At 39.4% G+C, this 70,186-nt stretch overlaps 2 protein-coding genes and 1 pseudogene across 3 annotated transcripts; 1 reads left to right on the forward strand and 2 right to left on the reverse strand.

The window, feature by feature from the left end:
* The first annotated feature begins 13,878 nt into the window (after positions 1-13,878).
* On the forward strand, positions 13,879-48,532 carry LOC143856155 (uncharacterized). 2 transcript variants are annotated; one of them, XM_077366263.1, is made up of 5 exons: positions 13,879-14,006; positions 29,753-31,823; positions 32,137-32,250; positions 32,832-32,981; positions 48,125-48,532. In XM_077366263.1, the coding sequence occupies exons 2-5, from the start codon at positions 30,006-30,008 to the stop codon at positions 48,281-48,283; spliced, it is 2,241 nt and encodes a 746-aa protein (XP_077222378.1). In that variant the 5' UTR covers positions 13,879-14,006; positions 29,753-30,005; the 3' UTR covers positions 48,284-48,532. The 2 variants fall into 2 exon arrangements, with proteins under 2 accessions (XP_077222378.1, XP_077222371.1); XM_077366256.1 differs by lacking the exon at positions 13,879-14,006 and adding an exon at positions 14,135-14,243.
* On the reverse strand, positions 15,023-15,748 carry LOC143869951 (uncharacterized). The gene has a single exon (XM_077376490.1). The coding sequence runs from the start codon at positions 15,746-15,748 to the stop codon at positions 15,023-15,025; it is 726 nt and encodes a 241-aa protein (XP_077232605.1).
* Positions 48,533-49,127: 595 nt separating the features above from the next.
* Positions 49,128-51,457, reverse strand: LOC143863444 (pentatricopeptide repeat-containing protein At2g01510, mitochondrial pseudogene; annotated as a pseudogene).
* Positions 51,458-70,186: the final 18,729 nt, after the last annotated feature.

The following is a 70,186-nucleotide window of genomic DNA, read 5'->3' on the forward strand; positions in this document are numbered from 1 at the left end:
TGATGGATCCTTAACGGGCCTGCGCGGCCCATCGGCCCATCACTATTCATCATCTTCTCCAACAGCTTTTTTTTTTAAATTCCAGAAAATCCCAAAAAAAAACAACAAATTTCAATTTCAATTTCTGGGTTCATTTGACATCGGATTTAGGCACCGTTGTTGCATTGGACTCGTCTCTCGACGAACTTCACATCCATGCCGGAAAATCACCGGTTGGAGTAACCATTTTCCGGCGATGTCAAAAAATTCCCAAAAAATAAAATTTTCAATCGGATTTTCTCGCCGTTTTCTCGCTAGAACTGTGGCTCTGATGCCACATGTAAGAGGCAACAGATCTTGGCGATTGAACATTGAGAAAATTACAGAACAACAGGGATTGAATTAAAATAAAGAAAAACATACCGGAAGCCATGAATTGGGTTTTTCTTTCTCTCTGAGTTTCTCTTCGCTACACAACCGTCGGTGATGGGGACCGGTTTCTTTCTCTTCAAGCGTGGATTCTCAAAGATTGAAACGAATTTGTTGTGAGCAAATAGGACCCAAGAGTTCATTTTTATAAGCCTTTGTGGGAAGAGATGCGACTCCTCAGAAATTGAAATTGAAATTTGTTGTTTTTTTGTCTACAGCATTGAACCCTAGTTCTATCTCTAGTTATTTGTCCGGGATCGAGGTTTTGAGTGGGACTAATTTTGGAAAATGGAAGGATCATATTCACATAGTCTTAGGGTGTTTGGACCTAGATTATGCACTTAGGAATGACAAACCTGAAGTGCCTTCTAATGAGAGTACTGCTGCGGATTTGGCTACCTATGAAAAATGGGAACGGTCAAACCGCATGAGCCTTATGATTATGAAAAGCACGATCTCTACCTCTATCCGAGGAGGCATTCCCGACTCAGAGGAAAATGAGGAATTTACTGCTAGTGAGTGCCTACAGGCAGTAGAGGATCAGTTTAAGGGATCGTCTAAGGCTCTTGCCAGTACACTGATGATGAAGATGATCACTATGAAGTATAATGGTAGTAGTGGTGTGAGAGAGCACATTATGCGAATGAATGACATGGCCTCCCAGCTAAAGAAAATGAACATGGAGATCTCTAAGGGTTTCCTTGTTCATTTCATGATGACATCTCTTCTTGTGCAGTTTACTCCATTTAAAATTAATTACAATACGCAGAAAGAGAAGTGGGAAATGAGTGAACTCATAGCCATGTGTGTTCAAGAAGAAGAGAGGTTGAAGACCGAGCAACCTGAAAGTGCTCATTACACCACAGAGGGAACATCGAAGGGTCACTTCAAGAAGAAAACCAAAGGAAAGGGCTTTGGGAAAGACAAGAAGAAGGTAGCAAGTGGTTCGGCTCAGGGCTTGACCGGTGGGATGAAAAGTCGCATCAGGTGCCATTTCTGTAAGAAACTTGGTCACATAAAGAAAGAGTGCTCCAAGTATGAAGAGTGGTTGCATAAGAAACGTAATAATTCAATTTTTGTTTGTCATGAATCTTTCCTTGTAGATGCGCCTAGAAATACGTGGTGGATAGATACAGGTTCAACTATTTACATTTCGAATTCCTTGCAGGGATTTCAAGAGAGACGGAGACTCAAGAAAGGGGAGCGAACCATTAAGATAGGAAATGGAGTAGAAGCAGACGTCAAGGCTATTGGCACTTTTCATCTTGTATTAAATAGTGGCTTCATTATGTATTTGGAAGACACATTTTATGTACCTGCCATGAGCAGAAACCTTATATCTGTATCCAAACTTGTTTCCTTTGGATTTGAATTTAAGTTTGGGAATAAAGGTTTTACATTACTCCATGATTCCAATGTTGTTGGTTCTGGTTCTTTTGTGGGCAATCTATATATGATTTATTTAGATAGCTCATTTGCCCATTCTCTGTTATCCATGCATGTGAATGAGGAAATCAGTTACCGTGGCAATAAACAGGGTCGAGTTGATGAAAACCCTTCCAGTTTGTGGCATAAGCGTTTAGGCCACATTTCCATTAGTCGTATGGAAAGACTGGTTAAGGATGGAGTTCTTCCTCCTCTTGACTTTTCTGATTTCGGGATTTGTAGGCAGTGTCTTAAGGGTAAACAAACCAAAACTAGTAAGAAGGGCGCCCCTAGGAGTACCGGCCTGTTAGAAGTTATTCACACTGATATATGTGGGCCATTTTCTACTCCTGCCCTAAGTGGCGAGAGATATTTCATTACCTTTATCGATGACTTTTCACGTTTTAGGTACGTCTATCTCATCAAAGAAAAGTCGGAAGCACTGGATACCTTTAAGATCTATAAGGCTGAGATTGAGTTACAACTTGACCGGAAGATTAAGGTTGTGAGGTCCGATAGAGGTGGGGAGTACTATGGCAGATATTCCGATACGGGCCGCAGTCCAGGCTACAGGAGAACGGTATTCTCGCTCAGTACACGATGCCAGGTACACCTGAGCAAAATGGTGTTGTTGAGAGACGAAACCGTACTCTTATGGATATGGTGAGGAGCATGATTTGCAATTCACCATTGCCTGAGTCCTTGTGGGGAGAAGCATTGAAAACAGCCGTTCATATCCTAAACCGTGTACCGAGTAAAGCTGTGGCTAAGATCCCTTATGAGTTATGGGCCGGTAAAAAGCCTAAGCTAGGATATTTGCATGTTTGGGGTTGTATGGCTGAAGCCAAAATTTATAACCCACAGTTGAGAAAGTTAGACGCTAGGACCATCTCTTGTTACTTCATAGGTTACCCTGAACGGTCTAAGGATTATAGGTTCTATAGTTCTACTCATAGCACCCGGATTGTAGAGACTAGATACGCTGTATTCTTAGTGGATGGTGATCTCAGTGGGAGTTATGTGCCTATGTCACTTACTTTTGAGGAGAACCAGATATTTGTTCCAATACCGGTAATCCAAGAAAGAGTAGTGTCGATTCCTCCACCTGAGGATATCGATGCACCAGATGACACATTGGAGGTTTCGCCCCACATTCCTGATGCTCCAGCAACGATTGTCGCTGAGCAATCTGCGCGTAGGTCACAGAGAGAGAGGAGGTCAGCCATCTCTGATGACTATGTTGTCTATCTAAACGAGTGTGACTACGACGGTGAAATGGATAATGATCCACTTTCATTTGATCAGGCCATAAATAGCGACCGATCAGCTCAGTGGCTTGAAGCCATGAAGGATGAGTTGCTCTCGATGGAAAAGAACCGTGTCTAAGAACTAACCGAGTTACCTAAAGGGGTCAAGCCTGTAGGCTGTAAATGGGTCTTCAAGACCAAAAGAGACTCTAAGGGCGGTATTGAAAGATATAAGGCCAGACTAGTCGCTAAGGGGTTCATTGAAAAAGAGGGAATAGACTTCAAAGAGACTTTCTCTCCAGTATCAAGAAAAGACTCTTTGAGGATAGTCATGGCTTTGGTGACTCATTATAACTTAGAGTTACACCAGATGGATGTGAAGACTTCATTTTTAAATGGTGATCTTCATGAGGATGTCTATATGATTCAGCCTGAAGGTTTTAAGGCTGAGAGCGAAGAGCACCTAGGATGTAAGCTTAAAAAGTCCATTTACGGACTTAAGCAGGCTTCTAGGCAGTGGTATCTGAAATTTCATGAGGTAGTGTCTAGTTTTGGGTTCAAGGAAAATGGTGTAGATCAATGTATATATCTTAAGGTTAGTGGGAGTCGATTCATCATCCTAGTGTTATATGTTGATGATATACTACTTGCCAGTAGTAACCTAGGCATGCTGAAAGAAACAAAACAATTCCTCTCAAGGAATTTTGATATGAAAGATCTTGGTGAAGCTTCCTATTGTAAGCCCAATGGTTTCCACCTTGGCATTCACATCTTATTTTGATGATTCCAATACACAAGTGATTTATGATCACTAATGTGTTTGATTGTCTAAGTTATAGATCGCATTGGTGCTAAGACAACATTGCTTGGATTGAGGCCAAGAAGCTCTCATTGAACCACATCATGAAGGCCAAAGACATCGAGGTCCAAGACAAATGAAGACTTGAAGAATCCATTGAAGATCAAGTTATATTAGATTGTATTAAGATCCAATCCTAGTTTAGGATTTTGAAAGGCATAATTAAGCAAATAAACAAACACCCTAAATATATAAGTGATTGTCTTTGTGGTGTTCCAACTATGTGGAACCCTCATAACAATCCCAACTTGGTGTTAAGTTGGAAGTCTAAAAACATGAAGAGAAAATCTGCTCAGCATAGGCTTCTCGGAACTCCGAGAAATGGTCCAGTAGACTTTTTTTCATCTTCTGTTAGTATTCCCGGAACTCCGAGATTTTTTCTCGGAACTCCGAGAACACTATAACGGTCATATTTTGAGCCATTGGGAATTTTGCTGGAATTACCACAATGCCATTGAACGGTCATATTTTGGTTTTCCTATATATATGGGCATTCTAAACTTCCAAACGATCAATCCTAACACTCAAAAACTTCATTTGAACATCCAAAGAGTGAATCAAACTTGATTATGCCTCTTATCCTCTAAGATTAGGATTTGGATCTATAGGCTCAATTTGTACATCTTCTACAATTTGTAAACCCTTGTGAGAGATTTTTTGTTCTTTCTTTCTTAGTCAAGAACTTGTATCAGGCGAGTGTTCGGAGAAGCGTAGCCCACTCTCCGTGGTGAAGATTTCCACCAAGGTTAAAGGTAATCGGAATTTGTAATCGGCACCGATCTTCGCCGAAGTTAAGAAGATCACATAGTGAAGCCATCAACGGGTTTGGTTGGTGGAGTGGAGTAGGCCTCGCTTTTGGAGGACCGAACCACTTTAAATCTCGGGTGCAATCTCTCTTACTCTTGCTCTTTAGTTTGCATTTGCACTTTAGATTTAACTTGTGTGCTTGAACTTTATTGTTGATCTCTTAATTTCCAAAATTGGGTTTGAGTTTTCAAAAGAGTTAAAACTTGTTAGCAACCTAATTTCTCACTCCTCATAAGTTGCCGTACTCGGGACCACCCTTGGAATTTCACTTGGTATCAGAGCAAAGGCTCTTAAACGATTTTCTTTTCTATAAATCTTTGGAAAAATTTTCTTTAAAAATTTCAAACAAGGGAAAGATCATAAGATCTTTGGCAACTTTCTAATTGTGAAATGGCGGATAGAAATGGAACCGGACTTCCGGAGGGCCATTCCACAACTAGACCTCCCTTCTTTAATGGGTCCAACTATGGACATTGGAAGACAAGGATGCGCATCTATCTTCTTTCGATAGATGTGAAACTTTGGCACATTGTTGAAAATGGATACATGTTGCCTTCCAAACCATTTGAAGAATGGAATGTCGTAGAAAAAAGGCATGCAAATTTAAATTACAAAGCCATAAATTCTTTGTTTTGCGCCCTATCTACGGAGGAGTTTAATCGAGTTGCTCTTTTTTATTCCGCCAAGGTTATTTGGGATACACTTGCCGTTACCCATGAGGGAACTTCTCAAGTTAAGGATTCCAAAATAAATTTGTTAAAGAGCAAATATGGAATATTTAGAATGGATCAAAACGAAAGCATTTTCGAAATGTATACCCGTTTTTCTAAAATTTCTAATGAACTAGCAAATCTTGGTAAATCTTATCCTACTGATGAGCTTGTGAGTAAGTTGCTTAGGTCTCTTCCTCCATATTGGGATCCAAACGTAACCGCCATACAAGAATCAAAGAATCTCAAGACGCTAACCATGGAGGAGCTTGTAGGATCTCTCATCACCCATGAGATGCTCCTCACTAGCCGACAAGAGGAGAAGAAGCCGAAAGAGAAAGAGAAAGAGAAAGAGAGTCGATCTCTAGCTCTAAAAGCCTTCAAAGCAAACTCATCATCCTCTAGCAAGGCGGATAGCGATGAAGAAGAAGCTTTAAGGGTATTTAAAAGCTTATAGAGAAAGAAACATAAAAAGGATAAAACGAAGAAGAAAGAAGAAAGTGAAGTAGAAGGAGGAATAAGGTGCTATAATTGCAAGAAGGCCGGACACAAAAGACCGGATTGTCCACTTCTCAAGTCATCTTCCTCAAAATACAAGGGAAAGAAGGAATGGAAGAAACATAAAGCTCTTGCCGCCGGATGGGATGCTACTAGCACCTCGGGAAAGAGTTCAAGCGAAGGGGAAGAAAAGAAAGACGATCTTTGCTTCATGGCACTCACCCATGAAGACGAGGTAAACTCTAACCCTTCATGTTATTCATCTAGTAGTGATAGTGAAAAAATATCATATGATGAATTGTGCTCAACCTTGCACTCTCAAATTTCTAAAAATAAAGTTCAAAAGAAATCCATTTCAAAATTAGAAAATGAACTTAATTTTTTGAAAAATGAATTTTCTTCCAAATCTCAAATACAACTTGAAAATTTTAAACTTGAGATTGAAACCCTTAAGGGTTGTTTGGATGACAAATCTTGCGAAATTGCAAAACTCCAAGATGTGGAAAGCTCTTCCAAATCTTATGAAGATGAATTTAATGATTTTCTAAATCAAATAACCCATCTTCGTAATGAAAATGAAAGGTTAAGATTATGTCTCCATGGATTCTTAAATGGTGACAAAATTATTGACATAATCTTAAAGAAGACTAGTCAAAGACCCAAACATACATATGATAGGACTAGCGTATCTAACCCTCATGTTAGATGCCATTATTGTGGAATAAATGGTCATTACCAATTCCAATGTGCATCTAAGATTAGGGATTATGGTGGAACCAAGAAATCTTAGGTTCCCAAAGGCCACATATGATTTTCATCATATATGCTTAGATTATGGGCTAATGCTTTAAAATTGAATATCTTTCTCTGGATAATTAAAATATCCCCTCTTATGTTGAATAAAAATTCTAAATAGGGGGAGTTCTAGGTTTGTCTTTTTCCTTGAAAAATGAGGAGCTTTAAATTGAATATTTCATCCCTTTGTTTCTCTTTTACCCCAATCTTTTTGATTGATGCCAAAGGGGGAGAGAATTCTAGTTTAAGGAAAATATGAATGCTTTTATTGAAAAATCTCTTGTGCTTGTCATCATCAATAAGGGGGAGATTGTAAGCCCATTGGTTTCCACCTTGGCATTCCCATCTTATTTTGATGATTCCAATACACAAGTGATTTATGATCACTAATGTGTTTGATTGTCTAAGTTGTAGATCACATTGGTTCTAAGACAACATTGCTTGGATTGAGGCCAAGAAGCTCTCATTGAACCACATCATGAAGGCCAAAGACATCGAGGTCCAAGCCAAATGAAGACTTGAAGAATCCATTGAAGATCAAGTTATATTAGATTGTATTAAGATCCAATCCTAGTTTAGGATTTTGAAAGACATAATTAAGCAAATAAACAAACACCCTAAATATATGAGCGATTGTTTTTGTGGTGTTCCAACTATGTGGAACCCTCATAATAATCCCAACTTGGTGTTAAGTTGGAAGCCTAAAAACATGAAGAGAAAATCTGCTCAGCATAGGCTTCTCGGAACTCTGAGATAAATTCTCGGAACTCCGAGAAATGGTCCAGTAGACTTTTTTTCATCTTCTGTTAGTATTCCCGGAACTCCGAGATTTTTTCTCGGAACTCCGAGAACACTATAACGGTCATATTTTGAGCCGTTGGGAATTTTGCTGGAATTACCACAATGCCATTGAACGGTCATATTTTGGTTTTCCTATATATATGGGCATTCTAAACTTCCAAACGATCAATCCTAACACTCAAAAACTTCATTTGAACATCCAAAGAGTGAATCACACTTGATTATGCCTCTCATCCTCTAAGATTAGGATTTGGATCTATAGGCTCAATTTGTACATCTTCTACAATTTGTAAACCCTTGTGAGGGATTTTTTGTTCTTTCTTTCTTAGTCAAGAACTTGTATCAGGCGAGTGTTCGGAGAAGCGTCCCCCACTCTCCGTGGTGAAGATTGCCACCAAGGTTAAAGGTAATCGGAATTTGTAATCGGCACCGATCTTCGCCGAAGTTAAGAAGATCACACAGTGAAGCCATCAACGGGTTTGGTTGGTGGAGTGGAGTAGGCCTCGCGTTTGGAGGACCGAACCACTTTAAATCTCGGGTGCAATCTCTCTTACTCTTGCTCTTTAGTTTGCATTTGCACTTTAGATTTAGCTTGTGTGCTTGAACTTTATTGTTGATCTCTTAATTTCCAAAATTGGGTTTGAGTTTTCAAAAGAGTTAAAACTTGTTAGTAACTTAATTTCTCACTCCTCATAAGTTGCCGTACTCGGGACCACCCTTGGAATTTCACCTATGTTATAGGAATAGAGATTCATCGAGATAGGACTTGAGGATTGCTGGGATTGTCTCAGAAGACCTATATAGAAAAAGTCCTTAAGAGATTCAGCATGGAGAGGTGCTCTCCTAGTCTTGCCCCTATAGTTAAGGGCGATGTATTCAGTCAGTTACAATGTCCTAGGAACGCACTGGAACGGGATGAGATGAGACATATTCCTTATGCTTCCGCTGTTGGTAGTCTCATGTATGCTCAAGTCTGTACCCGTCCAGATATTTCATTTGCAGTTGGCATGCTTGGTAGATACCAAAGTGACCCAGGTCTGGATCACTGGAAGGCAGCCAAAAAGGTTATGCGTTACCTGCGAGGGACTTCAGATTACATGCTCACATTTAGGAGATCGGATAGCCTTGAGGTGATTGGCTATTCTGATTCCGACTTCGCTGGTTGTCGGGACACCCATCGATCCACTTCTGGTTATATTTTTATGCTTTCAGGATGACCTATTTCTTGGAGAAGCGTCAAGTAGAGAATGACAGCTTCATCCACTATGGAGGCAGAGTTTATTTCATGTTCGGAGGCTTCGGCTCACGCCTTATGGCTACGAAATTTTCTTTCAGGGCTTAATTTGATTGATTCTATTGAGAGGCCGCTGAAACTTCTCTGTGATAATTCCGCTGCGGTTTTCTTTTTCAAGAACAACAAGTCTGGAGACGGCTCGAAGCATATAGATTTAAAGTATCTTGTTCTGAGAGAAAGAGTTCAGAATCAGCATGTATCTGTGGAATAAATAAGCACCGCACTTATGTTGGCGGATCCCTTGACTAAAGGCTTATCACCAAAGTTCTTCAGAGAGCATGTAGCGCGCATGGGATTGGTTAACACTTTTGATAGCCTATGATAGTGGGAGTCTGCATTTGGTATTGAGATACACTGTTGTGATCACATTATATTTTAAGATTCTGATATATATATTATGATTATTTTCTACCGCTCCATTTCGTGCACATTTTGTAAATGGATTGTTAATAAGAGGTAGAATGTGTCTGTATGACTGTTTTAGACCACGTTTACATCTTATACATGTATGCTTTTACATTCATGTTACATCTTATACATGTATGCTTTTACATTCATGTTAGTAAGAATTACTAATAATATAATCATGGGGTAGGCTATTGGGTAGAGTTGGTGACCCAATGATTAAATTGTTTATTGTTGGTAGTTTTTGCTAAACGGAATGTTGTGTTTATTATCTAACTAATTTAAAGTTATGATCCTTATGTTTGGCTCAAAGATCTTGGTAGCCAAGTGGGAGAATGTTAGGATTATTTCCTAACGGTGGATATGGCTGTTGCAAGATCGATGGTCAAGATCATTTGGTGTGAAAAAGTATAAACGTTTGAAAAAAAGAGACGTTTGGGGAGAGGGATCGGCGCGATGAGGAGTCGCATCTCTTCTCACAAACGCTTATAAAAAGGAACTCTCGGGTCCTACTTGCTCACAACAAATTCGTTTCAATCTTTGAGAATCCACGCTTGAAGAGAAAGAAACCGGTCCCTATCACCGACGATTGTGTAGCGAAGAGAAACTCAGAGAGAAAGAAAAACCCAATTCATGGCTTCCGGTATGTTTTTCTTTATTTCAATTCAATCCCTGTTGTTCTGTAATTTTCTCAATGTTCAATCGCCAAGATCTGTTGCCTCTTACATTTTTGTCATTCTAAAAATTATAAGGTGTAAGGCCTAACAACAATAAGGCCCTTGTACAGTGGATGTACCGCCCTTGATATTTGATACAACGGCAGCATCTCAAAAAGTGAGATGCTGTTGGATCAAATATTAAGGGTGGTACCTCTACCGTATTGTTGTAAGGCCTTGCACCATATAAAAACTCCATTCATTCATCTCTCGAGTCTTGAGTCAGTCTCTTCTTTTCCTTCTCTAACCATTGACTCTAAGTTTCTAATCTGCTCCGTCGCCGCCTCACCCTCACCCTCTTTTGAGAATTTTACCTATGTATAATGTAAGTAGAACCTACTAGGACACTCCGATGGACAATCCGATTTGAAATGGATGGTGACTGAGGCATGGGAAGTAGGATACGAAGAACACTCCGAATCCGATCCGGCCTATAAGGGATTTGAATGGATCATCACTGAGATATAGGTAGATCCGAGTGGATCCGTTAACACTGCTATGTTCTTAGTGATGATCTGAAGTAGGATACGAAGAACACTCCCAATCCGATCCAGCCGATAAGGGATTCGAATGGATCATCACTGAGACATAGGTAATTAAGGCCCAACTTGGCCTCACAAATCTCAACCTTTTCTAGGCCCTAGGAGACTAGGACCCGGCTCGAACAAGCCGATTTACATATTAACGGGCAAAGCTACATGGACAATTATGTAAATCAAGACCGTTGATCTTATAGAGCATCATGAGGCAGCCACATGATCTTGGTCCCATTACAAAAGGACATCCTAAACATAAGTTAAACGACTACAAAAATCATTAGTTTAGCATTTCTTAAGGGAATTCCTATACATGAGGTTTAAGGGATCAAGGGCCTAGAGGCTAGAACCAACCGTTTTGCAAACGGCATTTGCTTGTTGTTTGGATTAACGGTTCTGATCACCTACGGCTTTGCTTTTGTTGTTTGGATCAACGGTTATGATCACCTTCAAAAGGCACAAGTAGGCCCCCTATCAACTGAGAAGTGAGAACTTTCCTAGAAAAGCAAGATGATAAATTCGCACCCCCCTTTAGGATAATTCGCGTCCCTTGCAACGTGAATTGTGTCAAACTTTAATGCTTTTTGACGCCAAATAACGTTTATAAGTGGTGCGAATTATCCTACGGGGGGTGCGAATCTATCATCACCTCCAGAAAATTCTATCAGCAATGATCAAGTGGGTCAACTTCTCGTTTGACCGTGTACAAACTCACAAGTGCCGTATGATACCGGTCAAGAGATATCGCGAGATGCACGATATCTCAAGAGATGAGTTGATACGAGAAAAAAAAACCGAAACTATTACTCATCTCAATTCGTGAGAATTTCGGATTTCTTCCTAGGGCAGAGATCTACGGGCGGGAATGAAAAAATTGTGAAAAATGAAGAGATTGCCAGAAAAGCATTTTGGCAGGGACTAGAAAAGAGAAATGCCAATGGAATTGGCGCCAAATAAGAATTGTGCATGGAGTTCAATCTTGATTTGGCTATTCAAATATTCATTCTCTAATGAAGGTAAGTCGTGCTTGATCAATGGTCTAGATTACTCGGATGAGGGTGGGACCAGAGATGGATAAAAATATGAATGATGTGATCACCGTCCACGTGGCAATGGAGAATACAATGCTGTACGAGAAGGTCTAAATTTTTTTCTATACGAATATTTAGTGGTGTCAATGGATCCACTTCGGATTGGATCCACATATGTCTCAATCACGATCCATTCAAATATGTTATTGGTTGGATCGGATTTTGCTCTTCAGATCTTACTTCCCGTGTCACGGTCATGATCCATTTTAACATTGGATTGTAGGTCCAACTTATATTGTACACATTTAAAATTCTCAAAAGAGGGTGAGGGCGAGGGCAAGCTGTAATGGTAGCGACACAGTGGATCAAGTACTTAAAAGTCATTGGTTAGAGAAGGAAGAGAAGAGGACGACTCAAGACTTCAGATAGATAAATGACAAAATACTATAAGTAGAAGTAGTTTGAAAAATATATGACATATTTACTAAAATACCCTTGAAATAATACTCAATGTAATAGAAATTGGAGGGTATTTTCGTAAAATAATATTATAAAGTCGGATATAGTATTGTCTAGGAGTGCAAGTTTGGCCCTGCCAACCCTGACCCGTCCTGAGCCCGAACAGGGTCAGGACTGGATTTTCCAACCCTGAGGGCGGGTCAGGGTTCATTTTTTTAGACCCTGACTCAAGTCGGGTTGGGTTTTGGGTTAATGCCTCCGATCACCCTGACCCGGCCCAACCCTAAGTTTTCTATTATAGAATTGAACCATCTGTGCATGTTTCTTTTGCTAATGTTTTCTATTATCTTGGATTGATGTTTCTTTAGATTATTATTAGTAATTGTCTCTGTTGCCCGTCATGTTGTTGAATTCATATTGTCTAATTTTGTTCCCTTTCTCTGTTTATTGATCACTTTGTTATATAGGATAAGTGGTTGCTTTATTTTTGGCACTCTTAACAGGTATTTGCACTAGGGTCAATTAGGGCCGGGCCGGGCCAGCCCTGCCCAGTCAAAGCCAATCAGGGCGGGCCAGGGCCAACACTGAGCTCTGTAGGGCGGGCAATGGGTTGAGGTTTTTCGGCTCTGACTCAGGGTCAGGGCGAGTCAGGGCCTAGATAATGGGATCCAGGGTTGGGCTTGGGTTTGAAAAACCCGACCCTGTTGCAGCCCTAGTACTGTCCCACGGGCTTCTATTTAGTTGTCTGGATTTCAATCGGTAATTTTTTTCAAGAGAAATGATAGAATGAGGGGGCGCCTTTGCAAATACCAGCTTCAAGGGTGCCCTCATTGGTCAATTTCGGGCAAAAGTAATTTATAATGGCTGAAAAAAGTGGATGGTGCCATAAAAAGCGAAACGGCTTTGAGTTTTGATGAAAATGACCAATGTGGGCACCCTTGAAGCTGGTTTTAGCAATGGCTTACTTTATTCTATCATTCCTCTTTTTCCGAATCCTATATCAGGATCCCGAATATGTCCATGAGTAAAAAAATCCTATGGTCAGGATCTCGAATATGTCCATGGATCCTAATAGTGTGTCTAGAGCATGGTTTTAAATTTCGGTTTCGGGTATCATTTTGGTCTTTGGCCGAAACCGAAATTTCGGCCGAAATCCGCTAATTAAAAAATATTATTTAAATATTTACCAAAGTTCGGCTGAAATTTCAGAATATATCTATTTTTTAAAAGAGAAAACGGTTCCTACACATATGTGTAGATAAGTTATCTACACACTAGCTTAAAATACAGTGGGGGCCCACATTGTTTGGGTGATCCAAACCATTCATTTTAAAGGCCCTCACATAGATAGGGTGTCTACATAGATAGTTATCTACACACTAGCTTAAATCAGATCCATAGGATCATCCCAACCCTACGATTTGTGGAGGTAAAATGGATGTCTTTAAACCTTCACAAATTAGTCCATTTTTTGCCTCCACAGTTCGAATGGTTAGGATGATCCTATGGATTTGATTGTTTATGGACACCCTATCTATGTGAGGGCCTTAAAATGAATGGTTTGGATCACCCAAATAATGTGGCCCCCACTGTATTTTAAGCTAGTGTGTAGATAACTTATCTACACATATGTGTAGGAGCCGTTTTCTCTTTTTAAAAATCAATTTTACAAAATTTGGGCTGAAATTCCGAAATTTCGTACCGAATTTTGATAAAACCTGGGATTTCGGGTTACACCAAATTTCGGTTTCGGTCTCGCCCCAAAATCCGGCCGAAATTTAAAACAATGGTCTAGATCTTCTTTGTTTCAGTTCGGATTCGGATGGTCCATCGGACTCTCAAGGTACATTAACACCTCACAGTCTAAGAGGATAATGGAAAAATATCGAGAAAATCGAGAAAGCTAAAAATTTTCCTCGAGGAAACGGAAAGAAATTTCAAGAAAACCACCTCCGTACAAAGAAAGGCGAGAATTTAGAGAGAGAGAGAGAGGGAAAGAAATGTTTTTCTCGCTGGTTAGTTCCCCTCTTCCTTCTCCTATCAATTTGTTTTTTTTAAATTTCTCGCACGAAAATCTGACCGTATCGTACACGCGCGAATACTCCTTTTCAACCTTTTTTATTTCGACTCAACAACTATGTATGTCAGTGTTGTTTTCATTTCATTTATAGGGTTTATTTTCCAAAACGTGCTTTCGTTTCGAAATTTTGTGTTTAATTCCGGAGTTCGAAGGGTTTTTGCTGGAAATTAGGGTTTGGAAATCGATTCTCTCTCTCTCTCTCTCTCTCTCTCTCTCTCTCTCTCTCTCTCTCTCTTTTCTTGGGTGAGAAAATATGCGGTTTTTCCTTATTATGTCTGTTTTTTTTTTAATTGTATGTAGTCCAATAACATGAATCAAATGCTTAGAATAGCTGATTTTGTTCGAATGAATTAATTTTTGTTTTTTGAGTCATAGATTTGGGTTTATTATGTGTTTGATCATCTGGGTATTTCTTCTCTAGCTTTTCTATGTTATGGGTGTGAACCCATATGCAAGCAATCTTTAGAAATCTATATGCTTTATTGGAATTAGCAAGCAAATTTAATTCAAGTTCAGTCACCTTGCAGAACCCTGTAATTTGACTCACTTGGGTTTGGTGGTAGTAGAAAGATATAGAGAAGTAAGGGGAAAAATTATGTAGTTTGTGTGGACAGTTTTATTTTTTATTTATTGAAGGAGCTAAGGTTGAACTTAGATTGTAGTTTATGTATGAGCAAATTGCACCTGATTTGCAAGTGGATTGTACCACAAACTGACCCTCAGTGAAGGTATTAGATGATGTTGTGTAAAGGTAGCCTTTTTTTTTTTTGAGAAAGGCATATTTAGGAAATCTTTGCATTTTTTGTGGTCTTTGGTTTGTTATATTGGAGCGTTGATATGACAGCCTGCACGGTAGCGTCGCCGTGTATTTGTTATTTATCTTTGTGTTCTTAGTATACTTTTTTTTGAGACGGTAAAAGTAGAATATATTAAAAGGCGAACCGAGCTGGTTCAAAGCAAAATACAGAAAGAGAGAGAGAAAGAAAATACAAAATCAAGGAGGGAGATAATCAACCGCTCCAAGCTAGGCCTAAATACACCACTCCTTGCTAGGGAGTCAGCCTCTGAATTAGCTGATCTCCTCACATGCCTAAAGGTTATAGACGATAGAAGAACTAAATCATCTAATTCCTCAAAGAAAGATAAAAAACGCCACGGAGGAGAGGCCGCACTCAGAAGCCAGAGAATAATATTAGATGAGTCCCCTTCCACTATCACTTTATCTAACACAGACAGATCCAAAGACTTGATCCCACAATGAACTGCTCTCACTTCCGCTTCATTCGAGTCCGCCACTCCAATGGGACCAGAGAAAGCCCATAGAACATCCCCCTCGGAATCTCTGCATAAACCCCCAATCCCTGCATCGCCAGGATTGCCAAGAGAGGATCCATCGAAATTCAGCTTTATCATTCCCTCAGGAGGAGGGAGCCAGGGTTGAATAATTTTGACTTTGCTAATCCCCTCCTTGCAAATAGTCTGCCAGCCTTCCCAAAGATCATACGCTAAGACGAAATGAAACAGAGGAAGGCTTCTAGCCCAAGAAATAACCGCTGAAATGATCTTGATAAATATCCAGAAAGATGATTTTGCCACTCCTTCAAATACTCGGGAATTTCTTTCCTTCCAAATGAACCACCATGGAACCACCATGAAGCCACCATACACATCTTCCATAGCGACTTACCCTTTCTTTTCCAGGGGCACCATTCCCAACTTTTAATGAAATCAGATAAGGTGTTAGGGAGAGCCCAAGATACCCCAAAGCGAGATAGAATAAAACCCCATAAATCTCGAGCAAACTTACAGTGAATGAAAAGATGATCAATGGATTCGCCATCCGAAAAACATAAAGGGCAATGGTTGACCAAAATCATCCCTCTCTTCCGCAGAAAATCTATTCTCTGGATACGACCACAGCATACTGCCCATGCAAAAAAAGAAACCCTTGGCGGGCAAGAAAACTTCCAGATCGAAGCATAAGGAGCCTCTACTTCGCTACATACCAAATGATGATAAAAAGATTTAACAGAGAAAAATCCGGATGTACACCAAAACCATACACGGGAATCAACCCCACTCCTCTTAATATAACACCCTTCAATCAAGGCCATCAATTCAAGGACTGAATTCAACTCTCTATCAAAAAAGTTTCGCCTGAACTGCGGCTTCCAGACCACTACCGAGTTCACCATTTCAAAACAATCCGCCACCCATCCCGCCTTTTGAGAAGACACTAAATACAGATCAGGGAATAGTGCCCTGAGAGGAACTACCGAACACCATGGATCTGACCAGGAAGGGATTCTATCCCCAACATAAACTTTAAAGCGAATACCTTTGGAGAATGGAACCTCAACCTTCAAAATATCCCGCCAAACAGTTAAACCTTTGAACTTAAAATTATCCGCAGTACACCAATTCCCCTCCCTCAACCCATATTTGCTCCCTAATACTTTTACCCATAAGGCAGAGGGTTCTGAGCCAAACCGCCACAACCACTTTCCCAACAAAGCCGTGTTAAAGCCTCTTATTCTCCGAATCCCTAACCCTCCATTTTTCAGAGGGAGGCACACAGAACTCCATTAACCAAGGGAATTCCACCAGAGGAAAGAGAGCCACCCCACAAAAACCTCCTTTGAATCTGTTCAATTCTAATAACTACACTCACAGGGCATTTGAACAAGATAGAAAATAAATCGGAATGTTTGATAAAACTGCTTTGATGAGAACTAACCGCCCACCTTTAGAAATCAAATTACGTTTCCAGGAGTCTAGACGCCTCTCAATTCTATGGATAATTGGATTCCAAAATAGTTTATTCGGTCTTCCCACCCCCAAAGGAAGACCAAGATAAGAAGCAGGCGAAGACTTCAAAGAGCACCCCAGAATCCTTGCAAAAACAGAAGCTTCGGAAGAAGGAACATTTATAACATATAACCTTGACTTTGAAAAATTAGATCTTTGGCCCGAGACCATCTCATAACACCTTAAGACAGCTTTAAGATTCAATATCTGAGAAAACACTGGGGCACAGAATAGCAACGTATCATCTGCGAATTGAATGAGCGAAACCTCCACTTTATTACTCCCGATTAAGAACCCTTCAAAAAGACTCAGCTCGCTACCTTTTCTCAAAAGCCGGCTAAGAGACTCCGCAACAATCACAAAGAGAAATGGGGATAGAGGATCCCCTTGCCTCAACCTCCTAGATGATTTGAAAAAACCTTTGGAGGAGCCATTAATGAGAACTGAGAACCAAGCAGAAGATACACAAGATCTAATCCAACCTCTCCACGGAGAACCAAAACCCATTTTTCCGGGACTATAGTCTAGAGACTCCCACTCAACCTGATCGTAAGCCTTTTCCATATCAAGTTTACACAAGACTCCTCCTTGACCGCTTCGCCTGTAGGCATCAATAGCTTCGTTTGCAATGAGAGAACAATTCAGAATTTGTCTTTTATTAACAAAAGCGCTTTGACTATCTGATATTATTGAGGGAAGAACTAATTTGAGGCGATCCGCCAAAACTTTCGCCAATACTTTATATAAACAACCGACTAAGCTCATCGGACGAAATTCCGACACCTTTGAAGCCCCCTCTACCTTTGGTATTAGGGTAATGAAGGTTGCCCCAGTACCTTTGTCTAAAGCAAGCCCTTCAAAAAATTCTTGAAAAAAACTCATCAGATCCGATTTAACAACTTCCCAACAGACTTGGAAAAAAGCCAGACAGAATCCGTCCGGACCAGGAGCTGCCTTTAGCCAAGGAGAATAAACCTTTCTTTACTTCCTCCTCAGTAAAAGGGACTTCCAAGTTTGCAGCTTCCCCCAAACTTAAACTGTCAAACTCCACCTCTTGCGGGATAGGGCGAAGGATACCATCAGAAGAATACAGAGCCTTGAAAAAGCTAAGAATTTCTGCTGTAATCACCTCCTTGTTAGAAACTCTCTCCTTTGCCAAAACCAGAGATTCAATTCTGTTCCTTCTCCTATGAGCACTAGCCATAGCATGGAAATAGGCACTATTTTTATCGCCCTCTACAATCCACTTAACTCTAGATTTTTGACGCCAAGTTATTTCTTCCTGAAGCAGCAAACTATTATGTTCTTGGCTGACCCTTCCCAACTCCTCACAATCCTCTTTCGAAGCCAAACCACACTCCCCCAGAGCATTTAATTCTAACATACGATTCTCCAGCCATCGCTTACGCCCGTGATCTAGCAACTTTCTCTCCTTGACCCAAGCTTTCAATTTTGCCTTAACATATCTCAGTTTGTTACCAATAACTATGTCAGCTGGACCTACCAAATGACAAGAAGACCACCATCCCCCTAATCTCTCCTCCATCTGGGGAGACTCCAACCAAGCAATCTCAAATTTAAAAGGAGATGGACCCCACGATTCCATAGGATCTAATAGAATGGGACAATGATCAGACACCAAATGAGGAAGCGCTTCTGAAAAACCTCTGGAACGAGTTCCAACCACTTCCCAGAAATCAAGAATCTGTCCAGCCTGTTCTTAGTATACTTCTGCTGCTTTGTTTTATGTGATTTTTTTAAGTTCCACTTGCTTAGATAAGTACTTAAGGGGTTTTACTATTTCATTCGAATTGTTGTTGTCATGATTTTTCTTTTTCATGTTTTGCTTGAGGAGATATATTTTAAGCCAACCATGTGTTTGGGGCATTGAAGATCTTCAAAGATGTTGGTGGAGCTATGTTAGTTTTGTTATGTCATTCTTGTGAAGATATATTTTAATCCAACCATGTGTTTGGGGCATAGATGATCTCTAAAATTGTTATTGGAAGAACTACCTAATCCATTAAGGTGGACCTGTCTGGTCCAAATGACCCGAGGGAGGAAGAACATGGGAGTTCAAGAGTCAAGACCCAATAAATTGAAAGGAGGGTTAGTTGGCGTTAGAGACATGATTTGAATAGGATTCTCGGAGGCGTTCGTGTTTGTGCTAGTATGCATATGGTCTAGGCAATTCATTTCAAATTTTGGAGAGACTAGGTGATTGGTTATTACGCATTGTGGTTATGTCAACTGTTGAACTAGGGTTTTTATGTAAGTATGTGGTTTGTGGAGTCTTTTATATTTCTCGAAGTGGGAGTTTTTATGTAAGTACACGGATTTGGGAGGCTTCAATGTAATTATTCAATAGTTGGTTTGTTGAAAGGAGTGGGTGGGTGGGTGGGTGAGGAAGCATCAGGAGATAATGATTTCTTGGGGGTTTCTTTCGAAGATGTTGTAACAATGCCAAGATATCTAGTGAAAAGTTCAAGAATAGAAGAAATTCAGTGATGTGCGTTTGAGAGTTTGGGTGGGTGACAAAAACTCAATGAGAGAAGGGGATTTTATTGTCATGCTTGGCTAGATGAGAAGGTGTTGATAATTGGAAGCGTTCATTAATTTGAAACCCCTTGGAGAAACTTGATGGCCTTTCTGTTCGTTAGCATTGAACCAGAAAGGGAAGCAAAAGGAAGAAGACCCAAACACGAGAATGAACAGTCTCAAGAAAACAACAACTTTAAAAAACACTGTCATGAAAACTAGACTTAATTATGGGAATGAAATATAACTTCTTTATGTTTTCCAACTTGACTTGAAATCATGTTAAAAAAATTTGAGAAATTAAACTGCGTGAAACTCCATAATTGATGTGCTATTTGATGCCTTACAAACGAAGGGACACAAGATGCCAATGTAGAAAAGACTTCAACAAAGAACTAGGACATGAAGGCAACACATCCTGGGAGGCAGGAAGTAGGCAGAGATCACTCATTGTAGGCCTCTAGCAAGGAGTTTCCCCATTCGTAGATCCTTCACGAGAACACCCGAAAGAGTCAAAATAAAGTAGATTTTCATTCAAAAATTCAATATTAAATTGAACTAGAGGTGAATTGAGAGATCAATATTAATTTCTTTTGAATCCTAGGAAGTAGGAACTAGTTTGCCATTAAAAATCCCAAAAAAAAAAAAAAAAACTTGAACGAGTTACACATCAGGAATGTGGAGAAGAAACAAATTCTGGATCAACATGGGTAATGAGAAAAAAAATGCCATCACCCATGATGATCTTGCAAGATCTGGAGTAATGAACAAGGGAGGAAAGAATTCCCGATTCATCGGAAAATATGATGTGTTGCATTCGTGTCAACTGCCTAAGATGCTTCAAATGGTGTGTAAGAGAAAGATCACCCAACGGATAAGCAAGGGTTTTCTACAGCTACTGAATAATTGGTATTGAAGCGATAATAACTTCTACTATGTGATTGTGTGTCCCACAAATCTTGAAGGTAACAATACGTTGAGGACCACAAACACGATAGGGAGCAAGGACGCCTAGAACACGAGGATTGAACTATGGAGCATATTGCGAGCAAGGTGGGTTGTCGAGTAACCCTCTTTTGTGTAGAGCTTGCCCAGGGTGAGGGCAATAGGCCACATGTCAAGGTCTTGCGTGTGGGAAGACGTGGTTCTAGTGGTGTTGAGGATGTGTATGATGACCCCCACTTGAACATTACTTCTTTTATGCCCTTTAGTCATTAGCCAACACTGTGAAGAGCCTCAGAAGCGTCAACCGATGAGGACTGCAGAGTAAGAGGCTTGGATTTGGATCCACAAGCCAAGCAGAGTCAATTATACTAAAGTAGAAGAAATTGAATTTAATGGATTTAGGAAACCCTGAATGGGTTAAATAGGTTTTCTAAACATCATACGATCATCATTAATACCTTTGAGGGCCTAACACACTTTATTCTTCTCATCAAGATGTTGGACAACAAGAAGCTGGTCATGGAGGCACTTAAGGTTTTGCAAGTACTCCTGGACGGACAAGGATCATTTCTTTTAATTGTGTAATTCCATCCTTAATTGCATTAATTGAGTTTCATATTGTTGTTCATAATTCATACCAATAGTGGAGGGCCTTCTAGAGATCCCAAGAGGATGAAATATTGAGCACTTGTGCTTGTACGTTAGAATTGAGTATAAATAATCCACAATAATGTTGATTTGCCTACTAGTTATCCTCCACTCTCTAAATTTCTCTAAACTCACCTCCTCTAGCTATGATGCCATCGACATAAACCAACAATATCTCTATAGTAGGAAAAAGTCATTTCCTCTCTCTACTCAACTCAACTCAACTCAACAAAGCCTTTGTCCAAAACTAGTTGGGTTCGGCTAAATGAATCCTTTAGAAAAATTTCATGAAGAAGGTGAAAGGAATCTACCTGGCTGTAATCCTGGTTCTAGTTGGGTTCTACTACGTGGATCATTTTCTTCCATTCTATCCTATCCAAGGTCATGTTCTCTGTTATGTTCTTAGCTATCAAGTCTTTCCTCACTGTTTCTACCCAAGTTGTTTTCGGTCTGCCCTTACCTCTTTTTACTCCATCAACTTGGCACAAGTCGCCTCTTCTCACTGGAGTATCCAAAGGCCTACGTTGGATATGTCCAAACCATCTTAAGCGGTGCTCTCTCCTCTTCTCCTCAATTGGTGCCACCCCCACCTTTTTACGAATGTCTTCATTTTTAATTCTATCTAACCTTGTGTGGCCGCACATCCATCTAAGCATTCGCATCTCCGCTACACTCATCTTATGTATCTACTTCTTGGTGGCCCAACATTCTGAGCCGTACAGCATGGCTGGCATCACAGCTGTCTTATAAAACTTTCCCTTCAACTTGGTAGGGATTTTACAGTCGCACAAAACTCCTGAGGCAAGCTTCCACTTCAACCAACCTGCTCTTATTCTATGGTTAACATCCTCTTCAATCTCTCCTTCCTTATGTAGAATTGAACCAAGATAGCGAAAGATATCCCTCTTAGGTACCTCCTGTCCAGTCATATTTACTACATCCTTGTCCCGCCTCCGTACATTACTAAAGTTGCACTCCATCATCTCCTCTCTCTATGATGCAATATTGCAATCAACATAAACCAACACGGGAAACACTATGTACTTTTTGCTATACTTTTCTGATTGGATTCCGATGAAAACCTCAAAAAAATAAATAAAAATAAAATAAAAAATTACACTGTCCAATGAACTTTCTAAAAAATTATTTTTCTCTGTATGGGTATGTGGACTAAATTCTCAGTGATAATGGCTAAATTGTGGTTAATTTGGTAACATTTTTGATGTATTGATTCCCCTTCTAAATGCTACTATGTGATAGACATTAATGTAAGCTGACTAGATCTGCAACCTTTTTAATGTTACGCATCATATGTGTGTGTGTGTGTGTGTGTTCACTATTTTTACCATCGTATGTTGAGGATAATCTCTGCTGGAGGTTTTCATTCCTTCCTCAGTATTTGCTTACTCTTTTACTCTGCCTTTGAAACTCTTCCATCACAGATTTAACTTTGAAACTCTTTCATCATGGACTCCCTTACAATTATAGCGTGTTTTGACTTTTATCCACGTTTTTATCAATATGACTACCGCTTTGTTTTTAATGAACACAGCTACCCCAACTTTATATTTATAGGATGTTTTGAGTTTTTTCCATGTTTTTTTTATCAATACGACTTTTGTTTTGAAAATCTTACGATTTACGATACAAATCTTATTATTCGAATCAAATCTTATGGATTTTGATTTGAATCCTATGATCGAATCTTAATTTGTATGAATCATATGATTTATTAATCTTACAAATTATGATTCAAATCAAATCTTATGGATTTCCTTTTGAATACCGTGATTGAATTTTAATTAGTATGAATCTCGTGATTTCATATTCGATCATGTCAGAAATGAGATTAGGGTTAGAAGAGAGGAAGAAGAAGAGGAGTGAAGGATGGAGAGTCTCCACTAGGGAGCTCCTCATGAATATGATGTATATATAGGCTCAAACTAGGGCAACAACATACAATGACTACAATACCCCTAACTAATACAAGTAATGTCTAAACTAGCCTAATACATTATTCAACACTCCCCCTCAAGCTGGAGTGTATATACCATGAAGCTCCGCTTGCTACAAAGAACTACTTCAACAACTAAAAAAGTACAAGAAGCTCATGCACATCCAGCTTGGTATAACACTCATCCTCAAGCTGGTGTGGTACATACATAATGAAAAACATAAACAAAAAAACAAAGGCCACCATGAACAGCATCGAGATCAATGTCCATCAAAAGAGTAGCTCCCCTGAAGTAGCACAACAACGAGAGCGATCAAATAGGGCCCCCCTTGAATGAGAGCATGGCGAACATATCCGCATATCGAGGGCAATGGAGGCGCCATGGCAAGAATAGCTACAATCCAGCAAGCAAAAGGGGTACACCAAAGGTGCGCACAACGAACATTGGCGAAGCAGCACAACGTCAAGTGAAGAGGATAGCAATTGATGGGGAAACCATCGAAGACAAGGTCGACGGAGAAACCGTTGCCTGAAGAGAAGGGGTAGAGAGAAAGAGGATAACCAACCAATGATGGGGAAACCATCATCTGGAGACTAGGTCTACGGCATGAACATCGTCACCTGCAAAGATAAGAAGATAGGAAGAGGATAACCAACCAGCGATGGGGAAACATCGTCTGGTGACAACGTCGACGACATGAACATCGTCACCTGAAGATAAGAAGAGGAAGATAACCAACCAACGATGGGGACATCATCGCCTGGAGACAAGGTCGGCGGCATGAACATCGTCGCCTGAAAAGAGCCGACCAACGATGGAGAAACCATCGCCCGGAAAGGAGAGGTCGACGGGAAAAGACAGTCGCCTATAAGAGAGCCGACCAACGATGGATATGGAAGCCATCGCTCGGAAAAGGAGGAAGAAGATAACATGAAGGGATAAGGCATAAAGCCGAACAACACGAAGAGACATGAAAAACAAGACATGAAAACAAGACAACACTCCCTCAAGAAGACAAAGACAACACTAACAACACTCCCCCTCAAGAAAGGACAACAAAGTGGACAACACTCCTAAGAAAAGACATAAAGAACTACATGAAAACACTCCCCCTCAAGTTGAAGGTCAAAGCAACGAAAAGAATACAAACAAGGCACTACACCGCTTTCGGACATTTGATCAAACACTTGGTGTGCGTCGTAGAGAAGAAGACAAAGGAAAGATGACAAACAAGGCACCACACCTCTCTTAGACATTTTATCAAATACTTGGTGCGCGCCTTGAAGAACTACATAAAAGACATAGAAGGTAATAGAAAGAAAGAGATGATAAGAAGACGACAACAAGACAAGCACAAGAGAACAACAAGAAACAATACAAGACAACACTGCCCCTCAAGTTGAGGCCAAAGGCCTTCAACTTGAAACAAAAAGAACACTTTCAAGGCACAAAACCCTTTTGAGACATTGCATCAAACACTTGGGGTGCACCTTGAGGATGAGATGAGAAAGACAAAGGCCATAGGCCAAAAAAGCTATAGAGAAGAGAAAATAAAGTGGAGTGGAGGAGAACCCAAAATGGGTTTACACAAGTAATACAAACATGATATTTGTTTTGTTTTGAGATATACGATAGAGGGAAAATGGGTTAAAAACGAAATACGTTTGACGAAATGAAAGAGAAAGAGTGAGATTCTTAGGGTATAGAAATGATTTTTTTTTATTTGGGTACTGTAGCGGGTTACTGTAGTTGGTTACTGTAGCAGGGAATGGAGGGGTTAGGGGAAAGGGAAGAGGGGCAGTGGGAGGAGGAGGAGAAGGGAAGGACACGAGCGAGGAGAAGTGACTTTTTTTTTTTTTTTTTTGAGATTTTGTGGTCTTGGCAAAAAGAACACGAGCAAGAGAGATTTTCTTAAAAAAAAAAAGGTTTTAAAGACAAGGAAAGAGAGACACTACGAGAGAGATATTTGAGGGAGAAACTATAGAGAGATAAAGAGAGGAAAACGAGATACGAGAGAGATACGAGAGAAATGGATGATGGCATGGAGGGAGATACTCTTCTTCTTTCCTTCTTGAAGGATCAGCCCATTGGCTCTGATACCATGTTAGAAATGAGATTAGGGTTAGAAGAGAGGAAGAAGAAGAGGAGTGAAGGATGGAGAGTCTCCACTAGGGAGCTCCTCATGAATATGATGTATATATAGGCCCAAACTAGGGCAACAACATACAATGACTACAATACCCCTAACTAATACAATTAATGTCTAAACTAACCTAATACATTATTCAACAGATCATAAATCTTACGATTCATATGATTCATGCTATTTATCTTAAGTTTTGTATATTAAAAATAAATAAATAAATAAATAAGAGTTTCTTTTGAAAGACACCCTTTCCCTTTTAGGTGAGAAGGAAGAAGACAGAGGAGAAGTTCACACGAATCCAACCAGTTTGAGCTTGTCAAGTACAATGCATATGCTTGAGGGCATTACTCACAGCGAGGAGGGAGATGACTATAATGAGGACAACATTGATGACTTATCAGTTATTTTTCATTTGATGTTTGAGACTTTGAGAATTGATATGATCTTTTGTCCTTTATTATTTTTAAAATTATTATCCACTATGCATGGGTTTGGATGGTAAATAGATGCTCAACATGTTAAAAGTTTGTTAGCAAATAATTCGTATTATGATATTGACCAACTAATCGTAGTAGTTTTTTTTATTCAAACTAATGAATTTGTATGAAAAATGAATAATTGCCTATTTTATTTTTCTCTAATTTTTATGTTTTTTTAATATTTTTTGATATATATATATATATATATATATATATATATATATAGAGAGAGAGAGAGAGAGAGAGAGAGAGAGAGAGAGAGAGAGAGAGGAAAAGGATGGTGAGCTTGAGCTCCCAAACACATGGGTCCCACATTTTTGTGGTAATCCAAACCATTCATTTACAAGGCCCTATCATAGATAGGGTGTGCACCAAAAATCAGCTCCATAGGATCATCCTAACCCATCCAAAAGTGGGTGGCAAAATGGACAGACACCGTTTGTCCACAAATCTGCCCATTTTTGCCACCCACTTTTGGATGGGTTAGGAGGATCCTATGGAGCTGATTTTTTGTACACACATTATCTATGATAGGCCCTTGCAAATGAATGGTTTGGATCACCACAAAAAATGTGGGACCCATGTGTTTTGGGAGCTCAAGCTCACCATAAGGATGGTGCACTTAAGCTCACCATCCTTTTCCTCATATATATATAACGGTTTCTACACACAAGTGTAGATAAGTTATCTAAACACTAGCTTAAAATACAGTGGCGGCCCACATTGTTTGGGTGATCCAAAGCATTCATTTGATGGGCCCTCACATAGATAGGGTGTGCCCAAAAAATCAGCTTCATAGGATCATCCTAACCCTTCGAACCGTGGAGTAAAAAATGGACAGATTTGTGAAGGGTTGGGACGTCCATTTTACCTCCACAAATCATAGGGTTGGGATGATCCTAAGGAGCTGATTTTTTGTTGACACCCTGTCTATGTGAGGGCCAATCAAATGAATGGTTTGGATCACCCAAACAATATGCCCTCCACTGTATTTTAAGCTAGTGTGTAGATAACTTATCTACACTTGTGTGTAGAAACCGTTTTCTCATATATATATATATATATATATGAGAAAACTGTTGGTGCGCTTAAGCGCACCATTTTTTTGGTGCGCTTAAGTTGTGATAACGCCTCCCATTCGTTTAAATGTTTGGGTCCCGCTGGGTCCCGCTAAAGTGCACCAATGGGAGGCGTTATAACAACTTAAGCGCACCAAAAAAATGGTGCGCTCAACACTTCTCTCTCTCTCTCTCTCTCTCTCTATATATATATATATATATATATATATATATATATATATATATATATATATATGAATCTTACAATTTATGATTTGACCCCTATCATAATTTATGATTTGATTTTAATTTTCAAATACGACGACCACAACTTAACTTATTAACATTTTCAATTTATTACTTGTTATAACCATATCATACCATCATGTAATAAGGTCGGACAATGGGGAAGCTGACAGGCTTGCAGGGAGAGGGGGTTAATAGGGAGTGATTGAAGCTCTTTGATTTTCTTCCGCCTTGATGGCCTTATTCTTTTTGTATTTTTTTTTGTTCGGTTTTTTCTTTTTCTTTTGTGGTCCTGATTCTCAGTCAGGGTCTTGTAGTTTTTTTTCTCTAATAAAATTTTTACTATTAAAAAAACCATATTATTATGTGAAAAATTAAAATTTGAGAGTTGATTAGAATTTAGAGCATTTTGGCAACTCCACGAATCTTTCTTTTTGAGATACTCCTGTCGGATTCCAACAATTGTACCCGTACTAATGCAACATAGGTTTTACACTTTCTTGATTGGATTTTTTTTTAATGGTGGCAATTTTCATTAAAAAAGGAAAGACCGAGGAGGTCAATCCAAAAGAAATACAGAAGCAACAAAGCTTAGCAAAGAAAACTCAAGGGGGAAGAAAGTCAACATCTCGAGGCCCTCCTTGTGGGCACCCGCTCTCGCTAAACTATTCGCCACAGAATTAGCGGATTTCTTGATATGGACAAATGCGATCGAAGAGCCACCCATTATATCCTGTATCTCATCAAAATGCTGAGCAAATCCCCCGGGGGGAAGAATAGAACCTCGAAGCCATCGGATGACATTGAGGGAGTCTCCCTCAACAATCACCCTATCCAAGGAGCCTCGGTCCAACCTTTTTATCCCCCAAAAGGCTACTCGGACCTCCGCCTCACTAACATCTGAGACCCCAATTGGCCTAGCAAAGGCCCAAATAACCTTGCCAGCTGCGTCGGTCCAGTATTACCCATATTAGAACCATCAAAATTAAGCTTGAGGAAACCTTGAGAGGGAGGTACCCAAACTTGCACCATTTCAGGTCGTCGCTCTACACTACAACAAATCTCCCTCCAACTGTTCCAAAGATCAAAAGCAAATACAAACTTAAAGCAGGGAAGAGTTTTCACCGAAGATATATTTAAAGCAATAACTTTCACAAACAAGAAGGAAGAGGATTTAGAAATTCCGTCAAAGACTCTGGCATTCTTTCTTGATTGGATGCTAATAGCATCTTTACCATAGTTGCCAGAAATACCTTGGGTGGGTGGAAATCTCGTTTCCTCGGAAAAGTGTTTCGGAAGCGTTTTCGAAACCTGAAAAATTAAATTTGGAGAAACACTTCCAAAATGCTTGGGAAACGTACACCACGAGTTTGAGGCCTTAAATAATAATAGTAGGGGCTTCTATCGAGGAACGAACCTAGCTGGGGCTTAATGAATGTAGCAACGTCAGCATATGTTTATTGTGGGCTCAGACGTTGATACGCATGCCTACTTCACCGCAGCTACCATGATCATAGCTGTCCCAGAAATGCCTTGGGTGGGTGGAAATCCCGTTTCCTCGGAAACGCGTGGGAAACAATATTTTTTTGAATGGCGATAATTTTATTGATAATCAAGGAGGCCGAGGTTCTCAATATAGAAACAGGAGAGACAACAGAGAAAAGGAGAAGACAAAACACTAAAAAAGAACAGAAGCAGAAACAAGGGTCAAGGAGTCAGAAATCTCTAGTGATTCCTTCCTTGCCAGTCTATTGCCACATCATTTGCAGATCTCCTAACATGACATAAATCAATCGAAGAATCCGTCCAGTCCTTGATCTCATCAAAAAATCGGTCGAATCTCCACAGGTGATGGTGAGATCCTCTAAGCCACCTAATGACATTCATTGAGTCGCATTCGACCATATTATTATCAAGGGCGTGTTTATATATATAAACACGTGGGAAACATATGAAAAACTTATGTGAAACATGTACGTAATGTGTGAGAAACGGATGGAAAATTTGTGTAAATTGTGCGTGAAACATGTGGAAAACGTTTTATTGAAATCACACCAAAAAATCTTGTCAATAAATATGAAAAGGAAAAATAATTGAGTATATATTAATAAAAAGTAGAGTAAGTAAAAAATTAGGCTAAAAATTAAAATATGTAAAGATTAAAGAACATACGCCAATAATCTATGTATGCCTACTATTCCAAAAAAATAAAATAAATCTATGTATGCATATAATTAAAGAAAAATAATGAAAACATTATAAATGCATGTATTTATGTGTAAAAGCTCGTAGAAATTTAAAATTAATAAATTCCAAATCTACAAATCTACAAAAAATACATACTCCATGTTTCCCTTGTCTTTTATGTGTTCCCTTCAACGTTTCTCTATTGCTTTTGAAACGTTTACAATGTATTTTTCTATGACATTTTACAATATGTTTCTTGTACAATTTCCTATCGGTTCCTCGTTCCTCGTTTCTCTTCTATTTTTTCTCCCGCCCCACTTTTGCTTCACGTTTCGCTTTCCAAGTTCATTTCCCAATCTGGTAACTATGATCTTGAGTCTTGACTATGGTAACATCCGTTAAAATATGTAAAACAAAGTGAGTAGTGCGATTACCAAACTATGGTAGTGTGGATAGCACCCCCTTTATTAAATCTTTGGTTTCATAATTCATAGCATTTGCATAAGGAGTATGTTGTTTTGGATGTCTTGGATGCTCATTATTTTTCAGTCATATTCATATCATTATTCTTTTCGTTCTGGTAGTTTTTGTATGTTTTGTCTATTCAGTTCTTGCATAGTATGTTTCTTTCCAATGTGCTATAGTCACTTTTGTTACTTTTTACTTGGCAGGATTGGGAAGTAGGCTACTGACAAGTTATTAGACTATTGATTGCCGACCACGGTAGAGAGATCAACGATTTTGCTTGGAAGTAAATGCCGGAAATGTTATACTGGAAAGTCGGGATTCAATGATAGGTGATGTGGATTCTTATCCAGAAGATACACCTGTGAAGAATGTGACAATAATGCATAATCATCCGTGGTAATCTTTTCGCAGGATAAATTTTATTCTATTGTTAAAAAGAGAAAAAAGGTAAAAGGAATGTCTAGGGGTCAATCTAAGTTGAGAATTCAGTCTGGCAGGAGAAACCTAGAAAGGTTCAAGGACGAAGGGAAATTTGATAATGTAGTAATCATTGATGTTGACAAAGGCAAATCCCATAATGTAGTTATTATCGATGTTCCAGAGTCCTCCCAGCAGAACTATAAAGGTTCCGGGGCTTCAAGAACTAAGAAAAAGTGCCCTCCAAGGGGAACTATTATTATTGATGATAAAGGTGGTGGTAATGATGATAACGATCCTAGAAGCGATGACAGTGGTGATTTAGATAGTGACGCCACCTCAAACAAGAAATTTTGTCCTGCTTCTAGCCAATCACATGTTTCCAAAGATTCAGACAGCGAGGACTGTCAAATATTCAGTCAAGAAAGAAATTTCACTTTCAAACTTTCAAAATGCATGCAAAAGTCCCCTGGAAAAGAACCTTCCAGAAACCGTTTTGGTTTATATGCTGACCTTGAAATTAGTTCATCAGAAAGTGACAGTTCGGATTGCGAGCTTATGGAAGGCTCTTGTGGAAAAATCCGTGAACAATGGGAAGAAGCTGCATTAAGGAAAAAAGTGTTGGAAGACATTCATAATAGTCGATTTGGGGTTGAGGATATGGCTAGTGTATCTGGATCTAATACTGACCCCAAAAATTCTTGTCATGAAACTATTGCATCAAGGAAAATAGTGTTGGAAGACATTTATAGTGGCCGATTTGGGGTAGAGGACCTGGCTAGTGGTTCTGGGTCTAATACTGATCCCCGAAATTCTTGTCACGAAAGTGCTCCCAAAAATGTTGATGTAGAAAATAATAATGGCAGCACATACTCCTGCACACCTGAACAATCTGGCGATGCAAGCAGTGAAAAAGATATCCTTTCTACCTGCACAGCTACACTCAACAAGAATATGGAAGAACCTTTTCTCAATCCTGAAGGCTACAACCCTGTTGGAGATTCAGATCGAACCATTGACCAGGATAGTCATGAAAGAGCTGGCTTTCAGGACAAAGAAGAAAATGTTTCAGAAAAGCCTTCTTTCTGCAAAAATCAATCATACGAAGTGGAATTTGATCATAAATGCGCTGTTTCTCGGGACAGAGAAAATCTTGTTCCAGGAGAACCTTCTTTGTGTGACTCTCAGGCACATAATAATAGAGAAGCTAATCATAACGGAGCTAGTTTTGGGGATAAAGGACAAGTTCCTGGAGAACCACAGGATAATAATGGAAGGGCCTCTTGTGAACACAAACAGGAGCCTGTTCCTCAAGAACCTCCTTGGTGTAACACACACTCACGAAATGACATGGATGTCAATCATGATAGACCTTGTTTTGTAGACAAAGAGGAGCTGTATTGTGAAGAACCTTCATCCTCTGATGCCCAATTTTTGGATGGGGCACAGGACAAAGATGAACCATTTCCTGGAGAGCCGCCTTTGTGCAACACTCAGTCACAATATAGTGGACAAGTTAGTCGTGAAAGTGCTAATTGTCAGGACAAAGATAGAGCAGTTTTCTTTGAACCATCTTCCTGCAACAACAAATCACAGGATGGAACACATGGTTATAGCAGAAGAGATTGTTTACAGGGCAATGAGGAACTTGTTCTTGGAGAGCCTTCTTTATGCGGCACTCAACAACCCGATGAAACACTTGGAAAAGGTGTTACGTTATGTGCTGGAACTACAAATGGTTTGCTTGGGTTTCAGAGCGACCTAATTGGTGGACGAGAGAAGCACAAGGAGACTGATGAGTTTAAACGTGCTTCAGAAGAAGAATGGGCATCCAGGCAGAAACAAATGCAAATTCAGGTTTTGCATATAACTAGGTTTTTCTTTAAATAATTATGTGTCTTAATATGGTTGTGTCTCTTTAATGTAATATAATCTCCTGCTACTGTAGATCCTGTTGAAACATTTATACTATGTGGTTAGTGTATCCTTGTATTTTTTCGAGCTTTTGTTGCATTGCTATATTTTCTTCTTCTATGAAATATCGACTTGATGAAAAGAATAAATTGATAATATTTTTTTTTATATGTAGATGATAACATTGATCTTAGTACTTTTTTGATGATTTACCTTCTGTAATATTTAAATTGTGCTTCTTTTTATTCATTTGCAGGCAGAAGAAGCACAAAGGCTGCGGAAGAGAAAGAAGGCTGAAACTTTGCGTTTATTAGATATGGAGAGAAGGCAAAAGCAGCGTGTCGAAGAAATGCGTGAATTGCAAAAAAAGGTTTCATCACAATCTATTCCATTTTCCAATCTCAGGATTAATTTTAGGGAAATGTTATCAGCACTACTGTATTTTTATGACCACACTCCTCACTTTATTGAAAGTACGGTATGGCCCTCACCATAGGATGATCCAAACCGTCCATTAGATGGGTCACAGCCTAAATAGGTTGTGCCCAAAAAATCATTTCCATATGTTGATCCTAACCCTCCGATCTGAATGTCCCTCTATAGATCAGAGGGTTTGGATCAACCTATGGAAATGATTTTTGGGGCACAGCCTATTTAGGCTGTGGCCAATCTAATGGACGGTTTGGATCATCCTATGGTGCGGGCCATACCATACTTTTAATAAAGTGAGGAGTGCGATCATCAAAATACAGTAGTGCTGATAACATTTCCCTTAATTTTATTTCCTTTTTCTTATTTTTTTATTATTCCATATCCTTTGCCGTTGTTTTATTCTGTTCTCTCCATGTTATTTCTTTGTCTGTGTTCTTTATTACGGTATGAGTTTTGCATTTTCCCAAATATTTTTCTAAATGTTCTCTATTTTTATGTGTTGCACTTTGCACATTTCAGGATGAGGAAACTATAAACTTGAAAGAGCAGCTTCGTGTAGAAATTAGGAAGGAGCTTGATAAGTTAGAATTGAAATATCGAGATATGGCTTCACTTCTCCGTGCCTTAGGTATCCATGTTGGAGGTGGCCCCTATCCCATGTCTCGCGAGGTGAGTCACTTCTTCCATATTATTATCATTTTTTTCATGAGCCAGCAAAGAAAACTTTATTAGAAACAAAATGAAAAAGTACAAAATTACATATGGGACAGAGATTTCCCACGAACAAAATCTCTATGGACACCCTCTTTTGCTAGGGAATTCACAAAGGAGCAGTCCATGCTGTCAAAAGTTTCCATTTCATAAATAAAAGAGAATGAGTAAGCCCATGCAGGCCTCTGCTTATTCTGCAGCTGACTATTGGGACTTCCTTTCTGTGATCCAAAGTCTTATTGGTATTTCTAAATTTATATGCAGGATTTCTCTTTATGATGCTTGGTCTGGTTAATTGATAGATATTGTTAAGAGTTTGGAAACCATCACCACCTTCTTCGTGTGAGAGAAATAGAAGTAAAGGATGGGATAGAAGGGAAAGGAAAAAAAGAGGGAGAAGAATTTTGTGGAGGTTGAGATCTGATCCAACGATTTGATGCTTTTATAAATAGTAGTTGTAGTAAATTACAACTATTGCCATTAGGGCCATCTATGATGGACCCTATCTTGATTATATGAAATAACCCCCTTAAACTTAAAGGAAATATACTGATACTCCACTATAAATCTATTGTAAACTAAATAACTCACAACACTTTCCTTCAATCTGAAGCATACATTCATCAATGCACAGCTTAAAACAAATACTTATATACAAGCTACGTGCAATTGATGCTTTTATAAATAGTAGTTTTAGTAAATTACAGCTAATGCCATTAGGGCCATCTACGATGGACCCTATCTTGATTATATGAAATAACCCCCTTAAAGGAAATATACCGATACTCCAATATAAATCTATTGTAAACTAGATAACTCACAACACTTTCCTTCAATCTGAAGCATACATTTCATCAATGCACAGCTTAGAACAAATACTTATATATAAGCTAAGTGCAATTGCCTTGTAAATATTCCTGCTAATTGATTTTTAGAACTCACATATGGAGTATATATTGTTATTCTAGCAATCTTTTACGAACAAAATGACAATCTACTTCAATATGCTTAGTCTTCTCATGAACCACTAGATTAATGGCAATGCAAATGGTTGCTTGATTGTCATAGAACATCTTCATCGGCTTTGAAACATCAAAGCCCAACTTTTCCAGAAGTCTCTTGAACCTAGGGGTGCAACTCGGGTCAGGTTGAGGCCAACCCAAACTTGACCCGAGGAACCATTTACTCAACCCGACCCGACCCGACCCGAGTTCCAACCCAATGAGGTTCAACCCGACCCAACCTGTGGAACCCTTTTTTCCAACCCGAACCCGACCTGACCCGAGTTCCAACCCGACCCAACACGATCCAACCTGAGTTTTTAAGCTTACTAAAAACTAAAAATAATAATTAAATCTCGGGTTTCACTCTGGTTGGGTTGCCCAAACCCTCAACCTGAACCCGACCCGAACTCAACCCGGGATAGGAAAACCCAACCCGAACCACACCCAACCCGACCCGATTTTTTTTTTTGAGTTGAACCCGACCCGAGTTGCACCCCTACTTGAACCATATTAAGTCACAATTTGTTCGAGTCATTGTTCAATATTATGCTTCTGCACTAGATCGTGCAACCACATTCTGTTTCTTTCTACGTAAGGTAATCAAATTACCTCAAACAAATATGCTGTTTCCTATAGTTGAACATCTGTCATGAGGTGACCCTTCCCAATCTGCATCTAAAAACCTTTCCACTCTTAGCTGTTCCTTTTTCTTGAATATAAGTCCTCTATTTGCTGCATCCTTTAGCTACCTTAGAATATGTTGGACCACCTCTTAATGATCAATATTTGTACTTTGCATGAGCTGACTTACAACACTTTGGAAGGCAATGTCAAGACGTGTAGTATGTAGGTAGATAAGTCTTACAACAAGGTGACGATATCTACTAGGGTCTTCAAATCAGTGTTTAAAAACTCCTTGACTCAACAAGGAACTTGCCCGAGTCGATTCCTTTTTGCCTTGGCCGCGTTCCGCGTTGCACCACATCTGCGTTCCGCGTTTTGCCCTATAGAGTCAATAAAAACCTTTGACTCTCCCGACTTATGACCGCTTCAACTGCGCCAATTGTGTTCTTGGCCGCGTCCGCGCCGAGTCGACAAGGATTTTTCTTGGCCACGTTCCGCGTCACATCCGCATTTTTAAACACTGCTTCAAATAGCTCCTCCTTTTACTGTAACAGTTCCATGTTGGGGTCCATAGGGGTGTCAATAGGCCTTGCCTCTAGCTGGGTCCATAGGGGGTGTCAATAGGCCTTGCCTCTAGCTGGGTCCATAGGGGGTGTCAATAAGCCTTGCCTTTAGCTAGGGACAGAGCTGGGAATTTGCTCCAGGGGGGCAAACAATAGTTGTTATGCAGTAATCAATCAATTTTTATGAAGTAAAAAACTAAAAACCACACAAATTGTGACTCCAATTGCTTTTAAATAAAAAAAAATCATTCACATTTATTTTTGCACTCCTACAGAAAGTTTATTCAATTGCCCTGGACAAGTTTTTATATTTTGAAAGTGATGCATGATCTCCTCGTTATTAACGATCTTGATTTTGTCCTTCTCAAAAAATAAATGTAACTAAATTATCATTTACTATTGTCGCCGTTTTGTTTAGCATTTGTCACGTCTTCAATAAAGTTCACCCTACGGAATAGATAGACCAGATAAATCAAAGGTGGGGCTGTATACAACATAGACGTTAAGAATAAGTCTATTAGCAAAAACTATTACTTTTGATGGATACACCCAAGGGTTATGGCATGGACGTTAAGAATAAGTCTTCATGTACATTTTCAAGTAACCGCAAGCACTCTAGACGATGCAAGTCCGTCTAGGCCTATTCTTACTCAAAATTGAGACTCATAAATTTAGAAAGAATCTAAACTGAAAATATAGCCATGTGTGTAGTTGATCTATTGAGATTTGAACAAAAAAAAAAAATTGTAACTACTGAGACTTTCTGAAAAAACCGAATGTGGAAAAATCTGTGTGTGTGTATTTGAGAGAGAGAGAGAGAGAGAGAGAGAGAGAGTCTTGCCCCCGTTCTTGCCACCAAGGCATACATATGTCTCTGACAAGATATCACTAATATACTTTGTGATAGACTGATATGAAACTTCTATATTACAACTTCAGTTACAAGGAAATAACATTTATTTTTTGCCAAATTACAAGGAAGTAGCATAATTGCTCCAAATCTTTAGTTCGTACATTTCCTTACAAGTACTTCTTAACTTAATCTATTTTCCTTTGATTATTCCCTATAACTACAATGTCATCTTTATAGACAACTAGGGCCAAAATTGTCATCTATATAAACAACTAGGATCACAATACGACTTTCTTGTCTCCATACAAATGTAGAGTGATCCACATGGCTATGATGTTATGAAATGAAAGAGGCACTCCTTTCAATCACAGGATCTTAGAAGCAGGAATCTTCCCTCAGGGTGTCGCTCCCACCTCGGAACCTCGATTCGTTGCTCCTTAGTAAGGAGCTTCCAGGGAGTGTGACTTCAAAGAGACGGGAACCGCTCTCATGATGCTCCCAACCTGCTTCTATTACTCGATAAGTCCCACCATCACCAACTTCCTTACGTTAAACTCCTCCAACTCTTCAAAGTACTTCATTGGAGCAAGCACAATGGCATGTGCATCTTCAGAAGGCACGATGAATGAGTGCAAATGAATATGGTGAAGATGGTTAGAAATTAGCTTTTAGATGTACTTAAATTTTGAAAGATACATATGAAAATGGTTAGAAACTATTATTTTTTGATGTACTTGAATTTTGAAAGATATATAAAGAAAATATTACATACACGCTCCCAAACATAGACTCTTCTAGCCCCTCGCTTCCCCGCCCCCGTCCCCGCATCCGCCCCCGCATCCGCACCTGCTTCGTGCTTCTAAGCTGCCCACATGGTTGGTTTGTGAATACCATATCTCGAAGGTAACCCAAGTGATGGGCCATCTTTCCTTCCTACATCCATATATCAAAGAATGCTTTTGCAACTCTACATGGAAGGATTGTCTATCCTTTGGGAGTAGGATAATCCTCAACAAGGTAGCACTTGCAAACTTGCCGGTATACCCTATGTCACTGTAAAAAAAATATCAAGCAAGGTGGCGAGGAGAATCGAAGACTCCAAAGGGAGTTCTTATAGTAAGGTTGAGAATCAAGTCGTAAGTTGAAACATCTTATGAATTAGGAGGTCTCGAGATCAATGAAGCAGGGAGGTCTTGGAATAGGAAGAATAATATTGAGGACCAAAGCTTTATTGGGGAAATGGCTTTGGAGATATGGGAAGGCACTTTGGCACAAAATCACTGGGGATAAGTATGGGTTTGGTCGAGGGGATTGAGAGTGTAGGAATTCATCTGTAGGAAAAGGATCTGGAGTTTGGAAGTCTATTCTTTTTTTTGAAAATTGACAATTTTATTGATACTATGAAGATTACATTGGGGACCAGGGGTCCCTATTTGCATTACATAGAATCAATTAAGGGTGGCTAGGAGCATGCTCCTAGACCAGTAAAAAGCGAAAAAAAGATCTTCTGGGTCAACCACTACAACGAGTTCTATACTTCCATGCGCTGCCACCCTGCCGAATTCCTATTTCATTTCCCTTTCGAATTCTTCATCTACTACCGCAACTGAAAAGGCCTTCACTATTCCCCCTTCCTTTTCTTTACATTGCACAATGGTTCTCATTTGAAAGTGCCATATTTGTGGACCCCATCAAATCAAAGTTATGACCTGCCACGTTACTCAGACTGCTCCACGACTTTCTAGCCGGCTAATTCAAAATTTAAAAAATCCCGCTCAAATTCCTAAAGCTATCGTGCGCCTCTAAAATGTGGAAGTCTATTTTTGTGCCTAGACCCTTTGTTTCAACCTCTAGTCAGATTTAGATTAGGGATGGGGGAGGGGACTCGTTTTTGGGTAGATCTTTGGTTAGGTGAGTCCGTGTCGTGCCATATTTTCTCGAACCTGTATCCGCTAGTGGCCGATCGAGGGACTAGAGTGTTTGACTACATGAAAACAAGGGGGGAGGTGACATGAGATATTAAACATAGGAGAAACCTTAAGGATAGTGAGATGTCTTGTCTTTCCTTGCTTCTGGGCCTTGGTGCATCTTATTATTATTCGCCCTCTTGCTCAGACCATAGAGTGTGTACCTTTGATGTTTTTGGTTCTTTTTCTATTCACTCATTTTATAGGATTTCAAGTGACTATAGGAATTGGATCCAAGTTCACAAGCATTTCGCGATCGGCAGTCCCGCCACATGTGGCCGCTTTGGCATGGACGGTTGTGAAAAAGAGAATTAACACTTGTGATGGCCTTAAAAGAAGGAAATTTCATCTTGCCAACTGGTGCATCCCTTGTAAACGAGAAGTGGAATCCCTCGACCACGCTTTTTTACATTGCCCTTTCTCACAAAGGATTTGGTGGGTCATCCTAAAAAGCTTTGGGATGGTTTGGGTTTTTCACTCTTCCATCAAGAACTTTTTACATTAGAGTGGCAGCCCCTTTGGCAAAATGGGGCGTACCCTTTGGAGACTAGCACCTTTTGCTGTTACTTAGCACATTTGGAAAGAAAGGAACGCTAGGATTTTTTAAAACAAAGTAGGGCGTGAAGGAAGAATTATATCAGAAATCAAAGTTGATCTTATTTCTTGGGCAAGGAACGTCATCTCCTTACCTTCCTATAGCAATGCGGAGATACTGAGGAATTGGAGAACATTGGGCTTTGAAAAAGGAACTAAGAAGATCATATCTCATAAGGTAGAACCCTGCTCCATTAGCGTGGCTGAAGTTTAACTTTGACGGGAGCTCTAAAGAAAAGTCGGGACGAGTGGGGGTTGTAGGCCTGTTTCAAGATAACGACAGACACATTGTTCAATCCTTTTCCAGACCAGCCGAGTTTAGTGCCTCTAACAAAGCGGAAGCGCGTGCTGTTTTGTGGGCTTGAGATGGTATGCAACTATGCATCTTCCATGTCTGAGAAGTTCTTCTCATCGTTGAAGGAGATTCCTCTAATGCTTTAGCATGGTCCATAAACAAGGCCCCAGGAACTTGTAGGTTAGCCGACATCATATCGGAGATACGCAATTTGTGTTTGATTGTTCGTCCGACATTCAGTCACATGAATAGTTCAGCAAACATGCTCGCTGACAAATTGGAAAGGAGGGAGCAGACAAGGAGATCATCACAGATTCAGGACCTATAGTGGATTATGGTTGGTGTGCTATGTTAGAGAGGGCCGTCACTAGGCTTGGGTTCTTGCTGCTGTGTACATTTTGTGGGACATCTTGTCCCCGATGATGAAATACGGTTGCTGCTTTTAATAAAACTGGTCACCTTTCAATAAAAAAGTGACACTCCTGTCTCAGTTGAGACTCGGGCAATTCATGTGCTGACTCAGTTAGAATTATGTCTTGACAATAAATCCATATCCTTGTTTAGGTTGAATCCTCTGATAGTAGGCTTTTAGTCTTTTTACCTTGAAGATCAATCTTGGATACAGTGGAGCTACTCAAGTGAGTAGTTGTAGCTAAAAGGGTGCAAGATTGAGGCATGCTTTGACAGTTTTCTTGGTTTTATATAGTTTTAAAAATCCCTTTTTTAGTCAAAGGGAGTCAGACCGTCAGAGGGAGTCAGACCCTTGATGGAAATCTAATTGCAAATGAGTTCATCAAGTCAAGTACAAGGGGAGGCGATAAAAGGCATCATATGCAAGATTGACATGGAGAAAGCATATGACCGCATAGAGTGGAATTTCTAATAATTTTATACAGGAAAGGATGGGTCTTGGCGAAAAGTGGAGATGGATAAGGGCGTGCAAATCTGCACCCTCATTCTTTATTTTGGTGAATGTCCCAATTGTCTTTTTGGAAGCACAAGCAGCATCAGGCAAGGCGATCCACGATCACCGTACCTTCATAATGGTGGCATAAGCATTAAGTCTTGTATAGTCTAAGACAGAGTAAAGTTGTGTAGAGACTATCACACTTACAGTTTGCCGATGATACCGTCATTTTCTTGCAGGATAGTCTGGACCAAACGAGGAACCTAAAAAGAATATTCAGATGGTTTGAGTTGGTGATGGGGCTGAACATAAATTTTTCTAAGAGTATGTTTGCAGGGATCAATATGCAAAAGGAAGAGGTGGCGGCTCATACTCGGATACTTGGATGCGGAGAGGTAGATTTACCAATCACCTATCTTAGCTTGCCTCTGGGCTATAGAAATTCAAAAGCATCATTTTGGGGCCTTACGGTGAAAGGTAACTCTCAATGTGGAAGAGACATACCTATCCTTTGGGGATAGGATCACCTTGATAAAGGCAACATTAGCTAACGTGTCGGTTTATCGTTTCATTTTATAAAGTACCAGCAAAGGTTGCAAAGTGACTCGAGCAACTTCAGAGAGTGTTTTTTTTATGGGGGAGAGAGAGGGAGGGCGAGGGGGGAGAACAAGAAATTGAAGCATCTCTTGAAATGGGTCAAGGTGTGCAGGTTGAAGGAACATGGAGGATTTGGGGATTAGGAGAATACGACTTCGATATAAATCCCTATTTAGAAAATAGTTATAGAGGTACAGGGAGGAAAAGACTGCCCTTTGGCACAAAATTGTAGGGGATAAATATGGGGGGATTGGGAGAGGAGGAACTTGTGTTTAAGAAAGGTTAGGGAGCGTGGAGGTTCATCTGTGTCCATGTTGTTGTAGGAGCCATTTGTTAGATTTTGGGAAGGAGAGTCATTATTGTGCAACGCTTTCCTGACACTTTTTTTTTTGATTGGTACTTTATTTCTTAGCGACCTAGCGACGCTTTATTTCTTATCGACCGATAGATAAGCTTAGGTGACTGATAGAGGAGGGATGTGACTTTGGTGCAGCCGTGTGGGTATTAAGCTTAGGCAGGACCTTAATGATGGAGAAATTGTCTGCCCCATCTTTTAGGTTGTCTAGGTTCCCAGTATTGCTCTTTGTCGCGTCACGATCACAGGGTGTGGATTCCTGACACCACTGGCTCTTTTTCTGTTTGCTGCTTTTTTTCACAGGTTGGCCAGAATGGAGAGGGCAGAAACTTGCTACAGGAAAATATGGCGTTCGCCTCCCTGATCTCGTTAACAACTTTTGCTTGGACGATGGCAAAGAAGAAAGCAAAACTATGTGATCTACTAAGAGAAGAACCTTCCAGCTTGCCAGTTGGTGCATCTTATGCAAGCAGGAAGAATCATTAGACCATATTATGCTCTACATTGCCTTTTTGCTCCTCGGATCTGCATACAATCATAAGAAGTTTCAGAGTTCTTTGGGTATCTCATGGATCAATCAAGGTGACTATATTATGAATTGGCATTTGTGGAAGGAGTATACAGTCTTTTTGAAGAAAAAGATGGATGAGGAGGATTGGAAATAAACTTAAAGTGGACTTGGTCTCTTGGGGAAGAAATGAAAAAGTGCTGTCATTTTACAAGATGGACAGATATCGTAAGGAATTTAAAAAGTTTTACCTTGGAAAGAGGGACCGGGGGGGGGGGGGGGGGGGGTTGTGGATATCTGGACCACCAACGAGTTAGTGGATCAAATAAGGTGGAGGGGCGGTCCATGGGGATTAAGATGGTTCGCAAAACATAGGTTGGGCCCCTTAATCATTGAAGGAGACTGCCGATGGCACGCAACAAATCACAGGGCCTATGTGAATTGGCAAATAACATCCCTTAAGTGAGGGACATTTGTGATGCCATCCAACCAGAGTATGTGCAGATGAAGCGTTCTCCAAATGAGATGGCTGATCGTTTAGTGAAAGAGTGGAAAAGGACGAAATGGTGACCATCAGGCCTCTACCACTAGAAAGAGACAAGAAATTGAAGCATCTCTTGAAATGGGTCAAGGTGTGCAGGCTGAAGGAACATGGAGGATTGGAGATTAGGAGAATATGACTTAGAAATAAATCCCTATTGTGAAAATGGTTGGAGGTACGGGGAGGAAAAGAATGCCCCTTGGCACAAAATTGTAGGGGATAAATACGGGGGTATTGGGAGAGTAGGAACCTGTGTTTAGGAAAGGTTAGGGAGCGTGGAGGTCCATTTGTGTGTCCATGCCGTTCTAGGAGCCATTTGTTAGATTTTGGGAAGGACCTGGCACTTCATTTCTTAGCGACCGATAGATAGGCAAGAGTATGTGACTTTATGGAGATCGGAGGGATGGGAGTGTGGTGTGGTCGTGTGGGTTGTTATGCTTAGGCGGTCCCTCAATGATGGAGAAATACACTCTGTCCCTTCTTTTAGGTTGTCTAGGTTCCTAGTATTGCTCTTTGTCGCGTCATGATCACGGGGGAAACTCTCATTTAACAGCTTTTGCTTGGACGATGGCAAAGAAGAAAGTAAATATATGTGATCTACTAAAGAGAAGAACTCTTGTCAATTGATGCATTGAAAGCTTATGGTATATCGTGGGTTTTTCAAAGTACTATTAAGGTGGTCTTGCTTCATTGGAATGGAGGGCCTTTTGGTAGTGCTACCTTGTGGAAATTAATCCCCTATGCTGTGATTTGGCACTTATGAATGGAGAGAAACAATAGAATATTCTAAGAGTGGAGAGACGGTGGGACTGAGTAGCTATTGAAGTTAAACTGGACATTATAGGTTGGAGAAGAGAAAAGGTGAACCCTTGTTATAGCGTTGGAGTGATCTTGAGGAATTGGCAAACAGTCATGACTGAAAGTAAAATGTAAAGAGAAGAAAAGCTAGAGAAATGGCGGCGGAGGTGGATTGGTTTTGCTTAGCTTGTGCTTACTGCAACTTTAAATGGCGGCATTGCTATCGATGGTGTAAGCAAAACAATCGGGATCCCCTGCCTGGAGATACAGTCCCATATCCACGAAGGGGGTTAAGAAAAAGAAGCAATAAGGAGAAATCAAACTGGAGACCTGGGGATTGGAGTTGCTCATCCTGTAACTATCTCAACTTCAGATGCAGGGACAAATGTCGGAGGTGTCATTTTTCCAGATTGGAGGGTACTCACTTGTATGGTGAGAAAAGGACAAACCCGGAAGCCTCATTGGATAATGCTAATAAAGAAGCTGATCGATGGCCTGACTCGGGCTTGATCTCCTCACTGGTTAAGGGGGGTACTCCGTCCTTAATCATTTCGGGCAAGGAGGTGGAAACGATACTGGATACCCTCAAAAGCTGCCTCATCGGGAAGAAGAAGAATACGTCTGGATCCCTTGATGATCTTTGGCAGTGGGCTAAGAGATCCTGGAATATCCCTTCTCTTTCCTATCCATGCGATTTATCAAAGAATAAAGTTTTGTTTATGTTTGAGTAGGAGGAGGAAGCTGCCATGATCCTGGCCAAAGGAACGAAGGCATGGGACAACCAGTTGAATTCTCTCTCTACCAGGAGTACAGAGTATGTTCAAGGTGTGGAGGCGCTACGGGTTAACTTCTATGGCATCCCTCTTCATGTTTGGGCCTTATCAACAGTTGAAGCATTAGGTAATTTATTTGGTCGAGTCTTGGAAGTGAAAATGGAAGGGGACCATAACCAATATATGACATTTGTATTTGTTAAAATTCTCGTTCCATGGTGGAAGTTACTTCCAACCGTTATTCAGGTTCGGATATTAGGCCAGTGTTACACCGTCAGAGTTGAAATTCGGAGAAATAGACGTCAGTTGGGTGCTGAGACCGAAAATCAGAATTTGCTTGCTCAATCTGGAAAGGCTCCTCCCCTTCCGGAGATTGATCCCTCGAAGATCGGTACTCAGAATCCGGAAAAGCTACCGGCGGTGCAGGGGATGATGCTATCACACTCCTCGGAAATCCAGTGTAGGGAGACCGTTGACCCTATGGGGCCCACCAATTCAAATTTCAAATTTCAAATTTCATCACTTCACAGAAGCATCAGGTCACCTGCAGGGTATGGTGTCTCTCTCATTTCTGCCCCTTCCTTTGAATGGTGACAAGGCTTCGGGATTTTCAAACCTTCCTAGTCTAGTTTCCCCCCTCTCCAAGTTATCGGATCCTACTGAGAGAGGGTTCAGCATGAAGGGTAATCATCATAATCAACCTCCTAGGTATGTCAGATCCATGCGTCAAAAGATATGGAAGAATAGACGTGGAGGAAAGATCTGGGAATCATCAGGCTAGGGACTTATAGATTACCCATTCATGGGGGCACTTCCGGAACTCCGAAAGCTGAAAAATGTGCGCCCAAGGAAACAAGGATGCAGAATGGATATATCTGGTTCCGTTGGAGGGCCATCTTGTGGAAGATTATCCATGGACAAAACGGGCACCCCTTGAAACTCACATCAGAAGGGGTTGAAGCTTTAAGGGTAAACAATACGAGCTTTGTTGGAACCAACATGCTACCCCAAAGTATGTGTCGTTTGTAGATGAGGGGGTTTCCCAAGTCTTGGCTTGAGATTAGGGGATAGCGATTGGGAAGGCAATATCTTTTATTCTGATATTGGTAATGCAGTGACGTTGTCAATTGGAGGAATGATTACCCTCATTTAATGAAAGGATTGATCGAAATACTTGCTTTGGAACAAACCCCTAAGGAAATCTATGAGATATGATTAAAGTATTCATTTTTCGGGACCTTAATATATTATGGGAAGCCATAAAAGATTTACATCTGTTGGGATGACTGTAAATGGCTATTACAGCACCATTAATACTCATTTATGATAGAAGGAGTTCTTTGCACGCCATATTAAATGCGAGTTTGGACACCTGGCTTACAGTCAGTAATCCTCCCGAGGTGGTTTATCATAAAAATAGCTCATCTTAAGGGGAGTCTCTTTATTTTTTATCTTTAGAGGTAATTTGTTTTGAGTTTGGAAGGGTGGTCCTTGACGAATGAAATATGACAAGGATGGTTTGGATTTTTTGGTTTGTTGGCGTCCTTGACGTTTTAAATATGCAGGGGACTGCTAGTCCCTATCTTCTGTAATTTTTGGTTTGGTTTATATATATATATATATATATATATATATATATATATATATATATATATATATATATATAGGAAAAGGATTGTGAGCTTGAAGCTCATATAGCTTATATGAGCTTGAGGGCCCAAACACATGTAGGCCCACATTGTTAGGATGATCCAAAGCATTCATTTGAAAGGCCCTTACAAAGATAGGGTGTGTACAAAAAATCAGCTCCATAGGATCCTCCTAACCCATCCAAAAGTAGAGGGCAAAATGGACAGACACCGTTTGCCACAAATCTGCCCATTTTTGCCCTCCACTTTTGGAGGGGTTAGGATGATCCAATGGAGCTGATTTTTGGTACACACCCTATCTATGATGGGGCCTTGCAAATGAATGGTTTGGATCACCACAAAAAATGTGGGACCCATGTGCTTGGGCCCTCAAGCTCATATAAGCTATATGAGCTTCAAGCTCACAATCCTTTTCCTATATATATATATATATATATATATTAAATCAAACCAAAAATTACAGAAGATAGGGACTAGCAGTCCCCTGCATATTTAAAACGTCAAGGACGCCAACAAACCAAAAAATCCAAACCATCCTTGTCATATTTCATTCGTCAAGGACCACCCTTCCAAACTCAAAACAAATTACCTCTAAAGATAAAAAATAAAGAGACTCCCCTTAAGATGAGCTAATTTTATGATAAACCACCTCGGGAGGATTACTGACTGTAAGCCAGGTGTCCAAACTCGCATTTAATATGGTGTGCAAAGATCTCCTTCTATCATAAATGAGTATTAATGGTGCTGTAGTAGCCATTTACAGTCATCCCAACACATGTAAATCTTTTATGGCTTCCCATAATATATTAAGGTCCCGAAAAATGAATACTTTAATCATATCTCATAGATTTCCTTAGGGGTTTGTTCCAAAGCAAGTATTTCGATCAATCCTTTCATTAAATGAGGGTAATCATTCCTCCAATTGACAACGTCACTGCATTACCAATATCAGAATAAAAGATATTGCCTTCCCAATCGCTATCCCCTAATATCAAGCCAAGACTTGGGAAACCCCCTCATCTACAAACGACACATACTTTGGGGTAGCATGGGGGTTCCAACAAAGCTCGTATTGTTTACCCTTAAAGCTTCAACCCCTTCTGATGTGAGTTTCAAGGGGCCCCCACTGTATTTTAAGCTAGTGTGTAGAGAACTCTCTACACATATGTGTAGGAACCGTTTTCTCTCTCTCTCTCTCTCTATATATATATATATATATATATATATATATATATATATAGAGAGAGAGAGAGAGAGAGAGAGAGAGAAAACACTTCCTACACACTGGTGTAGGTAAGTTACCTACCCACTAGCTTAAAATACAGTGGGGGCCCACATTGTTTGGGTGATCCAAATCATTCATTTGAATGGTCCTCACAGAGATAGGGTGTCCACAAAAAATCAGATCCATAGGATCATCCCAACCCTACGATTTGTGGAGGTAAAATGGACGTGTATAAACCTTCACAAATTAGTCCATTTTTTGCCTCCGTAGTTTGAATGGTTGGGATGATCCTATGGATCTGATTTTTTGTGGACACCCTATCTATGTGAGGACCATTCAAATGAATGGTTTGGATCACCCAAACAATGTGGGCCCCCACTGTATTTTAAGCTAGTGTGTAGGTAACTTACCTACACAAGTGTGTAGGAAAATATATATATATATATATATATATATATATATATATATATATATATATATATTTGTCGCTTTTCAAAAAAGAAGAAGTAAAATGTAGATAATATCTCCCAAGTGCTCCCTGCCTCCAGCGGGGTGGGTTAAGTTGAACTTTGATGGGAGCTCTAGGGGAAATCCGGTTCAAGCTGGTATTGGAGGCCTGATCCGAGACTCCAGTGGAAGAATTCTAATGTCACATTCCAATCCCGCGGGTTTCTGCGATGCCAATGAGGTGGAATCAAGGGCTTTGCTTTGGGGTCTTAGATTGTATTGAAGGCATAGGATGGGACATCTAATAATTGAAGGTGACTCCATTGTCTTCGCTTGGGCCTCAAACAAAGTTACGGGCCTTGGAAGATCGAAAACCACACTGCAAAAATCAGAGATTTAGTGCGTCAAGTCAGTCCTTGTATTCAGCTTAAGCGAAGATCCGCTAATGATAGTGCAGATCGTTGGCCAAAGAGGGCGCAGAGAAGGTGAAGATATCTTCGCAAATGATAGTGCAGATCGTTTGGCCAAAGAAGGTGCGGAGAAGGTGAAGATAGAGATTCTTCTATCTTGCATTTTAAGTGGAGTATTTACTCGGGATTCTCTGGTCTGAACACTACTTCGGTTCACACTAGAAAGTGCTTCGAAAGGCGCCGGCTCCCTTCTTACTGACAGCACAGCTACGTGCTGGCACTCAATTAGTAGCGCTGGCACGTCACTCGGCTCCTCTGCTCACTTTGGTTGCAAACAGATTGGGCTGATCCTCCCTGTCCCTGTGTGATGTAATCCGTGTGAGTTGGTCTACTTTTTTTACTGCTTGGCTGGTATCCGAGTGGCAGCAGTATGGTAATTTTCTGTGCTTACCATGTTGGATATCATAATGTAGTCAATTTGGGTACATCTTGTCCCCATTGATGTATCTCTTTCGAATTTGGAATAAAAACCTGTTATCTCTCAAAAAATAAAATAAAAAATCAATAAAACCGTTTTTTTAATGGTGAATAATGCCGTTACTTTTTCAAAATAAAAGATTTGCCTCTGATATTTTGTAATGCAGGACGGGACTCCTGGTCTCTAATGCTATTCCAATATCAATGAAATCTGTCACTTTTCAAATAAAATAAAATAAAAAACCAAATTTTCCTTGGTATAATCCAAATTGGTTTCTGATTTTGGAATTAGCAAATACTGAAAATGGAAACATGGGGCCGGTAGATGGGATTATCGTGTTACTTGATCTGCAGGCTTATATGTGCTCATCTAGACATGTGATTCAATGGAATTTTATCTTATGACTATACTTATTGTTGCATTAAATTTGACCATGATATTAATTATGCAATTTTATTTTCTTGCTCTGTTCTTACTATTTTCATATTGATTATATTTGATATGGCAATGCAGGTAAATGCTGCTTACAAACAAGCCTTGCTAAAATTCCATCCAGATCGAGCTTCGAAGGCCGACATCCGCCAGCAAGTCTACGCAGAGGAGACGTTCAAGCTAATTTCTCGCTTGAAGGAGAAGTTACTACCAAACCAATTGTTTCCAATTTTTCGTTGATTCTAGCTAATCCATTGGCGCAATCCTGGTTCTGTTTTGTTAGTTCCATCTTCACTCTTGGGTTGAGTTTTCTCATGTGGAAGCCATTGCTTATAACCCATTGTAGCTCAACAAAGCTGAAAGTTCTTGTATATTACCAGTTGCATTTTTTTGTACTAGAATTTTTTTGTATTAGACCACAAAAATTTACAATTACACTGGTGTTGCTCCTTAATCTCGAGAGAGCCTGGGAATCTATTTTCAGTGAAATCTTGTACTAGGCCACGAAAATTTACCATTATAATGGTGTTGATTCTTATTCTTGAGAGAGAGAGAGAGAGAGAGAGAGAGAGAGAGCCTGAGAATCCATTTTCAGTGAAATCTTGTATACTAGGCTACGTTTGACGACCTTAATTTTTTTTTCCAATGGAATATTAGATTACCAAGTGGTGAGAGAGAGAGAGAGAGAGAGAGAGAGAGAGAGATAGGGGGAGAATTATGAGTCCACGAGTGATGAGATGGTGTCAGTGGCTTAAAAAATAAAGAAAAACTCTACAGTGTATCTATGACTGCAGAGGGGCTGACGTACTTTATGCCTATAAAAAGGTGTGGAAATGTAAAGTGCTAATGGTGTAGATCTATGTAGAGTTCTGTAAAATTTTCTTTAGTATTCTCTACATAGATCTACACAATTTCACCCAATCCGGGTCACAAGCTTTACTCCACTGTAACTCATATTAAGCCTCCTTGATGCCTGTAAAAGGGTGTGGAAATGTAAACAGACCTGCTTTATTTGTGGTCCAATCTCTGCCCCTTCTGTGATTTTCCTTTTCTTTGTTAACGATTATATGTTATTATCTTAAACAATACAAAAAACAGCATAGATGAGATGATCTGCATCACCAATAATCTCCACATGAACATACACCATTGCTAAAATGATGAAACCTGTTTCCATCTCTAGCGATGATATCTCGACCAGTAACCCTCGAAATAAGCTTGGTTGCATTGTGGCAATCATCGCACACCCGCAAGTTCTTTGTGATTCGTATAGGAATTCCTTCAGACGGATACGAAATCAACCCGAAAGCAATAGCTAACTTCTCACTGTGGCCTCTCAGAACAATCTCCTTCTCACTGTCTGAAATATCATGCACCACAAGGTTCACATCAGGAACATAGCCCACCTCCTTAATTTGGCTAAGTAATGTATCCAAATACTTGTAGATCTTCTTTGTCATTGGATGTGTTGTATGAGCAAAAGTAAATGAATGAACTTGGTTTCTAATTTCAATCCAACTGCACCCTGCCCTCTTCTTCACACCCTTCTCAATCATCAACGTTCTCATCTTCTCAGCATCATCCCATCTACCAACCAATGAGTAAATTTGCGAAAGAAGTATATAGTTACCTGCATTATTAGGCTCTAGCTCGAAAAGATGACCCGCCGCAATCTCGGCTAGTTCTACATTGCAATGAATCCTACTTGCGCCGAGCAAGGTTCCCCACACTCTATGATCAGGTTCTAATGGCATTTTATTTATAAACTCAATCGCCTCTTCGAATAGTCCAGCTCGGCCGAAGAGATCCACTAAGCAAGAGTAATGCTCTAGCTTAGGAGTTACTCCATACACTTGAGCCATTGTATTGAAGTACTCTTTCCCTTCAGAGATAAGACCAGTGTGAGAACACGCAGAAAGAACAGCGACAAAAGTAATATGGTTTGGTTTTAATCCCTCCTCCATCATCCGATGAAACAAGTTTAGGGCTACGTGGCCTCGACCGCTCATTCCATAACCAGAAATTAAGGCTGTCCAACTGACCACATTCCTCTGACTCATCCTCCAAAAAATATCACTTGCATCATTTAAAACACCAGATTCAACATAAACATCAACTAAAGTACTTCCTACATAGACGTTTGATTCGAAGCCGTTTTTAATTACTTGGGCATGGATTTTCTGTCCTTGTTGCAAGTATGCTGACCTTGCACAAGCTCGAAGAACACCAACAATTGTCGTTTCATTTACCTTTATGCTTTCCACCCTCATTGTACTGTACAATTCCAATGCATTATTTGATTGCCAATTCTCAGAATAAGCAGTGATCATTGAATTCCAAGATATCAAATCTCTCTGAGGCATTTCATCAAACAGTCTTCGCGATGCTTCAATTACACCACATCGTGCATACATTGCAACCAATGCACTAATCAAAACAATATTTTGAGCAAAACCCAACTTGAGAATTAGACTGTGGAGCTGCTTACCAAGTCTCAAAAGATTCAAACATGAACAGACTTTTAATACTGTGGAAAACGTAAACTTGTCGGCTTTTAGGCCTCTTTGATGGAAGGAAAGATACAAAACAAGAGCCTCCTCCCATAAATCCTTTTGCACATGAGCTATTAGCATTGTATTCCATGAGAAAACAGTGGGTTTTGGTATACTATTAAAGATCAAAGTAGCTTTATCTAGGTTGTCACAAGCCACATACATGAGAACCAGTTTAATTCTTAGAGAAAATTCTCTCTCAAATCCATTTCTGATAAGATGGTTGTGGATAAACTTACCGTCTGTTAAGGATTTACTCTTAATGCAAGCATCCAAGAGAGATGAATATACAATATAAGTCACTGTAATTCCCTTCTCTTCCATCAACTTTAGGGTTTCAATAGCCCTAACTAAACGGCCAACTTTGCAGAGTTTGATGATTTCTTGAGTTGGGTTCTCAATTTCATCTGTGTTTTTAGTAAAAAATGCATCATTTGCAACATGTAGAACAGAAAATTTTGAATTTTGGTTTCTGGGTATTGCAGATTTGGGCTTGTGAAGCTTTTGATTATGGTTTACAGAAGGTCTAAAATTGGAAGGATTGTAAAGAGAGTTATAATGGAATAGTATTGGCATGGTAATACAGAAAATGGACCAGGTACTTGGTTCATGAATAGTTATAGTTTCTGTAAAACCAAAAGGAAAGGCACCTTTTAACAGTGTTCTCTATACTTCCATTTTCTTCCCATCTGAATTATTTCAGAAAGGCACGTCGTTTTCTTCCCATCTGAATTATTTAAGAAAGACTTGCAATGGTGAAGATGAAGGTAGGAAATGGAAGAAACAGTTCCCTCTTTGAACTCCACTTATCAGGAGATCATCTGGTTGTACCACAAAAATTTCAGGTCACTATACAAGTAATCCAACAAAGCATATCGGTTGGTTGCACAAACGTCCGGCATCCATTGGAATTTCAAATGCTAATGAATGCCGATTCCTTGTTTGGTTGCTAATTTTGCATTGAAGTTCCATTTGACTGCCCAACATGTTAAACACATCATTATTGATTTTTTGAAAGGTAGCGCTCATGTAGCACTAATGTCCCCTCTACTTATCTTCCAGCCAAATTCTACCAAAATGTTAAATTTTTGGCATATTCTCTCTCTCTCTCTCTAACACACACACACACACATCTCTTTCTTCACTCTCTTTTTTTGGTAATAACACCCCTACTTTTTTCACTACTCTCCCAGAGAATTGCCGCGCAAACAAACCACTACTTACCAGCATTCCACTATTCTTTTAGACAAATCAAATACTTGTCTCCTCCCTTTTGACTTCTTATTCTACTACTCTCAGAGCCATCCATGCGTAATTTTTGGGAATTTTTGTGATGAATCGATAATTTTGGGATTTCATGGTTTTGGGACAAACTTAAATCTAACAGTTGATTTTTGGCACCCATCTCGGCCATCGGATTTGTCCATCTTGCATATCGATCACTCGGAAATGCAATTTTGGAGTTGGGAATTGAATTCCCAGTGGTCTTGGCAATCTAAAGTGATATGTACCATTTGATCCTCATATATTGATGTGAATTGCTAGGGTTTCAAACATGGGCAGTTACTTCTTGTGGGCATCAGTAAAATGTGGGGGATATATTACTCAATTGCTTAATCTAAGCATTAAATATTAATGGAAAAATAGAGTAGTTAATGAATCATGATCGATATGAGGGCAGGGATGGGTCAAGTTGAAGCCAAATGTAGCCCAATCCGAGATAGCATTCCCTCGACCTAAGCTCGACCCAACCAAGGGTTGAGGATGCTTACCCCAACCCAACTCGCGTTTTTTTCCCCCAAATCCGGTCTGGTTGGGTTCTGGTTGGCCTAGGGAAAAAATTCGAAAAAAAGATAGAAAAGAAAACAAGAAGAAAAGAAAAACATAAGCCTAAGACTTTAAAAATCACGATAAAAATAGAGGAAGAGTGTTGCATTCCGATCAAGGTTGAGATGGCCTCAACCTCTACTTTTCTGCTTCTTTAATTTCTTCACCGTCTCTCCTCGATTCTAACTAAACAAGCCCCAACAAATCCCATTAATTTTCCTATTATAAGCCAGTCAAAACCAGCTATGTAATTAATACCTATTAAAATATTGTTTAATCAGTGCCTATATGTGGGTTTTCCTCATCAAGAAAGCTTGTATAAATTGGAGGCTTAGAATCCTCCAAACAGGGCTGAAATGTGCAAAAATCAATACATAGACCAAAAATCTAAAAGGGTTTCTCTCGCCATATTACCTTATCACTAACAAATAAAAAATACAAGAAAAAAAAAACCCATTGCAGATAACAAAACACACCATCATATTACTGTAATTCATAAGGTTTTGAACAAACCCTAAAACCTTCCCACATCATTCCATCTACATGTAATAATAACCAGTCCAACAAACCCACAAAAACACAAAAGTTTTAAGCCAAAACACATAAAAAGCAAAACCCAACAACATAACTGTTAGATCAGAACAGAACCCAGATAGAAAAACCTCAACCTAAAAGATTGCCCACTGGCTTTCCACGCAAACCTCTAAAATAGCCTCTTGGGTTAGCCTCAAAAGGAAGCCTAGGAATCAAATGACCCATTCCAGGTGCCTTCATCATCTTCACAGGCACACCCCTCTTACAACAACAACAACAACAACGATAACAACACCAAAGGAACAAAAGTACAAAACCCACTGCTAAGCCCCAAGGCAAGCCCACAGAGAGCCAGTGTCTCAACTTCTCATACCTGGTTTCAGGTGGAAGGATTTCATCGAACTTCTCTACCAAATACCCCCAAAACTTCTCAAACAAAAGAGCTACTTCTTTCAGTTTCAGCTTCTCTAGCAAATACCCACCAAAATTCTCCAACAAAATAAGCAATTCCTTCAGTTTCTCCAAGATAAAATCGCCAACACTCTCTCCTCCCATTTCTCCTCTCAATAATACACTGAGATGTGCAAGAATCACACTTTATATGCTTTATTGGCGTAAATTAGGGGCCATTTTTGTTTTTTGTATTGATTCCTTTGATCGTTTCTCCATAAATAAAGAGAAAAACATTATTACCAAGTTGTCTTTTTCAAAGTACAAGGCTTGGACTACCAAAGCTCCTAGTCTGCCTAAAAGGTTTATATAGCCCAAGGGTGCAACTTGGTTGGGGTCGGGTTGAGCTCTTGCTAAAATATGAATAGGAATCAACCTGAACCCAACCCAATTTTAAGGTAAAAACTCAACCCGAATTCCCAAAAATCAACATGAGTTGTACCCCTAATTTTAAATCAAGTAAGCATGTATATTCCATTATTTTTCAAAATGTACTATATAGCCCACATCATAGGATGACATGCGACAAAATGTCAATAGGTTGTGCCTAAAAAATCATTTCCGTAGGATGATTCTAACCCTCAAAGAGCTTTCCATAGTATACAGTTCCTCTATAGATAATCACATGGCTAAGATCATCCTTATGATTTGATTTTTTGGCACAACCTATTTACATTTTGGCCCATCAAATGGAAGGTTGACCCCACGCCATAAGAGACACCCTCTCTCCCTCACTTAGTCTTGGGAATTGGAGTCCCACTTAGTCTTAGGTCATTTGATCCCTTTTTTTTTTTTTTTTAAAGTCAATTCACTACTACAGAAGTGATCTAAGTGCCTTCCAATAGACTTGAAATCATCATAGTCTAGGGCCATCAAATGGAGAGTTTAGAAGACTTTACTAAACCTTAAATCATCTATTTACTTATTGGGTATGTCTTTTTATGAAGAGTGTCAAAGGTAAAAAGGAAGATTAAGTTGGTTCCACGTAGTAAAGGGAGGGACAACATGGTTTGGTAGTGCGAACTTTTCTTAAATTAAAGTTTCTTGTAGGAGCCGAAAGTCTTTTGGCAGTTTCATTTGCTGGGAAATGGAATCGTATTAAAGTCTTTTGGTAGTACCACTGCTTTCATTTTATGGGTAATAGAATCGTTCTAGTAGAACACTAGTTTAATTGCACCCACTATCCATTTTTTATACATTTCATCCGGGACCCCAAATTTCCTCCAAATCATGCCAGTGGTAGGGAAGTGGTATATTCGCCCCCCCTTTTTTTTGTTTTTTTTTGGGACAGGCCCTCTTTTGTCTTCACCACTACTCTTTGACTACTCAATGGTGTTCGGCTAAATGGTGACCCGGGGCCAACCACATCCAATGTATTAACTATTGTTTTTACTTTTTACACTAAAAGGGGTGGTCCAGGGAAGAAATGGAGGCAAAATATCATTTCCCTAAATTTGAAAGGTGAGTCAGATCTACTATGCCATATTTTTATAATGACACTACTCACTAGGTTATTTACTTGTTTAGTTAGCTTAAATATTGTTCGGTTTCGAGTCTTCGATCCTCTCAGGGTTTGTTTTCCAGTAGCACTAACCGTGCCCGACCCACTCTGCAGTGCCCGCCCCTTAGTGACTCATAGCCCAAAAACTTTCTCTCCCTTTCCGATGTGGGATCTTACAATCCACCCCCTTAGGGCCTAGTGTCCTCGGTGGCACACCGCACTGTGGAAGATGCAGGTCTGATACCATTTTGTCATGCCCAATATAAAGTAAAGGGGGTAATGTCGTTATCAAAATATGGTAGTGAGGTTACCGGTGCCCTTTCTAAAAACCAAGGTTTTAAATTTTTGGTTTCGTAGTACGTTTCGTTTCTCACCGAAACCAAACTTTCAGCCGAAATACATCGAAATCAAACAACGTCATATTTTACCCCGTACAAAATTTAGGCGAAATCCCTGAAATTTCGGGATAATATTAAATACTAATTAAATCCTAGATTTTTTGGTGATATTCCTTAAATTTCGGCCAGAAATTTCGGTGAAAACAAAATTTCGATCGAAATTGTATAACGTCTCGAGTTTACCCCATTTCGGTTTTGCTCGAGATTTCGGTCGAAATTTAAAACCGTGCTAAAAACTACTTGTTGTATAATTTTTTAAAAATGATCACTCACTCTGCCCATGTCAATTTGACCCTAATTTTATAGAGATATCCTTTTGATATAAACTTATCTACTGATATTAGCACTACCATGTTTTAATAATTGCACAAACTCATCTTGGTTTTCTTTTTTAATCGGCTTATGAACATTTTTTGGGAACTATAATAACCTTAGATAACTGTTCAAATCATAAAGTAAAAGATGAGTTCATGCGATTATTAAAACATGGTTGTGCCAATATCAGTAGCTTAAACTAAACTTTTTTTTATTTTTTTATAAATTAAATTACGACTATTGATAATCGCACTAGCATATTTTGATAACGAGACAGGCACAACTTGTCATTTCCATTTTTAATGTGCTGCTGAGAGGTTTTAGGAGCCTAAATTATTTCCCGAAACTTATCTTAGCTGCATTTCCAAATGTCATTTTAAAATGAGGAACATATAGGAGATAACCCTTCCAATGTACAGTATCGGATCGATAGCAACATAACAGTAGCGGCTATGGTAGGATAGTGGTAGATGTATCTGTCTTTTCAAACCTTACTTGCCGGTTACGGTTGAATTCAACAGTACTTAAGTCATAATACATGCATCATCGAGAGAAAGGCCAACCTAATCCAAGTCGAAATCGGGTTAAAGGCATTGGGTTTGGTTTGGGCATTACACAAGTTGCACCCGTCGTTACCAACTTACCATCATGGTTTTAAATTTCGGTTTTGGTAATCGTTTTGGACAAATTTCGGCCGAAATCCTATGAAATGTTAAAAGTAATATTTTATTTGTTACAAAATTTCGGCCAAAATTACCGAAATAATAAAAAATTAAAAAATTGAGATTTTTGGTAGAATTCCCTAAAATTTTGAACGAAATTTCAGTAAAAACGATGGCCAAAATTTCAAAAATTTCGGTCGAAATAAAGTATGATTTAGGGTATGTGTCATTTCTACCTCCATGGTTTCGGTCGAAATTTAAAATCATGGATTCCATTCCAAACTAGAGAAAAAAGGTCTCTGTTATTTATAATTGTTGACGGACGCACTCCTCTATTTCGATAAGGGCACTCTTTAACTTTATAAAAGAAGATAAATTAAAAAAAAATTAAAAAGGGCATTGATACCCCCCCCCCCCCCAACCCACCCGGCGCGCCGAGGTGATATTTCCCCCCCCCCCCCCCCTTTAACAGAAATCGATAGCTTTTAAGCCTTTTTGGAGTTAACGTGGCTCCTCCACTCCTTTGTATATCCTTAGTCTTTGGTAATTATTATCTGTCAACTACCAAGTCTTATTAAAATTGGGGTGGGGATATATAACGCAGGGGTGCATAGGGGAAGCTTGGATTTCAAATAAACGGGTAGAGCAGCGGGAGCAAAAATCAACGAAAACATGTATCTTATTATTATTTTTTTATGGCAAGAGGGTTATGGGCTGATATAAGAGGTGATGAAATAGAAGCATGGATGATGGAGGTTACTGTTAATCAGTTGGGAAAGGGCATTGATTAGGACTTGTGGGGGTGTTTAAGGGATTTAACAATGGCTGAGAAATAATAAGAAGGGTGTAGAAATAGACTAAAGAAGATGGAACAAACGTTTAGGGCAGCACATGGCTATGCTCTTTCCTTTGCGTTGGATTTCTGATGGCGGGACTTAAGGCAACATACAAGCAGCGGGTGGCTTGCAAATCAGACGGGACATATAGGGACTAAAAATAAATTTTTATTCATCAAAAGTAGGGGTGTAAACGGATCGAATTCGAATCGGATATGGCTATATCCGAATTTGATTATAGTATACATTATCCGAATTCAGATTCGGATTCGAATTAGACGGATATTTAATATCAATTACCAAATTCGTATCCGCCGGATATTGTTCAAATTCGGATATTATCTGTATCCGTTTATCCTGTAAATTCGAACATTTTATTGAAGCACTTTATCTTTCTTCTTCTTACTCCTGAAATGAATTTTCCAAACCCTAAAACCAGACTTCTACCTTCTCTTCACAAAATTAACTCTCAAACCCTAAAGTATATGAGATCCTCTTCTTCATTTTAAAACAAAGGCAGAGAGAGAGAGAGAGAGGCGTTGGGGATGGATGATGGTGCTGGTAGTAGTCTTTGGGTTTTTTTTTTTTTTTTTTTGTATATGATGGAATTAGTTTGAGCTATTTTGAACAGGGGCAGTGAGAGTGCTGATTGTGGAAGATGAAGATAAATGGGGATGGAGATGGGGATTGGGTTAGAGATGGAGGTGTCTGGCGGTGATGGAGGTGGCTGTGAGAAGGTGGAGAGGGGTGGCTGTGGATTTTGGTGGGGTTGGAGGCACCACACCAAGGAATGCCGAAGATGGTGTCTCAGCTTTATCCTTTGTCCTCTCTCTTGCTTCTCTTTGCAAACCTTAGAAGTCCCATCTTTTAATTGCATTTTGGGTTTTTACATAACCCTAAGTTGAAAAATTGATCTGAGCCATCAATTTACCATCAATGACCTAGATGGCGTGTTTGCTTTAGAATTCTCTAGAAACTGTGACATCTTTCAATCACCATCATCCATTTGTCTCTTTCATCCTACAGCCCACATTTATTGTTTCATAAAGAAGTCATGTCAAACTCCAAGAATGCCCTTAAAATGAGAGATTACTTCATTTCCTACCCAAAACACTTTTTTTTTTTTTTTCTAAAAAGAAAATTCACTTTTCTTTTAGAAACAAAAGATAGTGTGTCATTACTAAAATTAAATATTAATGATATTATTAATAATAAATAAAAAGGATTTACTTCTCGGATTCGGATGTTAAACGGATCGAATATACCATTTACTAGATTCGCATCCGCTAAGAGCCGGATATCTCATAAACGGATTCGAATAATATCCGCTTGAAACGGATCCGGATAATATTCGCTTTAAACGGATTCGGATGCGGACGGTAATCGAATTTTTGAATATCCATTTACACCCCTAATCAAAAGCTTCTCAAACGTTTACAATGGCAGCTATATATATAGATATTTGGGTTGCCAACTCCTACCCAAAGGAGGAGTGGTAAACCGACTAGAATTTCTCCTAAAATTTCACTTAACAATCTAAAACTCCAATCTTTTCACAAATCCTAATCTCTAAAATTTCTCTTAATAGATATTTACTACTAAAATTCTACTACCTTTAATCGGCAAATATTGTAACTAAAATCCTACTAGAACTAAAACTAAAGCCTTTTGGCCAATAGAAAATTTCAAATAACTAAAAGATTATAATAAACTAAAATTGGGACACATTGTGAATCTAGGCTGTTGATATTGATGCCATTTCGATACCCTATGTCATCAAAAAAAAAAAAAAAAAACCCAAGTCTTAGTAAAGGGTGGTTTATTTCTAATCCTAGTAGGAGGTGAAGATGGAAGAAACAAGAAATATTATTGTGAAGAAATTCTCTGAGAAGCTCAGAGACTCCCCCGTCCTTGTCTGGAGAATTTTAGAGAATTTCTATTATTCTTGAATATCTTGGCTAAATTACAAAGACAATTGATGGTGCTTATAAAGAGCACTTACATGATAAACATAGAAATAAATCAAGACAATTACGGAAAGAGATAACACTAGAATATTCTAATCTAACCTAATCAAATCTACTTTCCTAATCTCTCTTGCTTGCCTCTTCTAATCCACTTGGCTAATTTATCTAGTTGCTTTATTTAGCCAACTTACCCAATCTACCTCCAAGATGATCCAACGGTGAGATCTTAATCCAATCTAACTGTTGGATCCCACTTATTCTAGTGGTTGTTTTCAATTTCCTCTCCAACAGAATCAATGAAACTCTTCCCTTGGCAAATAGCCTTGTGGGGTTTTCAACCAAGAAAGTGAATGAAACGCTTCCTATTGTGAAGGGCTTTTTGATTTATTCAATGGAGATAACTAATCAACACCTTCTTCCTTTAACGAAGACCTTTGTTGGGATTTCAGTAGAAAATAAATGAAACACTTCCTTATGTGAAGGGTTTTGTGATTTATTCAATGGAGATAACTAATGATCTATTCAATTTCTCAATAGAGATTGAATGAAATGTTACCTATTGTGAAGGGCTATGTGCTTTATTCAATGGCGATAGCTAATGAACACCTTTTTCCTTCTTTGAAGAGGGTTGTGTGTTTCTCAATAGAGAAATTGAATGAAATGTTACCTATTGTGAAGGGCTATGTGATTTATTCAATGGAGATAACTAATTAACACCTTTTTCCTTATGTGAAGATGGTTGTGGGTTTTTTACTAGAGAAAGTGAATGAAACTCTTCTATTTGTGAAGAGCTTTGTGATTTATTCAATGGAGATAACAAAGGAATATCTTCTAATTTTAATGAAGAGCTTGGTTGGGTTTTCTGTGGAGAAAATCAAACAGCACCCGGTGCTTTCTGGGGTGATTCTTTTATTTGTGTAGTTGTATGTCAATGGCAAATCGGGTTCCACAAAGAAGATGAAAGCCCCCGGGAGAAATTGTAGGAAAAAAGTGAAGGGAAATTGGCCAAGTTGATGCTCTTGTTGCTGATTTTTTTTCTTCTTTTTTAATGTTGGGTTTTGCAGTATGCAATGAATAAAATCTTGTTGTTGAGGCTATTATTTTGAAGGGTTCTTGTATATTGGGTATGTTTAGTTCAAAGTGTTAGCTGTTAACTTGTATGATTACAACGAGTTTGCCGGCATTATCACTCATCTTTGCAAAATTTCAGTTGCTGATTTGCATCACTCATCATTTGAGGGATTTTTGCCTTCTATCTTATATTATCTTTGCAAAATTTCAGTTTCTGATTTGCATCACTTATCATTTGAGGGATTTTTACCTTTTATCTTATATTTTATTCTTATCCAGTTGCTTATGTGGCTAGCAGCCTTTATTTGCAAACATCCTTTTGTAATCCTAGGAGGAGAGAACTTCACTGAAAGCATTAAGAAATACTCTTGTACTTTGTTTATGTTTTTCATGGTATTAGAGCTAAGATGCATAATACGAGATCTAGACCAGGAGAACTTGCTTTCAAGAGATTTCCAAACATCCTTAGATGTATGACAGCCAACAACATGGGCCTAAAATAGCCTCTTGGGTTAGCCTCAAAAGGAGGCCTAGGAATCAAATGACCCCTTCCAGGTGCTTCGTCATCTTCACATGCACACCCCCTTACAACCATGGTTTGAAATTTCGGTTTTGGTACCGGTTTTGGACTTCCCGGAAAACGAAATTTTGGCCGAAATCTGGCGAAACAAAGAAAATAGAATTTTATTTGATATAATTTCGGTAATTTCGGTAAAATATTAAAATAATAATAATAAAAGGTTTTTGGGTGAAATTTCGGAAAAAATGAAATTTCGGCCAAAATAAAATACTGTTTTGGATAAGTGTCATTTCGGTGTCGGTCTCCACTGAAATCAGATATTTCGGTCCGAAATTTTGGTCGAAATTTAAAACCATGCTTACAACAACAACGATAACAACACCAAAGAAACAAAACTACAAAACCCACTGCCAAGCCCACAGGCAAGCCCGCAGAGAGCCAGCGTCTCAACTTCTCAGACTCATCAGACCTGGTCTCAGGTTGAAGGATCTCATTGAACTTGTCTATCAAATACTAGACCTGGCAAACGCGACCCGTGCCCGCGGGTCGATCCAACCCACCCGCAAATTTGCGGGCACGGGTCGGGGTTTTAGTGACCCACCAAAACCGATCCGCGGGTGACCCAACCCGTAAAAACACGGGTCAGGTCGGGTCAACCCGCGGGCACCCGCGATTTTTTGGATTTTTTTTAATATTTTTTATTTTAAAATAGAAAGTGAGATCAAGGGCTAAGAGCATCTCACTTTTTGAGCTGGAATAGTGCACTTGTGTTTGGAAATCAGCCCTTCTAATAGCATCTCACTTTTTGAGGACTCCCAACTTCCAGCAACTCATGAGCATTACTAATTTACTATGCATGAATACACTCCCTATTTTCAAAATGGATGATTGGAAATTACAACCCACACCATAGGATGATCCAAACCGTGCATTGAATGGGCCATAATGTAAATAGGTTGTGCCCCAAAAATCATTAGCATAGGATGATTCTAACCCTCCGATCTAAATGAGGGACTGACAATATGGAAACTTCTATAGATCGAACGGTTGAGATCGTCCTATGGCAATGATTTTTGGGGCACGATCTATTTACGTTGTGGCCCATAAATGGACAGTTTGGATCATCCTATGGTGTAGGTTGTACGGTCCATTTTGAAAATTAGGGGGTGAATTCATACATAGAAGGGGGTGAATTTATCACCGCCCAATAAAAACTCTGTTTTGGAAAAACATGCGACCCACCTACACTGGGTCCGGGTCACCTGGTTGCTGACCCGTAGGAATGCGGGTCTTTTTGACCCGCAACCCGCATGATCTGCACCCGCATGACCCGCGGGTCGACCCGACCCACCCGTTTGCCAGGTCTATCAAATACCCCCAAAAATTCTCAAAGAAAAGAGGCAAATCTTTCAATTTCAGATTCTCTATCAAATACCCAACAAAATTCTCCAACAAAATAAGCAATTCCCTCCGGGTCCGTTCACTTGTTATCTTGTTGAAGGAAAAGAAAAGAAAGGAACATAATCTGACGTGGCAAAAAGGAAAAGAAAGGAAAAGAAAATGTACTGGAAAACACATTTCTCAGGAAAAAAGAATGCTAATTTCTTTCTTTTCAAGGAATATGAAAGCAAGTGAACAGAGCCTCAGTTTCTCCAAGATAAAATCACCAACACTCTCTCCTCCCATTTCTCCTCTCAATAATACACTGAGATATGCAAGAATCTCTTTATAAGCTTTATTGGCGTAAATTGGGGGTTTAATAAAGAGCGGTGATAAGTTCACCCCCTTCCATCTATGAATTCACCCTTTATTTTTCAAAATAGACCGTACAACCCTCACCATAGGATGATCCAAACCGTCCATTTGATGGGCCACAATGTAAATAGGTTGTGCCCCAAAAGTCATTTCCATAATGTGAGTCCCTCTTTAGATTGGAGGGTTAGAATCATCCTATGGTAATGATTTTTTGGGCACAACCTATTTACGTTGTGGCCCATCAAATGGACGGTTTAGATCATTCTATGGTGTGGGCTGTACCGCCCATTTTGAAAAATAGGGGTTGGTTTCACACATAGAAGGGGGTGAATTTATCACTGCCCTTAATAAATCTTCTGTATTGATTTCTTTGATGTTTTCTCCATAAATAAAGAGAACCACATAATTACCCACTTGTCTTTTTCAAAGTGTAAGGTTCGACTACCAAAGTGTAAGGTTTCGACTACCAAAGCTCGTAGTCTGCCCTAAAAGAAAATTAACAGTTCAAATCCACAAAAGGGCTCTTTATTGGATCCACATCATTTTCAATTACATTTAAAAATCAATTGAAAAAGTAAAATCAGTTACATTTGATGATGTGGATCCAATCAATAGCCCTTTTTTGGCTCTTTATGCAAGGGCTCCCTTGTATCTATCATTCCTCCTTTACTAAACCTCAAATCATCTATTTCCTTTTGGATATCTCTTTTTAGAGAACTTATATGATGTCCGACCGTTAAAACGTAAAGGGCAGAGAGAGAGAACCATCTCTCCCTTGATTTTTAATCCAAGAGAAAGCCATGTTTTTTACTTTTCCTTGGTTAAAAAACCAAGGCAGCAGGTTTTGTCTCCTTCCGCCCTTTACATTTTCACGGTCAGGCATCATATAATTTCTCGTCTTTTTATAAAGTATTGAAAGGTTAAAAAGTGATTGAGTTGGTTCCACGTAGCAAAATGATCACCTAGTTTGGTAGTCCTGTGGAGTGCCAAACTGGGAACTTTTCGTAAATTAGGTTGCGTGTTAGAACTGAAAGCCAAACTTGCAACTTGCAGTGCTTTCATTTGATGGGAAATGGAATCGTATTAAAGTATTTTCGTAGCACAACTGCTTTCATTTTATGGGAAATAGAATCGTACTTAGGTAGACGACTCGATTTGACTCATTTTCTTCATGAGTAACTGCGTAATTAACCTCAAAGACTATTGAAAAAGGGGAATGATATTTTCACCCCTGCATTACGTGCACACCCCGTTATAACCTGATTTGACATGAAAAGTAGGCAACTTTATGTCAAATCACGTTATAGGAGGGGTGTGCAAGTACTGCAGGGGGTGAAAATATCACCTCCCTTGAAAAAAGTTAAAGAATTGATGCCCACTCTCTCTTCTTTTAATTGCACCCTATCCCTTTTTCTATACACTTCATTTGGGAGGGAATACATTCTCCCCCAAATTCCCCAAATCCCACCCATTAAGTGGTGGTGAAGTGACATATTCGCCCCTCTTTTCACTTGGGACAGCGCCCTCGTTTGTATTCATCAGTCATGACGACCCTTTTGACTACTCAATGGTGTTGGGCTAAGTGTTGACCCAGGGCCAACCACATCCAATGTATTAAGTATTAACTGTTGTTTTTACCGTAAAAGGGGTGGCCCAGGGAAGAAAAGGAGGCGAAATATCATTTCCCTATTCTTTAGAGGTGACTCATATCCATGGTTTAAAATTTTGGATACCGGTGGGGACCGAAACCGAAAATTTCTGAAATTCAATTTTCCCCCGCCATTTACCAAATTTCGGTCCGAAATTTCGGTTTAATGACATTATTTATTAAAAGAATAAAGTGTTACAAAACTTCGGTTTAAAATTTCAAAATTTGGGTCCAGAATTTGGAACCAAATTACCAAGTTTCGGACCGAAATTTCGGCGTGGGGTTCAAAACGGTTACCGAAACCGAAATTTTAAACCTTGCTCATATCTACTAAGCCATATTTTTATAATGACACTACTCACTTGGTTATTTACTTTGTTCAGTTAGCTTAAATAGGGGAGTGATATCCCCCCCTCCCCCCCCCTAAACATAAATCGTCAACTTTTATGCTTTTGGAGTTAACGGTTGCTTCTCCACCCCTTCATAAAAGTTAACTCCTCCTTAAATATTGCCCCGTTTTAGGTCTTCGACCCTCTCCTAGTTTGTTTTCCAGCATCACTAACCGTGCCCGACCCTCTCCTAGTTTGTTTTCCAGCATCACTAACCGTGCCCGACCCTCTCTGCTGGGTCCGCCCCTTGGAGACTCTGAAAACACGTCTGCACAGGAGGAGAATTCACATATATAGCCCAAAAACTTTCTCTCCTTTTCCGATGTGGGATCTTAAAATCCACCATCCTTGGGGCCAGTGTCCTCATTGGCACACTGTATTGTGGAAGATAGAGGTTTGATACTATTTTGTCACGCCCAATATAAAGTAAAGTGAGCAATGACGTTATCAAAATATGGTACTGAGGATATCGTTGCCCATTTTAAAACTACTTGTTGTATAAATTTTTTTAAATGATCACCTACTCTGCCCATTTTAATATAGAGATGTCGTTTTCATATAAACTTAGTTTACTGATATTAGCACTCCATGTTTTAATAATTGCACAAACTCATCTTGGTTTTCTTTTTTAATTGGCTTATGAGCGTTTTTTGGGAACTATAATAACCTTAGATAACGGAATAAATCATAAAGGAGAAGATGAGTTCGTGCAATTATCAAGACATGGTTGTGCCAATATCACTAGCCTAAACTTATCTTATTTTAAATTTTTTATAAATCAAATTACGGCTACTGATATTTGCGCTAGCATATTTTGATAACGAGACAAGCAATACTTGTCATTTCCTTTTGATTTGGCTGCTTAGTGGTTTTTAGGAATTGTAATCGCTTTTGACAATTGATTAATTAATTAATAAAAGACAAACTGAGTTTGCTTTATTATCAAACATGGTAGTGGGAATATCATGAGCCTAAATTATTTACCGAAACTTATCTTAGTTGCATTTCCAAATCTGATGCTAGATGAATCAGTCTTTTCAAAGCTTACCTACCGATGACGTACATTACTGAAGTCATAACACATGCGTCACTCTTTCCTTAAACTTTCATTTCTTTACTTTCTGCCTTCTAGATTTCGACTTTTCTATTGTATGAGAAATTATACAGTGGCCGACCGTGAAGGAGGTGGCACGTCAAACGTACGAACCTTGATATTGATATGTAATCCAACAGCAGCATCTTTAAAGGTGCGATGCTCTTGGATCAAATATCAAGGGTGGTACCATTTTCACCGTATTTGACGGTCGGACACCGTATAAATACTCTGTATGACCGTGAAGTCCTGTCAAGGCCGTACCAACCTTGATATTTAATCCACCAGCAGCATCTTAAAAAGGGCGCTGCTCTTGGATCAAATATCAAGGGTGATATGGTTTTGTCGGTACTTGGCGGCGCAAATTCTATGAACTTGAGATCACCAAACTCAGAGACAAGTTATATTGAGATTGTAATTAATGAAAAATGATACAACTTTCTTGATTCCTTTGATTAACGATTAGGGTTGTGAGGACGAGGGCTTTCGTAGCATTTTTTTGTTCCTTGATGTTAGAAAATGTGTGAACTTCACTCTGGGGTTCGTGCTTTATCGGCGGTGAAGATTAGTAACTTTCCTCCGGTGAAAGACCTTGTGTGTTGTTGACTTGATCTTCTTGGAAAATATCTTCACGTATCTTATTTTCTTTTATTCCTTTATAGGATTTTAGCCGAAATTTCGGCCCCAAAAAATGACATTTCGAGCGCCTTTACCGAATTTTGGCCGAAATCTCAGAATTTCGGCAATCAATAAAGTATATAGCCAGTGGATATTAGTCTGGATTTCTGTGCAAATCGTTCTTTTTCTTGCATGCAGAACACAAATCTAAAAACAATAAACTAATCTCCCTATTTCTTGCTATATGGTCTTTTCTTTTTTCTTTTTTCTAATTGTTCCAATAGATCTCTCTCTTTCTCTCGCATGTAGAACACAAATCGGTAAATTATAAACAAATTCTCTCTTTCTCAGTATTTCTTGCTATATGTTCTCTCTTTTTTTCCGTTTAATTGTTCCTATAGCTTGAGGTTTTTGAGATTTCTGTGAACAAACAGGCCATTTGGATACATGGATTGTAAAATCCTGAATTATACGAGCTATTTTGCCTCCTTTTCTTCCCTGGACCACCCCTTTTAGTGTAAAGACAATAGTTAGTACATTAGATGTGGTTGACTCTTGGTTTCCATTTAAGCCGAACACCATTGAGTAGTCATGAATACGAAAGAGGGGGCTGTCCCGAATAAATAAAAAAGGCCCGAATATATCACTTCCCTATATTAGCTCCCAAATGAAATGTATAAAAACCGCCCGGATGGGGTTGCAATTAAAAGAAGAGAGAGTGGGCGTCAATTCTTAAACTTTTTTCAATAATCTTTGAGGTTAATTAGACAGTTATTCATGAAGAAAATGAGACAATGAGTCAAATCCAGTCATCTACTCACGTATGATTCTTCTGTTTCTGATTCCATTTCCCATCAGAAAGCACTACAAGTGGCACTGCCGAAAGATTTTCCACCTTGATAGAAATAATTGTTGACGGACCGCACTCCTCTATTTCGATAAGGGCACTCTTAACTTTAGAAAAAGAAGAGAAATAATAATTAACAAAAAATAAAATAAATCAAAAGTAGTATTGGGTGATTCTTATCTGTGTCGAGGGGCAACTACCAAGTCTTATTAAAAGGGTAGTTTATTTCTAATCCTAAGAGGAGGTGAAGATGGCAGAAACTAGAGATGTTACTGTGAAACTAGAGGGTCTTTTCAAGTTCCTCTCCCAGAGAATCAATGAAACACTTCCCTTAGCAAAGAGCTTTGTGGGATTTTCAGCCAAGAAAGTGAATGAAACACTTCCTTTTATGAAGGGCGTTGTGACTTCTTCAATGGAGATAACTAATCAACACCTTCTTCCTTCTGTGAAGAGGGTTGTGGGTTTTTCAGCAGAGAAAGTGAATGATACTCTTCCTTATGTGAAGAGCTTTGGGATTTATTCAATGGAGATAACAAAGGATCATCTTATTCCTTTAGTAAAGAGCTTTGTTGGGTTTTCAATGGAGAAAATTAAGCAGCACCCAGTGCTTTCTGGGGTGATTCTTTTAATTGTGCTGTGGTATTTTAGTGGCAAACCAGGTCCCCCAAAGATGATGAAAGCCCCAGGAAGAAATTTCAGGATGCCTAGGGCACCCTTTGAGAGCAACCCAAAAGGCTACTTTCGTGATTTGCGAGGAAAGAAGTGAAAGGAAATTGAGCATGTTAATGTTCTTGTTGCTGGTTTTTCCTCTCTTTTGTTAATTGTTGCTACTTTCTTGTTGTGGCTTTTATTTTCAGGGGTTTTTGGATATTGGGCATGTGTAGTTCAAGGATCCTTTCAAATCCTTCTTGTGTGGTGGTACACTTTTTCAATTTACTTCTCAGATTTTGTCTAATCTCGAGCAATTGAAACCAACCAAAGAGATATATGTTCATTGCTTCATTTCAATACAAACTGATGTCTTTCCTTTGCAAACCAAGGAGGAATCTAATTAGGATGTTGTGATCGGTTTTGATTTTAACAAAATAGATTGCTTTAAGTGGGTGTTTGTATTTTTTTTTTTTTTTTTTTTTTTTTTGTGGATTCTTTTATAAGGGCTAGTTTACATCAGCCAATTTTTTAAGTCTGCTGTTTGCATACCTTGTGCGTACAGTATGTTATGTCGAAGATACGCCCCATGACTATTCTAGTATTCTGGCTGTTTGGATACCTCATATTTTGTATTTGGATTTGGATTTGGAATTGAGTTTTGAATACAAAATGAATAGATCCAATAGCTCATGTTGAGGGAGACAGGGAGAGAAGGGGGTACTCCTACCGGAGGGGAGAGGTTGAGGAGCAAAGAGGGTTTTGGAAATCTGATTCTTTCACTGTCAGTCGCTGATTTGGAAATCCAAGGATTTGATCTAGATCCAAATCACAGTGAAAAATGGGCTGCAAATGTGAGAAATCCAAATCAAAATCTTCTTGGCATCCAAACGGGCCCTAGGGGAAATGATACCCCCCCCCCCCCCCCCCCCCCCCCCCCCCCCCCGCAATTTTATTCTTTAAAGGCAACGGAAAAGGCGTGGATTTATCCTCGAGCAGTGTACCATTCTCACAGAAACCGTTAGGGGGGTTGCCGTTGGGGGATTTTATCCATTTAGGAGCACCCCCGGCCCGGCGGGGGAATGGATCATTTACCTTCCTTAGTCTTGTGTATATCACTTTATTGAATAGTAAAGAATTGAATTGATATAGAAAGGTACACGGGGAGAACCGAGGCAATCGAGATGATCAAAGAGAACAAGGAAACAACACAAGGAGGGAAAAAGTCGAAAGTTTCGAGCTCTGTCCTAGAAGCCCCTTCCCTAACTAAATGGTCCAACTCACTATTCGCCGATCTTCTCACATGGTGGAATGCAATGGATGACCCTACCCTCGGTCCAATGTCTCATTTATCCACCGAGTAAGCCTCCAAGGGTGAGCCTCTAATCACGTTCAAAGAGTCACCCTCTATTATGACCTTGCCTAAAAGCTCTTTGTCCATCAACATGATTCCTTGGTTCACCGCTCTAATCTCCACCTTATTAGAGTTGACAATCCCAATGGATTCCATATATGCCCATAATGTAGTTCCACTTTCATCTCTAAGAAGGCCGCGTACTCCTGTCGGCCCCAAATTCCCCAAGCTGGAGCCATCAAAACTTAACTTTAGGAGACCTCTACTCGGTGGCTCCCAATCCTGATTTATTATCAGCCTCATTTCCATGCTATTACACACCTCGGCCCATCCCTACTAAAGGTCATGAGCCGATACAAACCGAAAACTAGGCAACGCTCTTAGCCAATCGATGGTTAGGGCTAGGCTCTTGATGGAAAGGAAGTGAGGGGACTTCACAAAGCGTTCAAAAACCTTGGCGTTCCTATCTTTCCATAGCACTAGCCTTGTACATATCACTTGAGGTTTAATCCAGCAATAATCCTTAATTGGGAGTCACTTGATGAGTAAACATTAGTTCTTAAACCAAGGAGGAATCTAATAAAGGGAGAGAACCCATAGTTCTAATATTCATGTCAAACCTAGCCTAAAAGCCCTAGGTTTATTAGGATGGGAGCTTGGAGGGAGAATCTGAAACAATCAATTATTCCAAACGCTTAAGCTTACCACGTGAAACAACCAATTACTCAAAAAGCTTAAGCTGTTAGAGTTGATGTTGTTTAATCATTTATACTTCATTACTCCCCCATTACGCAGTTCGACGATCCTTGAGTCTTTTCCGAGTACAAGAGTGACGCGAAATCACACCTTAGCTTCTTTTACCTCTCAACACTAATGGGTTAATGGGAAACCTCTCTCTCTCTCTCTCTCTTAATGAACTCCCTCTCTGTGTTGATGGGAAGAGGGACCAAAAGATTCTTTAAATAGGCAAAGAGCTCCCATAAAACTTCTAACTATGCCCAAATGCCTTCCAAAACGTTTCCAAATTCAAGAGATTAACTTATTTTAATGAAAGGTTCCTAAAATGCAAGGCCATATACGTTAACAACTTTAAACATGAAATCCATGATTTAGAAAGTCAAAATCATGGAAACACAATAACTTAAGGATCTCTAAAGT

This window comes from Tasmannia lanceolata, unplaced genomic scaffold (genome assembly GCF_043159265.1).
Source record: "Tasmannia lanceolata isolate RefF3 unplaced genomic scaffold, GAP_Taslan_0.1 ptg000003l, whole genome shotgun sequence".
In the NCBI taxonomy this organism is placed as follows: domain Eukaryota; kingdom Viridiplantae; phylum Streptophyta; class Magnoliopsida; order Canellales; family Winteraceae; genus Tasmannia; species Tasmannia lanceolata.

Coding starts and splice junctions, on each gene's coding strand:
- LOC143869951 (XM_077376490.1), bottom strand. CDS start 15,748: ATGGAAGATGTGTATGGTGGCTTCATGGTGGTTCCATGGTGGTTCATT.
- LOC143856155 (XM_077366263.1), top strand. CDS start 30,006: ATGTCTAGGGGTCAATCTAAGTTGAGAATTCAGTCTGGCAGGAGAAAC. Junction 32,251..32,831: donor TGCGTGAATTGCAAAAAAAG/GTTTCATCACAA, acceptor TGCACATTTCAG/GATGAGGAAACTATAAACTT. Junction 32,982..48,124: donor CCTATCCCATGTCTCGCGAG/GTGAGTCACTTC, acceptor ATGGCAATGCAG/GTAAATGCTGCTTACAAACA.